The 72,089-nt window shown below is 34.1% G+C and overlaps 3 protein-coding genes across 5 annotated transcripts in view; all 3 read left to right on the top strand.

Annotated features, from left to right (window-relative positions):
• Positions 1–22,887, top strand: part of LOC130630670 (rho GTPase-activating protein 45-like) — a 27,157-nt gene extending 4,270 nt beyond the window's left edge. Inside the window, exons 4-29 of the mRNA XM_057444245.1 lie at positions 446–500; positions 6,593–6,815; positions 7,147–7,223; positions 8,553–8,619; positions 8,723–8,787; positions 9,282–9,389; positions 10,014–10,094; positions 10,168–10,236; positions 11,473–11,903; positions 12,071–12,236; positions 12,340–12,508; positions 12,752–12,888; positions 13,296–13,355; positions 14,247–14,378; positions 14,541–14,591; positions 16,976–17,062; positions 17,166–17,222; positions 17,692–17,852; positions 18,225–18,305; positions 18,418–18,499; positions 18,837–18,875; positions 19,359–19,407; positions 19,477–19,543; positions 19,722–19,809; positions 20,160–20,241; positions 20,882–22,887. Of these exons, the coding sequence (XP_057300228.1) occupies positions 446–500; positions 6,593–6,815; positions 7,147–7,223; positions 8,553–8,619; positions 8,723–8,787; positions 9,282–9,389; positions 10,014–10,094; positions 10,168–10,236; positions 11,473–11,903; positions 12,071–12,236; positions 12,340–12,508; positions 12,752–12,888; positions 13,296–13,355; positions 14,247–14,378; positions 14,541–14,591; positions 16,976–17,062; positions 17,166–17,222; positions 17,692–17,852; positions 18,225–18,305; positions 18,418–18,499; positions 18,837–18,875; positions 19,359–19,407; positions 19,477–19,543; positions 19,722–19,809; positions 20,160–20,241; positions 20,882–22,038 (3,841 nt within the window). The 3' untranslated portion in view covers positions 22,039–22,887. The remainder of the gene's footprint in view (positions 1–445; positions 501–6,592; positions 6,816–7,146; positions 7,224–8,552; positions 8,620–8,722; positions 8,788–9,281; positions 9,390–10,013; positions 10,095–10,167; positions 10,237–11,472; positions 11,904–12,070; positions 12,237–12,339; positions 12,509–12,751; positions 12,889–13,295; positions 13,356–14,246; positions 14,379–14,540; positions 14,592–16,975; positions 17,063–17,165; positions 17,223–17,691; positions 17,853–18,224; positions 18,306–18,417; positions 18,500–18,836; positions 18,876–19,358; positions 19,408–19,476; positions 19,544–19,721; positions 19,810–20,159; positions 20,242–20,881) is intronic.
• A 3,933-nt stretch (positions 22,888–26,820) lies between these two features.
• LOC130630676 (single-stranded DNA-binding protein 3-like) lies at positions 26,821–41,717 on the top strand. Of its 3 annotated transcripts, none has more exons than XM_057444256.1 (16): positions 26,822–27,038; positions 27,309–27,381; positions 28,726–28,787; positions 34,080–34,164; positions 34,669–34,755; positions 34,941–35,018; positions 35,143–35,196; positions 36,128–36,203; positions 36,360–36,427; positions 36,781–36,857; positions 37,603–37,639; positions 37,842–37,893; positions 38,063–38,076; positions 38,569–38,620; positions 39,536–39,567; positions 40,086–40,195. In XM_057444256.1, coding segments are annotated over exons 1-15 (984 nt in total). In that variant the 5' UTR covers positions 26,822–26,871; the 3' UTR covers positions 39,538–39,567; positions 40,086–40,195. The 3 variants fall into 3 exon arrangements, with proteins under 3 accessions (XP_057300238.1, XP_057300239.1, XP_057300237.1); XM_057444254.1 differs by having other exon boundaries at positions 26,823–27,038; positions 38,569–38,608; positions 40,086–41,717; XM_057444255.1 differs by lacking the exon at positions 34,941–35,018 and having other exon boundaries at positions 26,821–27,038; positions 38,569–38,608; positions 40,086–41,717.
• A 10,583-nt stretch (positions 41,718–52,300) lies between these two features.
• Positions 52,301–68,646, top strand: LOC130630669 (uncharacterized). Its single transcript, XM_057444244.1, has 2 exons — positions 52,301–52,667; positions 64,102–68,646. Exon 2 carries the CDS (start codon positions 64,112–64,114, stop codon positions 67,814–67,816), a length of 3,705 nt encoding a protein of 1,234 aa, XP_057300227.1. The 5' UTR covers positions 52,301–52,667; positions 64,102–64,111; the 3' UTR covers positions 67,817–68,646.
• The last annotated feature ends 3,443 nt before the right edge of the window (positions 68,647–72,089 follow it).

Genomic DNA, 72,089 nt, shown 5'->3' with positions numbered 1-72,089 from the left:
ATTGCACTTCATGGCGTTTTGGGTATTCAAGTAAACAAGTCCTAATACAATATATTTAGATATAAGATAATGTGGTACGATCTTATAGTACGGTAAAATTTGAAAAGCAAAAAGAAAAGGAGTTTGAGAGAGTTTATATATTTTTTTGTAAAGTTCTTTATACATTCAGTCAATTCACACTGGGTTCACGCTTTTGAGGTAATTTTTTATTTGCGTATTATTTTTATAGTTTTAATTAAGAAAAGTCAGTTTAATACTAAAATCTTTATTTTCTTTTTTGTTCTGAAATATTCTTTAATAAGCTAGTCTTACGTTAGGGATAAATTTTTGTGTAAAATTAGTTGAATGTATGTGGGTGTGTGCTTGCAATGGACACATCTCCTGACTGGTCCTGAGAGTTCTAGACTAATTTTGTAACCTATATTCTTTTGTCATTTTTATCTAGTGTTTCTGATTTTCTTGTTGGTGATTCAAATTCAGCTAATGCTGTTCTTGATCAAGTAAGTTTTTTGTTGTTGTGTAAAATTACTGTAAAAAAAGAAGATTTGCTAAGGTAGTTTTTTATAGTTCCATAAAAAATGTTCAGAGCACAGGAGTTTTTTCCTCTTAAACATATCGATACATATATTTACATTTGTTAAATGATTCTTACCTTGATGAGGTAACTTGAAGGCTTCACCAGTCTCTAATACTATTGTATTGGTTACTGAAAGATAACAACAGAATTAACACAAATCGCAATATCAATATTGCCACCAGTAACACAATTTTAAAGCCAACACAAATAGAATATCAAATTGCATGCTACAACTGTTTGTCACAATCAACATGACAAACAAATTAAAATCATCAAAAAAAAAAAACACAACGGTAATCACTACAATTAATTATTGTAGAGATATTTTTGATGTCTCCAAAACCTCAAGCAACTTGTTTGGAGACGCTCCATGTTTTGTCAAGCAGTCAGCTAATTGGTGTTTTCCTTCAACCCAGTTGACAGTAATCTCATCTTGTTCCACCATCTGCCTCAATCTAGCTATATGAACTCGCAGTCTCAAATCCTTTGTGACATTTGTCGTTTTCAAGGTTTCAAATAATGACTTGTTGTCGATAATACAAGTGATCTTTGGAACCTTCTTCAACTTGCAGATTTGCTGTATGACATTGGCCAAATAAAAACTAGCATCAGCCCCTTCACTCAGAGCAAGAGTTTCCGAAGCAATTGGGCTTTTGGTTACCCTTTGTAGTTTCTTTGATTACCAGCAGATTGGTATAATTTCGCTTAGGTGTTTCACAAATATGATGAATGCACCTTGTGATGATCCACACTTCAAACTGGCATGAGTTGCATATGTGTAGCAAATAATTTCACAATTTTTCATATTTGCAATTTTGGCAATGGTTATTGCAACATGCTTGCTCTTAATTTTTCGAATAATCTTGTTGGCATCTTTCAAATTTTGAACTGTAGGTTCCTTGCCATAATTAGACGTTTGGCAACTATCATAAGCCACATCAGGGCGGGTTTGTCCTGCCACCCAAGCAATTTGCCCACTCAACGATCTCAGCATGGTCTTTTCCTTGCTAGTCAATTTTCGTTCATTGTTAACATCATTTTCAATATTAACAGTTATCAAAGACTCTATATAGCTCACTTGATTAATCTTAATTTTGCTTTTAAATTGATCCACATCTAAACCTAGATACTTGAAGGTTGAGCTCGATTGTGTACTGATTTTGAACATTTCGAAAAGTTTAGCAATAACATCTTTGTGAAAAGCTGGACTACCACCATACACAAAGTCATCAACATTGCAAACAAGAATTCCAGTGATTTGCTTGCCTCTATACCAGTAAAACACAGCAGGGTCGTAGGTACACATTTCACCACCAAGTTTCAACATTTCACTTCTCACTCGTTTGTACCATGCTCTAGATGCATCGTTTAACCCATACAAACATCTCTTTAGTTTCCACACTGTTCCCAATGACAATGTGTCTTTTGGTGGTTGTAGAAACAGTTCTCTTTCAATACCATCTCCCTAAAGAAAAGCTGCAGTGATATCAAGTGAATTGATCTGCCAATCATTGCTAACTATGATAGCCATAGCAAGTCGAAGACTTTGTTTGCCACAAGTTAGAGAATCTGTTCTCAACGAATGTGAATTTTCCTCAAAGCCTCTAGCCACCAATCTATCTTTCACAACCCTTTTTTCACCTTTAAATTTCTCAGTTATGACCCATTTGCTTGATACAGTTGTTTGACCAGTATCTGGAACTTCTTCGAAGACATCATTTTCTTTTAAATTCTGCAATTCTCCCTCCTTTGCATCAACTACTTCCTGTGAAAACATATCGACATCACACATATAGACGGGGAATTCCGGATTTTCCAGCTTGACACATTTGGTCACATCATTCCAATTGATGCTTTTTGGCTTTCTATCACCATCATTAGACACATTAACCCAATTTTTATAAGTGCCACTTCTTTTGGGTTGTGCTGAGAGAACTCTTGCACGATACCATCTTCCATTTAGATTGTATTTGATGTATGATTTTGCTTTTGGTTTCGATTCAACTTTCTTGGATTCTGTAGATGGTCTTCTGAAAATGTCACTTGTACAACCACCACCTTCGTCTTCTTCAATTTTATTATTGTTATGAGTATCCCTGTTTTCCTCAACTTCATTTTCACTTGTGCCAGAATCTTCTTGGTCATTTTCGTCTACATTTCTAGCTTGTTCTTGATGATATTGCTCTACATCTTCAGAATCATCATAAACATCTATCACATTCTTATCAGCCGTGTCATAATCATTATCGTCATTATCATAATCATCACCATCACAATCACCATCATCATCATTATCACAATCATTGACACTATCGTTCATATCATACAACTTATTCAAATAGCCTTCCTTCCTCTTGACATGACCTGACATGAATTCACAAACTTTATAATTTTGGCTATGTTTCATCAACTGACATGGATGCACTCGGTAAAAGTTACCACCATGCCTGACAAGCACCATTTGACCATCTTGTCCCAAAACCACACCTGGACCTTTCCAACCCTTGGTTTTTTTGTGCTTGTAGAAGACTTTTTCCCCATTCAAATACCTCTCATCAGAATATGTTCTAACATTATGTCTAAGCGCTCTTTTAATTCTCTCACTGTATTCTGCTTTAATGAAATTCTCCCTTGCCTTATGCAGAGCAGATAGATATTTTCTCACTATTTCACTTGACGTAGTTGGCTCCAATGCTGGTAAATGATCTGTCAGAATAGTGGGTGTGTTCACATTATGGCGAAATACCAATTGGTTTGGGCTGTAGCTTTGTTGTTTTTGTCTCAATATTGAGCTTTTCATTCATTTCTTGTTAAACCTAATACATATTACTTGATTAAAAGTGTTTTCCAGAGGTATACCCACAACTAGTCTACTGTATGGCCTTTTATATTTGTGACATATTTCACAATCATTGCAACATTTTTCGATGCATGACAAAAATTCCTTGTCATACAAATTACTATCCTTTACAAGTTTGAGTAGCTTATCTTTGCCAGCATGAGCGAATTGGCGGTGCAGTTTCATAGCTTTCTTCATTTTCTCTGTCTTACTAATATTTTTCAAATTTTCTCCATGTAGAATGATTTTTGTTCCTTTTTGAGCATCAAGATCACAATGTGTTAGTGGAAGACAATAGTGTCCTGTTGTGGTACATATTAAGTCAATTCTTTCCTTCCCAATAAGGGCCAAGTCACTGGTAAAATCTAATTTCATACTGAGAGACTTCATGGTATTACGACTAATCAGTAGTGGTATTTCAATCTCTACCATGTCAACAGACAATTTATACTTGTTGCCACCTAGAGATATTATTAGATTTCTTGTAGCTTTCACTTCCTTTCCATCACCAAATCTATATATAGAATCAGTACTATTTGAAACTACAGCATTTTTATCTGATTCAGAGAGAGTCGCAAGATATTCATCAATCCATTTCTCCCCAGCCACTGTCTTTGTACAGCCACAATCCAAGACACCTCTACCAAAGGATTCTCCAACAAGACAATATTGCCTTTGGTCTGGAGAGGCTGCAAAAAGGGTGATATGGATCTCATTTACATCTTGTTTCTTTTCTGTAGGTCTATTGTTCCGTGATCTGAAACCTTTTTGCTCTTGATTTCTATGAGGACATTTGTTAGCAAAATGTCTTGTTGATTCACATTCATGGCACCTCATGAGTTTCCCATCCTTATCAACCGGATTCATTCTTGAACGTATATTCCTTGACAAGCTGTCCTTGGTATCAGCATGAAGATTTCCATAAAAGCATTCCTGTTTCACAGGAAGAGCTCCCAAATGTGCAGCGTCTTCTGCTGTGTTCAGTTCTCCAAATATCTTCATGATTGTGTCCTTCATATTCTTATACTCTTATACTCTAATAATCTTGCCCAAACTATCATCTGATCCAATTTCTGCAGGTGTCAGGTCGCGTACTGCCTCCCGTGCCCAACCAGTCAGTGACAGGTATACAACTGCACCTTGCTTTTTCTTTGGTAGTTCTGTAAACATCTGCCAGATCTCCAAATCGTTCTTCCAACTGCTATAGTCATCATCCTCTTTATACGCTGGTGGAGCCTTCAATGTTGTTGTTGCCATTGTTCACAAACCACTTCACCAATTAGTTTGCACACATACGTGTCAACAAATAGCCAACAAAAGGGAAAGTTATCTCTCTTACCTCAAGGAACACATCCGGGTGTGTGCCCTCAATTGCTTTCTCTCAACTCAAATGTCACCCGCACAATGATCATAAATACCAGGCCAGTTGATCTGTACCTTTTAACTCTGCTACCATTGTTAAATGATTCTTACCTTAATAAGGTAACTTGAATGCTTCACCAGTCTCTAATACTATTGTATTGGTTACTGAAAGATAACAACAGAATTAACATAAATCGCAATATCAACAAAATTAGTTGTGCTAATTACATTATTTAACCGAATTTTAGACTAAACTGAAAATTTTAACATAGAAAATTTTTATTCCGAAAATATATGTTTCCAAAATCTCTTATGGATACAATATGAATATGGAAAACAAGGAAAGGTTAAATTAACATATTTGATAAACATCAATCGCAACAAGCCCCTTGATGATTTATCTCTTCCATGCTTGATGCTTAAACAAATAAAGTGTATTTTCTTCTGTCCGAAATTAACATTACTGAAAGAAATCTAAAACAGGGTAGAAAAGGTTTGTCCAGAAATATATTATACAAAATGTTTGGGTCTAAAAATATATAATAGGCAGTCCTTAAAATTAGCGTTGGCATTCAGCACTGCCGACGTAATCACCGATGTAAAATACGAAGATACCGCTGTTGCGTCAGCATTTAATTTTGTTGCAAAATTTTTTAAATAACAATAATTTTGGTTTTGCTTGAGCTTCTTTTACTCAATGCGACTACAAAATAATTAAATTTGATTTTCAGTAAGTTAGGCCATTAGGCTGAACTAAAGTGTCACCAAAATGAAAAAGCTTATGAGCCAAAATTAAAAATGGTTGGTGTTATTATGAAGAACGTACGGTATAGAGAACATTTAAGTTGCGGCCCCTTTCCTTCATTTTGACACTCTGATGCTCGGCTGGTGTATTGCACTGAGACTCGAACGAAAGACGGAAGACCATTTGGAACCATGCCACAAGTCGGTTCGACCTTCATCGTCACAGAGAATACTGCGAGAAGAGTGCGCACCCATGCAAGTTAAATATAACCAGAAAATGGGAGAGGTTAGGTGTCGTGTACCTTAATACAGCTTTCGGACGAATGTTCTCGTGATGTAATACCGAAGAAAAAAAATTATTGAATAAAGTTTAAAAAATCCTTTTAAAAGGGGAAAGAGAAATCAAATGTGTTTAGTAATAATAATCGAAAAAATTGTGTATCATATCAAAAAGAAATCCACAAGTTCTTTCTCCCACACGACACAGCAGGCAATAAGTCAGCCCTGCCCTCGGTTTTGTGAGAAAAAGATGTTCTGCGAAGACTCTAAATTGAGTCTCCTGCACAGTTTTGCTTCATGTTAAACTGTGCCGGTGACAAGAATTTTTGATTCATGTCACCAGCGACTTCTGCGATATACAAACTAATGATGCCCTAACCTAATGAATTAAACTCGAAACATAAAAAGCCAGTTCACAGTGGACTTTTAAACTAACAAAGTTCACCATCCAGCATCCACCATTTTTTACCGTCTTAGGAGATCAATGCATCGAAATTATGAGAGGTCTATCGCTAATAAAACGTGAATGACGAAAGTTATTGCCAGTTGAAAAATTTCACTAAAAAAAAATTGCCGACGCAAATCAGTTGAAATGTATCTCACGTCGGCAGTTTTATTGCCGACGTAAAAAAAATTAATTTCAAGGGCTGAATAGGGTATGGATAGCAAAGATATACAAGTTGGTAGCACAAGATTTTTTAACCCTTGATTTAAAAACTTGTTTTCAGGACTAAACTTTAGTAAGCTTTGTTGTGTGATAAAAGCTTTGTTTTAATTAATATCTTCATTAGGATGATGATCATAATGCAGACCATGATATGGATGGAGAAGAAGAATATGATTCTAAATTCTTTTCGCAGGATGATTATGACGAAGCTGAAAAATTTAATGAAAGCGAAGATAGCCTAGATCGTTTGCAAGGTTCATATGACTTGCAACGAGCAAGAGATACAGCATCTTTAGAAAGTGACGAAAATGTCACACCGCCTCCTAAAGAATCAAACCCTAAAAGAGGTATTTTTTTAATTAAGGGAACATTTCTGCAATCCGTAAACAATGAGTAATTTCATAGCAACAAAATTAAAACAAATTAGGATATAATAAATTTTAAAAAAACTGTTTCTTCAAAAAATTGAAAACAAGAACCACTGATTCGTTTTGCACTCGCTTTAGTTTAACTAGTTATTCAATTGCTATAAACTTTGGTTTTTAATTTATAGGATAAAAGGAGTAAACGTGTTGTGGGTCTTTACACTGGCTAAATAGCGAGTTATTATATTAAAATTATGCTCCAATGTAACCTAAAAATAATTTTAGTAAAAATATTATAATCTTTTTACTTTAGACACTGCTTCTGAAAGAACTGATGAACTGGACAGGACATTAAAAAGCATAGAAGGAAGTGTTGACATAGCTTTGCAAGTATGTTATAGAATGTTTAAATCCTATCCAGATGTATTAGTTACATGATAAGCCAATGTAATCAAATTCAAGTAGAGCTACTTTGTACCTCCCTAACACACTGCCTGGCTGTTAGCTGGATTTGGAAAGAGGTCCCCAGAGCTGGGAGACATATATAAGAATCCACTATTATATTTGCAGCAATACAGAAAGTTTCCTGAGACGCGTGGCATCGCTTGTGTCAACACACGCACTATCCAGGCCTGCAAACTATGGCACACCCAAAAATTACATGCTCCTGAAAAATTGTTCACCTACAAAACTATTTATCTTCTTTTTAATCTTTACTGAACTATTTAAACATTGAGCTTGGTTTGTTTCTTCTTGTGGTTTTACAACTTCCATAATTATTTTTGAGTATAATTCTAATATTATTTTTGTTTACATGTATTCATAGAAAGTATATTATTTTTAAATTCTTTACTGCATAAAAATGTTTTTATTTGTTAAAAACATGTCTGAAAAATGACCTCTGGTTTTACAATCTTTATGGAGAAAAGATGACCCCCACTGAAAAGATAGTCTAAGGGCAGGTTAGGGGCGGATTGCCCCCAAAAACAAAAGAGTAGACCATCAACGTGGTAAGATGCAGCCTCTCTCTTCGTTTAATGTTTTAATGTAATTCTGCAGTATATATTTGCTGTAGGTTACTTCCTAAGACTAAGCAATGTGTATTGTTTATATATATAAGGTGACTTAAAAAATCAAATCATATCGTTCGTGCAAATTCATTATTATGGAATCACACATGCTATTTATAGCATGCGTGAATCCATATTATTTTGTTCAATGTTATCTTCTCTACATCATCTTGTATTTTGAGAGTTAAATCTGGATTTCTAAAGGCTCTTATTTCCAAAAAAGTTTCGAAATTGTATAAAACATTTTTCTTATCTGCATCATTAACATGCTTATGATAAACATTGGGCTAAGTTCAAATCAAGTATAAACTACACTAGGCATTTTTTCTTATTACCATATTTGCTAAAAAATTTTAACATTCCTTCTTTATTTCTTTGATAAAAAAATTATTTACAGCCATGTTTCTTTGTATTTTCTAATTGTTAATTATAACAAAAATTATATCAAAAGTTTTAGTTAGAGCCCACCTTGCACTCTACATTTAGGGACAGTACAAATCATATATTTCAAAAAATTAATAGTTTTATTACAAACTCTATGTTAACAAACGTTTGGTTATTCAGGAGAACTAGGCAAATGTTTAAAGTGCATACCTGTGTAACTATGTTTTTCTAATTAGAAACTTACAGTGTTTCTTGTTTATTTTAGAGAACAAAAGTTTGGGCAAAATATGCAAAGGATATACTAAATTATATTGAAAGAAGGTCCCATTTAGGTACGTGTGAACACTGCCTGCTGATATTATTTCAATAGTAACATATTTCAATGTTCATACCTTGCTTTGTGGCAGTGGTTATAACAGGCATATTTATTTTTAGAATTGGAATTTAGCCGTCAAACAGCAAAGTTGGCACATCAAACTAGAAATAGTATTGTAGAAGAGGTAGGTTTTTCAGTTTAAATTTGCACCAAAACAACAGCTTTATAATGGTATCCAACCTGCAATCATTCATCTCTAAACTTTTTAGAATGATTCCCTTTGATGAAATAACTTCAACTTTCCATAATTTAATATAAACTTTTGTCTCACAACTGTATACAAAGATGGCGCTGTTTAAGACTTGTTTTCGGGCATTTATTGAAACCTTTATTATGTATAATTTAAAAAACCTCATTAAGTACAATGTAAAAACTAAATTCAGAATGCTGGCAAGGGTTACAAGTGGGGAAAAACATGACAAAAAGTGTTTACAGTTGTGAACCCTTGCCTTAAAGATCAGAATCCTCTTTTTTGCATATATTTCATTAATATGAAAATGTTTTGATTACTACATAGTGATATTCAATTTTTGTTTGAAACATAACACGATTTAGCGATTATTATGTTGACAATGGGATTACCACAGCTTACAATAAAAAAAACATTTTACATTTTAGAGTTATCTTCCATTCCAATCTATCTATGTTACAGCCTTGGATAACGATATACAATTTGCAAATAATTACCACAGGAATTGTCAAACGCAACTACAGCAGATTGTTGATGTATGTATACTGTATTTTAAATTTGTACGTAATATGCATTTTTGTCTTCCAATTTTTAAGCAAAAATTTTGTAGTTAAACAATATGAAAAACAAACGCAAGCTTTTCGATTTCATGGTAACACAGCGTTACAGTAATAATCATATAAAAACTGATTAAGCAATTAATTCCAGAAAGATATTGACCATTGTTCATTGCACATTTACAAGTGTTTACTGTGTTTTACGACTCAAAATAGAACACTAAAAAAGGATGTAGAAACCATCTCTTTATAAAAACCAAGTTGTTTATGAAACGGATGTAATTCAAATGGAAATTATGTACACACCAGTTTTCTGCTTGTAAACTATTTTTTACGGGTTTGTATTTTATGCTACAAAAACACTGCTATGGTAGCAGGAAATACCAGAAAATATGACGTGACCAAAATGTGAGAATATCGATGCTGCCCAATTATGTCAGTAATATTTTTTAATAATAATACTACCTGGAGTTTTAATTTATGTAGAATTATCAAGTCCCACCTCTTCCAGTTGCATTTCTTTGACAGATGTTGTTGTTGTTTATTTAATTTTGATAATATAAAGTTTTTTGTAGCCTAGCCTTCTCTTTTTTGTTCTTTTAGAAATTAACGCAACGACAGAAAGACCATGATGCAAAGCGATCTAGAATAAAGACCAGTTGGAAATCAGAGTGCAAAAAATTGGTAAAAGTTGTTTCTTCTTACCAAGCAGCATGTTTTTGCAAAACTTTTTGCTTTACCTTTTTGTAACTTTCAGACTGAAAGTCGTGAAAATCTTCGTGTGGCAAAGAAATTGTATATCCAAAAGCAAAAAGACTTGGAAAAGGTATAATGTTTAATGTAGTAACTTACTATAGTTATATTTATAGTTAATTTATGTTATTTTTCAGTTATAAAATTATTATGTGAATGTAAATTGTTTATAAGTAAAACATTGGATTCTTCATTTTTTACCACTGAGTTATGACTCTTACATTCATGACTGTATTATGACTGTATTTAAAGATTTGCAGAACTTAATTGTAGAACCAGACTTCACTCATCATCATCATTCTTGGCTTAACATCTGTTTTCTATCCTATCATAGGTTGGGCTATATTAATAACATTCTTTCAATCTGATCCAGACTGTGTTAGTTCTAAACTCAAACTACTCCTCATCAAGTCTGTCCTTATTCCCTCCTGCCAAGTCTTTTTCTGTCTACCTCTGGGCTTTGCCCAAGGAACTATCAAGTCTTCACTTTCTTACCCCATCATCCTCCTCCATACTTTCCAAGTGCCCCAATCAACTCAATGCTCTTACCTGGATGACATCTTTAATGCTACGGACACCTAGCCTGATTCTCATCTTAACTCTTTATGGGTCACCTTGGTAATGTTTGATCAAATAATTCTTGCATATCTGTTTTCTCTTTCATCTATACCGCATAATGATACGATAAGTGTATCCATGTGTTTGTTTTTAACACGCAATATGGATGTGTTCATTTTTGTATGTCTCACTTGTTGATTTTCCTGACGTTCTGGCACAACAATAATGCAATAAACTGAAGTCAAACCATCAAACAAGATTAGTAAAGCCATTACATTGCACTTTTACGTTTACGACCCAATAACCTAAAACCAGTAACTAGGGACCACCTGGGACGTAATGGACAAATTTTCTGAAGCTAGGTCAACCTACATCCTTTTAGAACAGACAGAATGATGATGTCATCAAACTTTAAATCCCAATATCTTCTAAGCCAATGTTCCAAAGCACACCACCCTTTACATTCCCTTGATCAGTATTTCTAGCTGTATGCAATGAGATAATGCCTATTAAATAAGATTTGTGAAGCCATTGCATTAAACATTTTTTCACAGGTTATTTAACTAATATAGTCTAGAATGCTGCTAAATCTGCCAATTTTATTTTTGCCCAAAATAGTTAGTTCTCTTTGTTGAACAGAGAAGAAAATTTTGCAATTGAGATGCACTTGGGTTGCCCTTATTTCCTAATATGCTATGATAAATTACAGTATTTTCATCATCTCAGTATATCATCATGACCTTTATTTTAGTTCAACAAGCAGCAGTCGGAAGGTAAAGATGAGAAAGGAGGTTTTTCCATTGGCAAAAAGAAAGGTCAAGAAGATTTTATAAAAAGTGCTGAAGAGAGTGAAGAACAATATAGAACTTGTGTTGTTGCAGCTAACACTCATCAACAGGAAATCGAGAAAACAAAAACTGAACTTCTACTCGAGCTACGACAATTAGTTTATCAATGTGATTTAACAATGAAATCAATCACTGTAGCATATTTTCAAATGATGAACAAATTATTGTCTCCATTACCTATCCAATATAGAGCGTTAGTAGAAAGTAGTAATTTGTATGAAGAAGGACAGCAGTTTGCAGATTTTGTTCGTTTGCAGCAATCTACATGTAATCAAGCTATGTCACCAACATATCAGTTTGATAAATACAAAGGAGAAGGCGCTGACCGGCGAATGTATGTTATTATTATTTTATATTTTTAAATTTTTTTGTCAATTATGTTATTCGGGTTGGTAAACTACTTCTAAAAACTATTCTTTGTGCTATAAGAAGTTCTGAATGAAAATCCTTTTTAAGTTTTTAAGTTAATATAATTATTGGTGTAATTATTTATGTTTTTAGGCAGCAACGGCATGCGACTGATAACAATCTTTTGTCCATTTCAAGTGAGGATTACAGTGTCGGTCTCACACGTCGTTTAAGCATCAACTCGGCAGAATCAGATAAACCACCTTCTCCAGGAGGTCGTAAGGTGAAGCAAGCTTGGGGAAGTTTACCCAGGAATAAGGTAAAATATAAAACTCTTTTTTCATCTTCAAAAGTGTTTTGACACAGGGTTTTCTCATAACAGAACGAATTCGAAAGATCTAGCACTGTATTTTTATTTTTAGGGATCAGCAACTGACGACACAGACAGCGTAAGTAGCCGTTCCCTACCAGGCACTCCTCAAGGTAGTCCATCATCTCCACGAAAAGCTCTAAAAACAGGATACTCAGCAAATGAAAATTATTTGGATGATGATCATGGGGAACTAAAAGAAGCCATAATGAAAAGTTCAAGTGCGTGTGTGTTTGTGTTTTGTAGTTTATTTTCTGTTTATATTTTGTAAAGAGTTTAGATATTCAGTTGTTTGTTTTGTGAGATCTCAGATAATTTAGAAAGAATATGTTTGACTAAAACTGAGGTAAACAGGAAAAAATTGCCCTACTGTAAAAATCTACAGGGAAATGAAAACAAATTATTGGTTTATTTTTGTGTGTTGTTTTCAGAGGCAAATATAGATGTGTATTCTTTACTTCTAGAGCAAATGCCAGGACTTTTTAAAAATCAAAAATTATCTGCTGCGGCCAAAATGCACAAGTTTCGCAAACTACGTTCACCATCAAAATGTAAAGAATGTGATAGTTATGTTTATTTTAATGGTGCTGAATGTGAAAGGGTATGTTCCTTTTCTTTGGTTTTTACAAACATACGGAAGTCAAAGTACCACTTATGTGAGTTATGTAAGACCAAAAAAAATGTTGGCAAAAACATTTCTCTTACCACATATTTTTGCATTTGTGCCAGAAATTGTTTTTTACAGAGGTGTGAAACTACACAATGCCAAAAAATGTTGTAATTTTATTGGCACTGCTTTTTTAAATTGGATAGGTTGTATATTAATATTTTAGTTGCTTGTGAATATGGCCTTCTGTTGACTAGTTATTTGTTGTAGTGTTTTGATGAGTCTGTGAACATAGTTGTTATGCTGTATCCCTATCGATCATTCACTGTAGACTTTGTAAAAATATAGCTTGAAATTGTATTAAGTATAGCATGAAATTGTTCATATTGTTCATATTATAGTGCGGAATTATATGTCATAAAAAATGTTTGGAAAAGCTAGCAATCAAATGTGGAAACAAGGTGAGTGATTCCTCACGCTGACACACCCATATGTAAAATGTTTTGCTCCTACCACTTTTCATCCTTGAGTTAAAATAAGTAGGTTTCAGTATGTCCTTGTTTCCCTCTGTTTTCTATTGCGTCAGTTGTGTATAATCTATTTTTGTCCAGAAAAAATTGTATAGGCTCATCTTAGCCAGGCTTAATATTCCAAATGGAATGATTATAATAATTTAAATGGGTGGCAGAAATTTTTTGTCCTTTTGAATGGCGAGTCTTTGGTTATTCGGCTCTGCATGAAATATTCCTAATGGAGATGCCCTTATTGTATAAATCACTTACCTTACTACATGGAATCAACAAAGCACGAAATACTGTTGTTTGTAACCACGTTAACTTTATGGCGCATTAATTTCATATACGTTTTAATTAAGTGATACATTCATTTTGTGACTGTCATGAACGTTGACTTTGTGCAAAAATCATGACAGGATTCAAATATTTTTAACATGGTATAGGGAATTTTAAAAGAAAAGATTTTGTTTATTTAGCATTCTATTAGTTCATTTCTTCATGGTTCATGTAGAAATGGTGTCATAGTTGAATTTAATCTTTATGCTTGAAGAAAAAAAGAAAGAAAATTTAAAACAAAAATTGGTTTTTCACTACACTTCTCCAAAATTGCCTTATTTTCATGCACCCATGATGTGTATCTTTTTTGAATTTTATGTTTTTAAAATGCAAAGATGCCGAACCGTGTTATTACCAGTAACGTTAATTTTCAAATTCAGTAATTTTCTGTAATAAGGTACTTCATATTATTCCGTTACCCAAAACATATTCTTAGTGAATACTGTAAAATAAAGATGTAATGGTTCGTCTAAAAACATGCTATTTGCTATTACATTCCAGCGTCTTCCAAGAAAGATGACGACCTTTGGTGTTGATTTCCATCAACATTTGGCTGCGACAAGGCGTAAAGATATTCCATATATTATTGAGAAATGTATTGATGCTATTGACGAGTGTGGTTTAGGATACAAAGTGAGTTGGTTACTTCAACTAAATCATTTGTTTACCGCTAGTGCCTACTTGTATGTGTAAAATTCCTAGCACCAGCTTCCTTAATTGTTATATGCACTTTTCCAATCGTGTATACTTCAGGTTTTCTGAATTTGATATTTTATAAATAAAACTTTTATTTAGGGAATATACAGAGTTTCTGGTGTGAAATCTAAAGTCGAGAAATTATGTCAGGTAAATTTAGAATGAATTTTATTGTCTGATATATGCATTAAAACATTTTATAAAAGGACTTCATATACATTGGGAAGGTTTATGGAGCAGCATTTCTACCTTAAAAACACTCCTGGATAGTAGAAATATTCTCCAAAACTCTCCAAAATTAATTCATAATAGAAGTTAAGTTTTCAGATCACGTTCATTCTTATACAGGGTATATATCCTATTAAGAAACACTTGTTTTAGATCTGGGTACAGAACAACTAGAATGTAAAAATAGATTGGTTTAAATTATTCTCGTGTTAGATCACTAGAATAATCTTTACCACTAGATTTTGTTTTAATAATGGCTGTACTTTATTAGTGCTATTTGTGTGAGAATTACAACTCTAAAATTTTTAACCAGTTAATGTCTACTTTAATATATAATAACTAGTCGTTAGCCCGTGGAAAATCCACGGGTTCGCCCGTCCTTTTTATACCGCATTGCGTGCTTCTCGCTATTGCACATCTAAGCTACCATTTTGCGTGACAGACAGACAGACAGACGTATACGGGTATTATAATATAGATGTCCCATGTTTTAAAACCTTTATTTTCTGCTGTAAAATCGTAAAACGATATGCTTTATAGAAATAAATAGGATATAAAGGGCCAGCTATGCAGATCAAGACAGAATGGGTAGTGGAGTCTATTAGGAAATTAAAGATTGGCAAGGCTGCAGGAGTATCTGGTATTGTTGCAGAGATGGTAAAAGCATCTAGCTATATTGGAGTTGAGCTGATTACAAGTCTTTCTAATCCGATTATAAAGGATGGTACTATTCCGAGTGAGTGGCAGTCGAGTGTAATAGTGAATTGTTTCAAGGGCAAGGGTGATGCATTAGAAAGAGAGAACTATAGAGGTTTGAAGTTGGTTGATCAAGTAATGAAAGTTATTGAAAGAGTGATTGATAATTTACTTAGAGAAAGAATTGATATAGATAAGATGCAATTTGGTTTTGTTCCAGGGCGTGGCACTACAGATGCAATATTTTTACTCAGACAGCTTCAGGAAAGGTATTTAGGAAAGAGAAAGAATCTCTATTTTGCCTTTGTAGATTTAGAGAAAGCTTTTGATATTATGCCACGTAAAGTTATTTGGTGGGCTACGAAAAAATTAGGTGTGGATGAGTGGCTAGTTACGATTGTTCAATCTATGTACAGCAATGCTAGAAGTCGTGTCAGGATTAACGATTCACTTAGTGATGAATTAGTGTAAATGTTGATGTACATCAGGGTTCTATACTTAGTCCTTTGTTGTTTGATCTAGTCTTAGAAGCACTGTCGATGGAGTTTAGAACAGGTTGTCCATAGGAGTTATTGTATGCAGATGATTTGGTTCTCATAGCAGAGTCGATGGAGGAATTAGTTTAAAAGTTTGAGAAGTGGAAGAAAGGACTAGAAGAGAAAGGGCTAAGGGTGGACACAGCAAAGTCTGAAGTCATGATTAGTAGCATTGCCAAGTGTGACCTTGTAGTTGAAAAGTGGCCTTGTGGAGTTTGCAGGAAAGGGGTTGGTAGTAACTCAATTTTTTGTCAGACTTTCAAGCATTGGGTACATAAGAAGTGCAGTAGTATTGGTGGAAGGTTAAGAGCTGACATTCAGTTTGTATGCAAGCGTTGCAACGGTGAGATTATAGGGAATGAAGTATTTCCAGCTTTAATGATGTACAACAGTGGCTCGTTAGAGATAGTTGAGAACTTCTGTTACTTAGGTGATTGTTGGGCAGTGAAGGGGGTGTTGGAAGAAGTGTTACTTGCAGGATAGGTTCTGCTTGGAAAAATTCAGAGTGTTACTTCCTTTGTTCACTAGCAGAGTCTTGTCAATTGAGGTAAAAGGTAGGTTGTATGAGGCCTGTGTAAGAAGTGTGATGTTGTACGGTAGTCAGACATGGGCAGTGAAGCAGGAAGATTTTGACCGTTTATAAAGGAATGATATAAGAATGATTGGGTGGATGTGTAACGCCAGTCTGAGAGACAGAAAGAGTTCAGATGAGCTAAGAAGCAGGCTAAGTATCCGTAGAATTGAAGATGTTATGCAGATATGAAGATTAAATTGGCTGGGGCACTTGGAAAGTATGGAGGAGGATAATTGGGTAAGAAAGTGTAGAGACTTGATAGTTCCTGGGGCAAAGCCCAGAGGCAGACCGAGAAAGACTTAGCAGGAGGTAATAAGGACAGACTTGATACAGAGGAAGTTGAGTTTAGATCTAACACAGTCTAGATCGGATTGGAAGAGGGTCATTAATATACCCCGTTCAACCCATACTAGAATGGAAAACGGACGTTAAGCCGAGAATGATGATGATGATGATAAAAATAGGTAAATATACTAGCGTTCTTGTTTTCTTCTTTCCAGCAATTTGAAACTGGTGGTGATTTGGTGGATTTATCAACGACACCTCCTCACTTTGTTGCATCTGTACTCAAGTTATATCTACGCCAGGTAAATATTTGAACTTCTGAATTACACTCGTCTTCAATTTATGTGGCATGTTTCCAATTTTTTAAATAACCTTAGCAAATTTTAATGATCTGTTTCGTTTTAGCTACCTGAACCATTATTGACATTCAAGCAATATCAGAATTTTATTCAGGTTGCGAAGGTAAGAAGGTTTCCACTTTTATTATTTCAAAGAAACTCAAAACTTGTTTATAATCCGAAAGAACACCCGAAGTCTTGGGTGGATTTCAAATTTAAGAGGAGATTGCAAGCAGTGTTACAGTCAGGAAAAGAACATAGAGGATCCTTTCTTTTGTTTTATTTTCTGACTAATTCTCAATAAATCTTTATTCTAACAGTTACTTGGAGGCTTTACTATAAATTGATGAAATGAAAAATCATATTTTTCTCTTAATCTTCTTCTAGGCGTACATTTCTTATTATACGATCTCTGTATAAACCGATATTTTGATTGTTGCTGTTAATAGCAAATTAATTTATGCTTCCTATCAGTACTTCAGATGTTTCAAGTCCCTTTTCCCCTCTTTCCCCTCTCTTTTCCCCTTTTTTTCTGCAGCAACAGCTATAATTTCGTGTTGTGATCATTTTTACCACGTTTAATTCGTTTACAGGATTCGATGAATTTAAAGTTAGGTGCGAATGAGATTGAACACATGAATAGTGCTGATGCAGCCCAATATGAAGAGAATATTCGTCAACTACATGAAATTGTAAAGCAACTACCGCCGTCGAATTTTTACACAGCTGCTAAGCTTATAAGACATTTAAAAAGGTAGAATAAATGATTCTTAATTGCAGTGTAGCCCAACCTTACGTAAGAACATTGGCATTGACATTTGAACGAGTCACTTCAGTGTGTTTGGGTTATATTTACTTGTTGAGCTTGTCTTTGTTCGCCGATCTTTAGCTTTGATATTGTCATATATGTACGAAAATGGCGTTTGTATGTGGATTTTTGCATGAGCAGACAGTAGTGAGAAATTACAAAGTAACTGAATTTATTCAACTTCGCGCCGCCGCTCGAGCTAAATTTTTATTAAATAAAATTCCATAACGAGAAATGCGTATCATTGTGAAATAAATATAAAAGGTTTAAGATATTAAAGATATTAAGATATATTAAATATTTTCTTTCTTTTTTTAGAGTTGCTGAGAATTGCGAAGAGAACCAAATGTCGTGTGCAAATCTTGCAATTGTGTTTGGTCCTACTCTACTGCGACCTGAGTATGTTTATGCTGTGTCTCTTCAACAGATTCAGAATTTTTAAAGCATTGATTTTCTTCTAGTGTTTATTATTTTCATCAAAATAATCTATATGTTTTTTTAATTTTTTAAGGGGTGATCCCAGTTCTTTAGCAGCTGTGATGGACATGTCACATCAAACGAAAGCTGTCGAGTTACTCATTCTGAATAGCCATGTAGGTAGTTAAAGCATTCTAGTGTGAACAATTTTAAGGTTCTTTTCTTTTCGGGAAAATACTAGTTTACTTTCTCAATTTTAATTTATTTCAGACCTATCTGTTGTGATAGGGTAGCATTTGATTGAACTTACTCATATCATAGAGGCTGCTCATTATTGCTATTAACCACACAAAAAACAAAATGATTTTTTTATTTTAACAAATTTCTTGTAGGTTGGTTATTGCATATATAATTTGTTGTTCTTTTTAAGACCATTTCATTTAATTAGTTGCAAAAAATCTGTGCATAGTTTTGTATGCTGATCGAGAAACTGAATGGATATTTTTATTTTAGATATTCAGCGTGGATGATACCGGAGAACTGGACATAGAAGTATGTATATTAACTAGAATTCATTTTTCATAATTTTTTAGCCTGGTCAAGTTTTTGTTATAATCGCTTGTATAATTATCCATCTTTTGGAGAGAAATATTTAAATTTTTCGTAAATACCATATGATGTAATGTCTGTTCCACACTTTGATACATATATCCAAAGCATAACCAGTTGTTTGATTTACTTATCACCGCTGCTTTTATAAAAGCCTACGTTTAAAAATACCTCCTAATAAACGCCACATCTATTCGTGAGATGTTGATATAATTCCCTGTAGTAAGCAGCGCACCTAAAATATTCGAAGTTTCTAAAAAATGTTTTTTTAAACTACAGTGATTTGTTTTATCTTCAGATTGGACATATATAGGAGAAACCCTTCTTACTCGTCCCCTTCACTGCAATATTTAGTAAAAGAAACAATGTAGTAAAACATTTTTGTTGTATATTTCATCTAAAGAGTGTTGTTTTACGTGTTTGTAGACATTGATTGGTGAGAAATACAGAGCACCATCATCAACGAAAGTGAAAAGTAAGCTTGAATCGCTGGACTTTAACTTGTTTTTTGCTGGCTTTTACTGATTGTGTGTTCGTGTTGTAGAAAAAAAGATGAGAGAACTTGCGGAGAAGTCTCCAAGAAGTAATGCCGATCACGCTCGTGAAGACAGGTGCGTTTCGTTAACAAAGACATGCCTGCTTAATTCGAAAGTTATGTCACACATTTCATGCACGTACATATTACTGTGTTTCCTCCTGTGTTGTTGTTTTTTTGTATTTCCTAATACTTTGTGAGTAGTTCCCCACTAATAAGGAACCTTTTTAATTGCGTTTTGATAAATGTTTTAGCAACCTAAGTGTCGGAACAGAGTTTAGTCAAGAGCTGATGTTTATGATGGAAAGCTCGCAAAAGCGAATGGATGAAGATCGACAGAAAGTAAGGATATTGCAACCTTTTCTAGTGGTAACGCGCTTACTTAAATGCGCTTGTAAAGATCTTCTTTTAAAAGAGGAATTGTTTAGAAGGCTCTCTTTAGTGTGTTTGATGTTCTTCATCTGGGTGATAAATTCAGTGGTGATAAACCTTTTCACCACTTTATCGATTTTCATGTAAATCAGTCGAACATCAACAGTCTGTTTCGTAGACCCTTTGAATATGTTACAAACCCTAGAAGAGTGTTACTTAGTGCAACACATTTCAATGGCAATAATTTTATTTATTTCCTAAAAAAATTTTAAACCGTGACGTAGACTTATCGTAGTATCTCATTTTTTGTCATGTTATAGACGGAAGAAATGTCGCCTGGTCAACTTCCTGGACAAGCTCTTACGGAAGATTATGACAACACGGATCCGGACAGAGAATCAGGTACTGTTTACATCGTTTGTAGTCACACGTTATTCTATCATTACGTCGCATCATAAAGTTTGTTATAATGACTAAAACACCAGGGTCAAAAGTTCACTTCAATTTTTTAACACGTCGGTTTAAGGCGCACGCATCAAAGTGCTCAATATTGCGAAATATTTAAAAGCTGCAAAACCAGTTTATAAAGGTTTTGAGCGCTGAAAACGCAGCAGTGTTTAATATCGTAATTTAACGATTTTGTCTAATGAATTTGTACCAAACGTAGCCATTGGGAGTTCGTGCTCGTATTTCTCATTCCAGTGGACATTATGACTCTCTGATTGCGCAGCGCTAAGTATGTTTTGCTTTGAGATCTAATCGGTAGGTCAGGTAAAACGATGGTATTAGGGTGATATCAAGAAGATTTACCCCTTCTTGCTTAGGCGTAGTTCACAATTCAGCTAGTTAAGTTGATTAAATTTCGAAATTGACTGTTCATTCTTATTCTCATGAATACCCTTTGAACTATCCATTCACTGTGTTAGATTCATTAACCAAGTAAAAAGTATCATTTCAAGTGTCGAAGCGTAAATTTTTTACCTAAAAGTAAGAACAGGAGTAATATCGTTTAACATATTTTATCATTATTTTTTTTTTATAGATATACTAAGCGACCTTCCCGACCTTCCGAAAACACTTTCTTACAATAAAAGCATGAGCATGGGGTCAGAAACAACTGATTACGACTCTGGACACTCTAGATTATCGTCTCAAGGCTCGTGGCCAGCAAATGGTGTTCAATTTGAGTCAACAAGTCCAGTTAATCTTCCAGATGCCTCATCTCCAAACGATGAAGACGATGATGTATGGATGAGCAAGTTCGGCCAAGATATTCTTCCAAAACACAGAACTGAGTCTGTTACTGAGATTAAGCCCGAAGGAGCCGGTGGTTTTCAGTCCACTAAGAAGAAGAACACATCAACGAGTCGGTTAGAAACCACAACTTATTCTTTCTCGTTAGGCAGCGCACAAAAACAATCAGAGGATGTGGGACAGGAGGGTGGGATTAAAGAAATTCCGATAAGTCCTGGTTCCGACGATACGAGCACGTGTTCCGATGCTGAACCTTCACCGTGGGTTAAAAGAGACGGTATCGAACGAGTTCCAGTTCGTAAGCATTTAAAAACAGTTAACATTAAAGCAACCACGAGTATTACTAGCGTACAAACTAATCAAGTGTCATCGCCTGAACTCTCTCCCACGGGACTAAGAAGTACGCCTTTTAGCTTAACTGATTCCCTGTCGGCAAATAAACAATCAACCGCGATAGAGCGGGATCGATTTTCCTCCACAACTTCAACGGACTCAGAGAAAGATAGCCAACAATTAATGTTAAAAGTTGGCACAGCATCCAAACAGCTGCGAGATGTACAAGAATCAAAAGATAGAGAGTTTGAAGTTACTGTGCCAACTTCACCGACTAGAAGTCCTCCAGCTGTTTTACCGAAGCCTAAGAAGCCGTTAGACAAAAAAAGCTGGACGGCGGATCTTATTAAAAGTAAAAGTCAGTCTTTACCAGAACCTCCGCATCCTGGTTCATTGAATGATAAACTGTTAAGCAGGCGGCAAGATGACACAAAACCGGAAGAAGTACGCATGTCCAGAACTTCTTCTCTGAATAATAAATCTGTGAAGGAGATCTTAACTAAATTTCAAGACACTCCATCGTTGAGTTCAGATAGTAGTGAGTCAACAACGGCTGTTAAAAATGACTTATTGAATCAAGAAAATAACATTGCGGAGGAAAAATACGTATAACAATAAATATACGCTTGACGTCAAATATGCCGTTGAGACGACGTATGGTCGTAGTATTTCGACGTGTTTGTCGTTGATAATTTAGAGTAATCGGTGAAAGAAAAAGAATCGAAATTTATATACCAAATTATTTTTTTAAAAAAGTTATAAATCCATATGTGAAATTCTATTTTTTCAACACATTATTTTCGTGACGTCTTTATTTTGTGTTAACGCTTAAAATACTTTTAACTCAAAACTTTATTTAGTTTCAGTCTTTTTCATGTTTTTCTGCACGGCTAAGTTCCCTGATTGTTTGTTTTGACAGGGCAAAATAAAAGCTATATATTTCCTATAAATACTGTTTAAAATATTTGTAAGCAATTTCAAAAGTATATTTTGTATCACTTGTATATGTTTATATCCTCCCCGTACCCAGCTTCTCGAATTTTTTAGTATTCTAAGCAAATTGGGAGACCTGGTTTATAGTTTATTTTTACCTTTTTTTTGTGATTATTATAAGCATCTGATTTATTTATTTTTTTTAAAAGAAATTTTTTTTATCTCGAAATGCGGCTCGCACGCATCAGAAACCCTGCCACCGATTACGCCCGCTGGCGTTAAATTAAAATTGTTAACGCCTAAACCTTTGGCGCCCATTGGAAAAATGGATTTCTTTGAGGGCGAGTGTTCAGTGTTAGAAAAAGAGACAAAACATCTTGCTTATTTCAAAGGAGGAGTGCAGATGCCCTCTCCGAGAGATCTTTTATAATGACTATTTTCCGTTGTTTTAATTAGCTCAAATCACGATGTATTTATATAAAGATGTGATTTTAGATTTCAAGTAGAATATACACGAAAGTGTTGTCAGCTAAACTTTTTTACCTACCCGCTCAACCTTTTTTTATCTGCCCTTGTGATTGCCGTGAGTGCTTAATTTTGCTTATAAATTACCACTCAGAATTAGTTTGCGCATAAATTACCACACAGAATAAGTTTGAGCATAAATTACCAATCAGAATAAGTTTGAGCATAAATTACCACACAGAATAAGTTTGAGCATAAATTACCACACAGAATAAGTTTGAGCATAAATTACCAATCAGAATAAGTTTGAGCATAAATTACCACACAGAATAAGTTTGAGCATAAATTACCACTCAGAATATGTTTGAGCATAAATTACCACACAGAATAAGTTTGAGCATAAATTACCACACAGAATAAGTTTGAGCATAAATTACCACACAGAATAAGTTTGAGCATAAATTACCACACAGAATAAGTTTGAGCATAAATTACCACACAGAATAAGTTTGAGCATAAATTACCACTCAGAATATGTTTGAGCATAAATTACCACACAGAATAAGTTTGAGCATAAATTACCACACAGAATATGTTTGAGCATAAATTACCACACAGAATAAGTTTGAGCATAAATTACCACACAGAATAAGTTTGAGCATGAATTACCAATCAGAATATGAATACACGCTTGCATATGAACAGCACTACAGAACACAACTCGTAGAAGAAAATTTTTACCATTTTCCTTCCAAGTATTTTAGTCCGGACTTTAAGAAGCGAACACTCTTCTTAACACAAAGCGTCCGTAAAAATTCTTTATATGAAATCTCGTTTGGGAATTTCAGGGTGTTGTTCTCAGTTTTACTTGCATCATGTTTGAAATAGGAAAGGAAGAAATTAACCTTTCTCCGATAACTTTGCATTTTGGAACGTTGAAAAGGCTGTAAGAGTCTTTAAACGCATTAAGAAATCCTTCCATAAAGCACAAACTATGATTTCAGCACGCTGCAAATAGATAACATACCTTTCTGGACACGTAAAAAATTATCTGATTTGCTCGATTTAACATCCATCCACTTTTTTAGGAAGTCTTGCTGAAAGCTAAACACCCTGGAAACGAGATTGTCGATTCTAAACATTTTAAAATATGATGACGTCACCAATTTCATCTGTCAAATTGTCTTTGATGGATTGGGTAATACAGGATAAAGTTTTAAGTGGTACAATTATAGAGGCTTATACTAGTCAATAAACTAAGCTGCTTATAATAATGCCAAAAGTTATGTTCCTCCAACATAGTGATGTAGTCGCTATGACCTTAAGTTGTTTTTTTGAGTATGTTATTCTTTTATCGCAGCTTTTTTAAGACATGTTTTTTAACTTATAAAGAACGTGAACTGTAATTTAGAAAAAATTATATACGCATTAAAGAACATGTCAGGCCAAAAAAAATTCAACCCTTTGTGTCATGTCATTCGTACCTCCATGCTCTAAGATTAAGCAAGGGATTAAATTATTGGCAGACATATTTGATATACACAAGTTTTCTCATGTAGACTTCTAACCTTGTCACCAGAAGCCATCTTGTATCTTTTTTTAACATCAGGGTGACAAAGATGGGACGAGGTTGTAGTATACTTCTTTTATCTTTTAAATTAAAAGCATGTTTACATCGAAAAGTTGTAATGATTCAGATTCTGCAAAAGGAACTTAGATTATAGAGAGCATGGAATTCAGAATGATAATTTTTCGTCTGCTCAATTTGTCCCTTATGCAGGACATTATTCTTTTTTACAGCGCAGCGTTTGTATCCTGGGATAGAGGTTGTATAATTATCTCGCTAAATCCGCGTCCCTAGGAGTCTCCTGGCCCTTGATCATTATTACGAAGCAGAACACCATTTAGAAGCGAATAGACAACGACAAATGGTTATCTTTAAACGTTTCGTATTAACTGGATGACGGTCATACAAAAACATGCCTGGTATACGGAAATATACTTGAGATTATTGCACTGAATCATACATAAAAAGTCAACTTCATGGTTGGTAAAATGACTCAGTATTGGTAGTTTTTTACACTGAAGTAAAGTTTTTGGTCCAGATAAAACATAGTTCTTTTACACATTTTTGAACTTAAAAAACTTTAAAAATTGTGTTGTAATATCTTTATAAAGCAGTATTTAATTTTAATAGGTACAATTATGTGTAGCATTACGCAGGGGGGTAGCGCAAGACAAATAGTTCTATTTTGCGGGAGATTTACACAATTAACTCTCCGTTGCAGAGATATTTTATGCCTGGTGTACGTAGAAATTTCTTAACAGAGCTCAGTCTGTCTATTTTTAACAGAACTTACCAGACAAATAGAGACAAAAAAAGAAAATGCTGTATAAAATTACTAGGATGGGACTTCAGGCTACATTAACAAAAATAGATTTATTTTTATGAGAATAAGAACCAGCCTGGTTAAAAATTAGGGGCATGCGAAAATGTTTGGACACGTATTTTAACTTAATTGACGACTTTACTCAGACGCTGTTATAAGAATCATAAAATTTGTCAATGAAAGCACGAGTCACATAAAATCAGTGATTGTGGGGATTATAGAAGAATAAAATAAGATGGTAATCCCAACCTCGTTCCCAGGGCAATTTTTCGCTTTTTTGATATCCGAGATCGTCAAAAAGAGAAAAATGGGCCTGGGGACGAGGTTGTAGTAATCCCGAACTAAAATTATTAAGAGATAAACCAAAGAGCTCTCAGGACGAAAATGTTTGTGTACTATATTGTCAAAACAAATATTTTAGAAATTTTAAGATTATTTCAGAAGTTAAAAATTTTGGACGTTAACATTATTACGCACTATGAAAGAACAGTTTTAAAGATTTTCAGCAAAGATGTAGCCCTCCCAAATACATTAAAACACAAAAAAGTGCACTTTTTTAGCCTGTACATTGGTTTATGCATTAGATGCAGCCATAGGATTCATATTTTCATAGTGTTTTATTTGATCAAACGGTCCTGGACCATGAATCGCAGTGCAGCGCTGGGGTAAGGAAGCAGGGGTCCTTGACACCCTCAATCCACTTTTTCACTAGATAATGATTAGAGTATATTTCAAAGTAAAAATAAAGAAGCTTATTTAGAGCATTTTTTAAGTAAAAAGTTTTCTTCATTGCCCAACCACGTTAGACGTCATTTTTTATATTTTTACTTTTAAGCCGCCCCAGGTTAAATCTCGCGACGCGATCCTGTGGATAGACCTTAAAATGTCTCGCTAATTCCAATTTACACAAAATTTGAATTATCCCAGCGTGTTTAAAAATTTTTGCTTGTTCATAATTTAGTCTACAGGGATGCGACCTTGAAAACAGCTGTCAAACTGGTGTCTTCAGTTTTAATCGCTAATTATAGTCACTGCGAGATACATCGTCATCGTGGTTAAATCACGAATTCGTTGGCCCAGGGCTAGCGCTCTTGCTGGACGCAAAGCCATTTTTTGTTACACACGCGTTTTCAAGAAACGTCATCGGGACTCAGTGATTCATTTATTATTAATCGTGAGGTTAATTCAGTAGTCTAGTGTCCAGGGCTCCATTAGGAGTCAAGTTTATTTTAGTTTTTGTGCTACAAAAATAACTACTTTGGACTTCTGTAATATGATAAGCTACTGTTTTAAAAAAAATGTGAAATGTAGTCTACCCCCGCCCATGCCGGCTGAATTTAAAAAGGTTTCCCTCTTTGCTTTGCCTTCCGGCTAAACGCTTTTATTTATTACTAAGTTGTGTCGTTTCGTAGGGGTGGCATTGTTTTACCTTCAACCTTATGTGGTTTACTTTTAAAACAATAAATTATAAAATTTAGATAAATGGATGGCTGACTTCTTAAATCCCAAATCAGAAACAAACACAAAGAGGTCTGGAAGCTAGGTACTAATCTTGATCATTGGGATTTGTCTTTGTATCGCAGGATGAGTCTGGGTTATAGATTCTAGCATTTGTTATTAGCCGGGTGTCGGAAAAAATAAAAACTCTTCGAGCAAGATGATTAGAGAGGCAGAGGTGCCAGAAATTGTCACACAAGCCGATCTACCTAATAGTATGTTCCCAAATAAACAAACCGAGAGGACGAATAAAGGCAGTACAAGTAGTAATGGGTCGACATCTTCAGTTTCAAATTCAACATCAGCTGAAACTCAAGCAACTGAGAAGTAGGTTTTTAGTGACGCAAAAAATAATATTCACAGTTTTTGCACTTACGTACTTAATTTGCACCTTGATGTTTTTAAGTTGATGAGAATTGACATCTGTATTTGTACAACATTTGCTTTGTGTAATCTTACTATGTTGTGATTTAGTTATACATATGGTTAGCTAGCTAATAATAATGAAGTTGAAGCGAAATAAATACTTTGTTGACATGTTGCCTTGCATGAATTTAATTTGTAGTGGTTTAAGGGTATTGTTATTTTGTTGTACAGATTGGCAATGTATGTTTATGAGTACCTGTTACACCGTGGAGCAAATCGAGCTGCACAGACATTTCTAAGTGAAGTAGGTTTTATATTTTCACTCATCTGTCATCACTTGCAGCATTGTTTAGCTAAGAATGTTATATATATTTATTTATATATTTTATGTAATCAGCCTACTAACTTTGAAGGGTATAACTATATATTGTTTCAAGAAAGGACTAGGCTTTTTTTCATTTGAGTAACTATACAACCGTCTTAGGTCTAGATTGTGTCCACAATATTATGAGTACCTGGTGTCCACCGTGTTGAGAAACTAAACTGGATTTACAATATTTTTATGAAGATTTGTTCTCTTTAAGATCTTGTAGTTAGCTCTTCATAATTTAACTGCTGCTAGTATTTTGAAGAGCTGTGAATGCCCTCATTTAATGCTATTTTGTATTATTGAATTGTTTGTTTTCGCCTACTTGGCCATTGTATGTTTAAATCTATTTGTAGCTTTTTTTGTTACAACGTTACTAAAGCGTTATCTTAGCAGTTAAAAAGTTAAATAATAATTGACTTTGTTTTCTGGCACCCTGCATTAAATGCGAAAATGTTTAAACATTAACAATTCAAGTATTGTCTACAAATATTAAATTAAAGCAATATTTTTGGATCTTTTTGCGATTGTATGAGCATTTTTTAATCATTTTTTTGTGTGTTGTTATCATCTGATACCATTGTCACTATCCATTTCAAAGGCTTGCCTTTTTCTTTACTTTGACTGGATATCTTTGATTGTCGTAGATTACTGTTGTCTGTTTTTACCTACAATATTTTCATATGCCAAGGTAGCCCTTCATTTCACACTAATAAAAAGATGCAGGTCATGATTTACCCCATTTTAGTCTGCTTTACTGCTGGGCTGTTTATTGCTTTACATAGTTTTTGCAGGGTTAAATAGTTCTGGTAGCCAATTTAAAAGCAGAGCAGATAGAAAATGCAACAAGATGCGAAAAACTGCATAAGCCATTCTAAGGATATTCAATATGCAAGATGACTTCTTGCAGTATTCGATAAGCCCATGAAAAAATCCACTTAGGCAATAGAACAATGAAATAAATCAAGCATTTTCTGGAAAAATTGTTTACTTATTACCTCTAATGTAGATCTTAAAACGCTGATCAAAAAAATGTATAGGATCATGTACTTTTGACAAGCGATGATGTCGTCATCAGCATGTCTGTTCTGAAACAAGTGGGTTGACTAAGCTTTAGGGAATTGGTCCCATTTTGGTTACTTATCCAAGCAGAAGATGATGTCAGTTATTTTCACCTGTTCCCAATATATTTAGCTTTAAACTTATGGTCTCACTGTCACATGCTCAATACATTGTGCAGTAGTATATTTGTTAACTAAATATTTGTTTTATTTTACACAGATACAATGGGAGAAGAATATAACATTAAGTGATTCACCTGGTTTTCTACATAATTGGTGGAGGTAAGCACTTCGTATTTAAAACTTATTTGATTCTAGTAGTGGCGGCGTAGATTAGTGGTTATAGCGCTCGTACTCTGTGCGGGAGACCGGGGCTCGATTCCTCTTGGCAGCGATTCAACATGGGCGAGTGAATGTTACCATAACCTCGGGTTTACCCAAGCCATGTGAGGGAAATTGGGGAGATGGCAGACTGTGTGGGCCCTTGGATGTTGTCGGGACTTGTCTAGTAGAGCACTGACCCTAATTGGTCAGCGCTCTACTAGACAATTGGTGCAATTCAAAATAAGCATTAAATACTCTAGGACTCTCCATCTAAGCCATGACCCCTCCTGGAAATAATAGACGGTTATCTCCCTTGATGTTTGTGAGGCTAGCCATGTAAAATATGCACATCTATCTGTCTCATCATCATCATCATTCTCGGCTTAACGTCCGTTTTCCATGCTAGCATGGGTTGGACGGGGTATATTAATGACCCTCTTCCAATCTGATCTAGACTGTGTTAGATCTAAACTCAACTTCCTCTCTATCAAGTCTGTCCTTATAACCTCCTGCCAAGTCTTTCTCGGTCTGCCTCTGGGCTTTGCCCCAGGAACTATCAAGTCTCTACACTTTCTTACCCAATTATCCTCCTCCATTCTTTCCAAGTGCCCCAGCCAATTCAATCTTCTTATCTGGATAACATCTTTAATTCTACGGAGACTTAGCCTGCTTCTTAGCTCATCTGAACTCTTTCTGTCTCTCAGACTGGCATTACACATCCACCTAACCATTCTCATATCATTCCTTTCTAAACGGTCAAGATCTTCCTGCTTCACTGCCCATGTCTCACTACCGTACAACATAACACTTCTTACACAGGCCTCATACAACCTACCTTTTCCTCAATTGACAGGACTCTGCTAGTCAGTAAAGGAAGTAACTCTCTAAACTTTTTCCAAGCAGAACCTATCCTGCAAGTAACACTTCTTCCAACACCCCCTTCACTGCCCAACATATCACCTAAGTAACAGAAGTTCTTAACTATCTCTAACGAGCCACTGTTGTACATCATTAAAGCTGGAAATACTTCATTCTCTATAATCTCACCTTTGCAACGCTTGCATACAAACTGTATGTCAGCTCTTAACCTTCCACTAATACTACTGCACTTCTTATGTACCCAATGCTTGCAAGTCTGACAAAAAATTGAGTTACTACCAACCCCTTTCCTGCAAACTCCACAAGGCCACTTTCCAACTACAAGGTCACACTTGGCTGCAATGCTACTTATCATGACTTTAGACTTTGCTGTGTTTACCTTCAGCCCTTTCTCTTCTAGTCCTTTCTTCCACTTCTCAAACTTTTCAACTAATTCTTCCATCGACTCTGCTATGAGAACCAAATCATCTGCATACAATAACTCCCATGGACAACCTGTTCTGAACTCCATCGACAGCGCTTCTAAGACTAGAATAAACAACAGAGGACTAAGTACAGAACCCTGATGTACACCAACATTTACACTAAATTCATCACTAAGTGAATCGTTAATCCTGACACAACTTCTAGCATTGCTGTACATAGACTGAACCATCGTAACTAGCCACTCATCCACACCTAATTTTCTCATAGCCCACCAAATAACTTTACGTGGCACTCTATCAAAAGCTTTCTCTAAATCTACAAAGGCAAAATAGAGATTCTTTCTCTTTCCTAAATACTTTTCCTGAAGCTGTCTGAGTAAAAATATTGCATCTGTTGTGCCACGCCCTGGAACAAAACCAAATTGCATCTTATCTATATCAATTCTTTCTCTAAGTAACTTTTCAATCACTCTTTCAATAACTTTCATTACTTGATCAACCAACTTCAAACCTCTATAGTTACCCCTTTCTAATGCATCACCCTTGCCCTTGAAACAGTTCACTATTACACTCGACTGCCACTCACTCGGAATAGCACCATCCTTTATAATCTGGTTAGCAAGACTTGTAATAAGCTCAACTCCAATATATCCAGATGCTTTTACCATCTCTGCAACAATACCTGATACTCCTGCAGCCTTGCCAATCTTCAATTTCCTAATAGCCTCCACTACCCATTCTGTCTTGATCTGCATAGCTGGCCCTTCTACGACATCATCATCAGACAAATTATCCTTGTCCCAATCAAACTCAGTGTTAAGCAACCTTTGATAATGATTCTTCCAAGCTACCCTTTTCTCCTCCTCTGTGCTAGCCAAAACACCTTCATCATTACGTATACACTTCTCACCTACAATATCTTGATTAGTCTTCTTCATTTGCTTTGCTATCTTGAATACCTCATTGCGCTGGTCTTCCCTTCTTAACACATCTGCAAATCTGTTTCTCTCTGCTTCTGATTTTGCCTTATACACTGCTGTACGAGCGCGACGCTTAGCTTCTAAGTAAATATTTTTACTACCACCTGACTTCCACTCTTTCCAAAGTTTCCTCTTTTCCTTTATACACTGGTCAACCTCATTATTCCACCACCAGGTCTGTCTATGTCTAGCTGGTCCTTTCGTCCACCCACAGGTATCATCAGAAGCTTCTAGAAGACAATTCTTCAAAGTAGTCCAAGTACTTTCAACATTGTCACTATCACATTGACTATTGTAGGCTAACTGCTGAACTTTCGCACTAAATTGTCTTGCTACAATCTCTTCCTTCAGCTTCCAGACTTTTCGACGGGGCCTGTACTTTCCCTTGGCTTCTTTAACACTCTTCAAGATAATATCACAAACCAACAACCTATGTTGGGAAACACACTCTTCCCCTGATATAACTTTCACGTCCTTCACCACTTTCTTGTCTGACTTTCTAACCAAAAAGTAATCTATCTGTGTCTTACAACCACCTGACTCATATGTTATCAGCCTACTCTGTCTCTTACTAAATGATGTGTTGCAAACCACCATGTCCGTTGCCATTCCAAACTCAAGCAATCTCTCCCCTTCCTTATTTCTGCTCCCAAATCCATAGCCTCCATTATCTTTATCTTCCTCACTGAGTCCACACTGTGGAGCATAAACTGACAGAAAAGTGACAATCCTATTACCTATCAAAAACTTTATCACTATAATACGACTATTAACACGCATAACATCTATTACTTTTTTTACCCACTTCTCCGCAACGAATATGCCAACTCCTCCATATCCATCACTATTACCAATCCAAAAAAGCTTATACCTTGCCCTCCTACCTTCCACAAATCTCACTGAAGCTCCTCTCCACCTAACTTCCTGAACACAACACATATCAACAGATCTACGTTCTAACATTTCAACTACTTCACCTGCTCTACCTCTCAGAGTACCAACATTTACACTAGCCATCCTCAACCTAGTGTTATCTACCTTGTGATGTGATAGCTGGGTAACGGTCTGACGATGCTCACATCTGACATCTGTCCTACCCTGCGCGACACCTTCACTCCTTAGAGTTCCAGCCCCGTTTACGCAGTTTGTCTGATCAACTATTCTTACGGGCATTAATAAAGAGTTTTGGCATTGTTTTACAGCTGGATGCCCTTCCTAGCGCCAACTGTTCACAGACCGGACTGGGTGTTTTTTGAAGTGACACCATCACTATGTGGCATTTCATGGGACTTCCACAATCGCCCCTTTAAACTAAGGTATGGTGGAGGACGTTCAACTCCTCTCTTGTCTCTTAAGGAGACCCTTCACCTGTCTCTAAACAATATTTCTTGAGTTGTTTAGGTAAAAACTTCATGCACATTTGATTTATACTTCTGATATTATCAAGCCATTTAATGTTTTGTTTATCAATATATCATAATTTTTTTATGTACAGGCCTGTCATTGAAGGCTACATTGGATTGTTAGTTGATTTTTTGCATATAAATAGAGAACAATAGACCTTAAAAAAACTCTTATCTGATTAAACCTAGCTGATTTATGCACGAAATAAGTCAAAATTGTAAAAAATAATAGTATTAAGGACATTTCTCAGGATAGGATCATTAGTGCAGACACATAGTAAACAACTTACCCTCAAAATGACGAAGTCAGTTTTTTGAGAATTTTTTTTCGGCCTAATAATATGGGCAAATCGATTCAAAAAGTTCAAAAATATGGATTTATTGATTTTTTTGAGGATAGGATTATTAGTTTTTTTGGATGTTTAGAATCCAATTCATTAAAGTTTTACTTGTTTAATAACGTTTAACACAAGTATCATCATTCATCATCATCATCATTCTCATACATTTTAAATAATCCCTTGTTATGATTTTTTGACAATTTTCTTCTTTGTGTAATCAAAATTGTGCTCATTTTCACTTTGAGGTATAAATTGTACAAGTTATTTTAAACACTATCGGCAATTATTGATATTTTTCGGTATAGTAAATAATACCTTATAATAATACGCTACTACCATGTGTCTTTGTCATTGTGACGTTTTAAAAGCTTTTTGTTGATATTAGTACATTAGTTGAGTAATTATTAGTGAAGTCATTGCATTCCAGTTTAAGTTAAGGCTAAATAACTTGACACAGATGAAAATAACTGATGTCATCTACTGTGCAGGGAATAAAAGGGGACCGATTTCCCAAATCTAGGTCAAACCTTTACACCTCAATATCTCTGAAACCATTTATATTGCATTTCTGTCTGTAACAGGACAGTATATGTGTTTATTTTCGTTAAAAAAATGTATGTCTCTAATTTTAATTGAGAAAGTAGGCGTCATAACGTCAATAACGTTATTTAAATAACGAAGCCATTGCAATTCACTAATAGCTTTGAGGCAGAACAAACTTGACGGTGTTCAAGGTGGCAGTTATGTCAGTTTTTTTTTTACCAAGTAAGGAAGGGGACCCAAATAAGAGGGACCCAAATAAGAGCTTTGCATTTTGCAACATACATGTTGATGACATCATCAAAAAACCTTTAAACCCCAATATGTTTTTAATCGTTCATCTTGAGTGGTTCAAGCTGTACATAAAGAGGCAATGGTTACCGAGCTTTTTTTAAAAAAAGTTTTATGCCTTAACATGTCATTGCTATGCTAACGTCATCAAAATTCAAATGATGGGTCTGTTTCGGGTTTTTTTCTGCCCAAACAGATTTTTTCACAGGCTTATTAGCTAGTTTTAAATGATATTGAGCATGGTTATAATTTGACATATTTGGCCATGATCGATGAAACACCACATGGAATAAATACCTGCGAAGTGAAAATACCATTCATCATGCCTATGTACACAAGAACTTGCAATTATAAAATATACTGCTGCTACAAGTATTAACTCTTTTCATAGTGTGTTCTGGGACTTGTACTCAGCTGCTCCTGAAAGACAAGACCCACATAATCACAGCCAGGAAGCTAAAGCATTTCATGACTTGGTAGGAATATTTTTGTGCAGTCTTACTTATTCTCTTAAGGTTACATTTGGTGAATTTTTTGTTGCAAGGTTGGTAATTTACATTAAGTTAACTTCTTTTAAGCAAAGGCGTATGTACAGCGCATGGACCATAAAAACTATGTGCATGATTGGTAAACAAGCACTGTGCCTAAATGATTAACTTTCGAAAGAAGAACATGCAAAATATAAAAAATTTTCTTATTACTTATTTTTATGATTTTTTCGTAACACAACATGTTATTTAAGCCCAAATGAAATACTGAAAATAGTTCTAGAGGAACATGCGACTAGAAGTGCACATTGTATTACCACGAAAAGAATGTTTTTTTTAACATCAACATAACATTTTCAGCATATGTTTTATGAACTTAAAGCTACTGTTTTGATTGCCATTCATAACGTGATATATTGGTATATTAATGTATTATTACCGGCATCCTTTTGCTGGAAAGTTCAAATAAATGCAAAAGTGTTTATGATATAGAGTGCTGGGAAGTCTCCAAGTTATGTTCCACAACCTACAGGAGATATGTCAAGCATGGGAAATATGCCACCTGGTGGATATTATCAGGTAAGACGAAATAATATCTTGGTGTGTTATTGAGTTAGTATTTTACAAATCGAAATTTCTGGAACTTTTTATTTTCTTCTGTTGCAGTACCTTTTGTTTATTTTGGTTGCCATGGTTTCTTCAAAATAAATATCACAGCAGTGAAATAAAAGACATGGTGCTTTACTACATTATCTTCTCTTTAGCATTCTAGACCACCAAGTTTATCTAGTGCACAAACATCTCCACATTCTCTTCCACCACAAGCAATGATGCCCAACCATGTATGCACTTATTAAAATATTGACAAATGAAAATATTAACATATATTAAATATTAACAAGTCTAAATAAGGTACACACTAACTTGAAAAAATATTTGTTATTTTTTGTATTTTATTTATTTTAGTTCATGAACAACAGATATAACATGGGTAGACCTTCAATACGAATGCCAAATCAGGTTAGATTTTATATGTTACCTGAAATGGTGAAATTTTTTGCAGGCAAATTTTTTTAAGATATCACAAAAATGAAAGGTGAAAATTACGCAAATTAATTTTCATACATAAAATTTCATTGAAAATATTAAGTAATTACTTGAAGATCATTTCAAAGTTGAAATTTGTGAACTGGAATGTCAAGATAAAGATATATGATTTCCTTACACATTGCAACATAGAATCTCTTTACATTACTTCTAGTTTGAGAATCGTCTTTTCTCTATGAAAATATGTTGTTAAGGTACAGCAGAAATCAATTTGTTTAAATTATGCAACATTGTTGCAAAATGTGTTTGTTAGTACCATCATAGACCATAGTTTCCATAGACCATAGCAATTTTTCTTGTAATTTTGAAATAATAAAATTTCGACATTTTTACCTCTGTTTTATAGCAAATTAATGACAGACCAAAACAAACATTTTAAATGACAATGCATTAAAAAAGATTAACTACAATTGTATTCCACTCTGGATTGGTCAAAATGTGATCGTAGTAGGATCAACTGTATTCCACTCTAAAACCTTTAAAAACTTGTTGCAGGAAGCTTAAATATTGCTGTTTTGTATTCTGCTGTTGAGTGTATCCAAACTGCTTTCAAACAGTAGGTGTGGAAATCATCAAGCAGCTGCATAAATGACTTAAATAAAAAGAAAGAAATTTAATGTTGCATTAATATTCAATCTTAAAAAATATTATTTAAAAATCAATATTTCAGCATGTACTAACAACTACAAGTCATCCAAAGTAATTTTATAAAGTTCCAGAGCAAACTGCCGGCTTCTAAAATGGTGGCTGCAATTAGATGTTAAAAAGTTTTTTTTTTTTTATTGCACAGTTGCTCAGATTGTTTTCATGCATTTGTTTAACAAGTATTAGTGCTTGTATTTAGTCGATGGGTCCAGGAGGTCAGTCTCCATTTTCAACGATGGATCCTTCTCGTCAGCAACAAGCAGGCTCATATCAAAGTAATGCTTCTTTTCTTAACTTATGAATTATCATCACTTATTATTTGTGTTTATTTATTTATTGATTTCAAAATAAATCTTACTTTACCAGCAAATGTGTGAGAAACTTGCTTAAACTTTTCAACTGTAACATTTCAACCATATGAATGTTTATAGCATCGCCGATGATGAGTCCAGGTGGAATGAGAAACTTCAGTAATGGCATACCACCAGGTGTTCCACCAGTAAGTTGCAATTTAATAACAGCTGCGCTATTCATGATTTGGAATTTAGATTCTTGAAAAACCAGAACAAACACCAACATCAGTCGCATCTTTACACTTAGATCGATATACATTTTGCCATAACAATTTTGTATTGTGCAACCTGCTTAAGATTCCTACATGTGATTCTAAGGGGGAAGGGGGGAGGTATTTACGTAAAATGAAAGATGTCAACATTTTTAATTTTTTAACTGAGCATTCAGTTAGTGTGCTTTCTCTATTTACTCCATTGCAATTCAGTTCTAATATCTTTTAGAAAAAAGCATCCAAGTCTAGTCCCAAATCATATCTCATTTGTTTTTTTAATTCCGTAGAGTTATAATCGCATACCTTCCATGTCCAATGGAGGAATGATGGGTGGTGGACCTATGGGACCGACGAATATGCAAATGTGAGTTTACATATTATCGATACTAGTAGTATTTTTGTTTTGGGAAAATTATGTTTTAAAATCTTTAAAAACTAAGTTAGGTGGAGCGTCAAACATCATGTACAGGCAGTGGCATATAGAATCTGGCATTCCATCTGCAGTATAGTGATTGGCGGCTCCGCCGTAATATGTGACAAGAACAGATTCAGTTGTTTTTTATAATACCAAAGTTGTACTGTGTCGTTCTCTTATACTTTTTTAATCGACAACCAGTAATAGAAACAACAGCAACAAGAAACGAGATAGACTGAGAAAGACTTTCTTGGAGGTAATAAGAACAGACTTGATGCAGAGGGATTTTAATTTAGAATTAACATGATCTAGATTCGATTAGAAGAAGGCCATTAATATAGTACGTCGAACCCATGCTAGCATGGAAAACGAAGGTGAAGGCGAGAATGATGATAATGAGGATGAGAATGAGGATGATAATTGACGATGATGATGTTATTCAAATTTTTGTTGTATGTCAGATAAAAAAAATTGACATTGACACACAGAAGTATCAACGTGATATATATATTGCTAAAGTTTGCCAAAAAACCATACCATGCTTGTTTTAAATACCACAAACTAATCAATTAAACGTAAAAGTTTAAAGATAACCACAAGGCATGTAAAAAAGAAAAAAAGTAATATAAAAAACATGCTTGAAGTAAAAGTACCACAATAATTTAAGATTCCCATTTTTATTTTTTATTTGCAGGGGACCAAGGGCGCCTTGGAGTAACCCACCAACACCGGTGAGTATACTTGTTTTTACATCGTTATCCTGTGGAAACATCCACGGTTCCACCCAACTTACATTACCAGCTATCAGTTTCTCACCCATTGTACATATTCCGACCATCGCTATTTCGTGCGTTTCTAGCACAGGGTTGCGGTTTGGCTGCCATTTTGAACAAAAGAATGTAAACAGTTTTAGCATTAAATTTCTCTTTTTAGAGTCCGTTAACGCCTGGACCACCACGAACACCGATACTATCGAGTCCTCAAGGTATTGATAGATTACATGTTCTAATGTGTGACGTGTCCTTTCTAATCGAAATGTGACAAGTGACAAGAAAAATAATATTTAAGCTTTAATGTTTTTAAGTTTTGGATGCTCCTTTTCGCATGTACTTTGTTGAGAGTTGGAAATGTCTGATTTTTTTTTTCTTTTTTAGATCCAACGACGCCAGTATGTGTGACATTTGGTTAATTTTAAACGTTGTTTGTCTATTTGTTTGTCTGTCGCTTGTTTTGTGTTTACTTGTTTATTCAGACCATAGAAGTCTTTTCGTTTCAGTAAACTTTCATTTATTTATTTATTTTTTGTGCCTGCTGTATTTTTCAGTTGAATGTGAGTTCCATTGGTGTTATTTTTGTTTGTCTTTTTTATTGTGTGCTTGCTTTTTGTTTTAATTAAATTGGTAAGGTGCAAGCATCATAAATTAGTGATAAAAATAGCGGATAAAACCTTAAAGCTTCCTCGGTCCTGAAATTATTGTGCCTGTTGATTTCAGGGGTCAGGTAAAACAGTGTAACTTTTGATGGAACAGAGCAAAAAATAAGATATTTTTCAGCCGCCGACGGTTAAAAATTCTGTTACCCTGTTTGTTTATTTTTATGTTTACGTTTCTGTTGTCTTTTTGTTTTTGTTATTTCGTTACTACATTGATTATTTTTTTAGTTTGGTATGGATGCGTCTGAACCTCAGTTACCATTGACAGGTTTGTGGAAATGTGTGTCTATGAAACTTCTTTTTTGTTTAGTTTTCTCACTTTTTATGGTAATAAAGACATTTGTTATTAGTGCTATCAATATTTCCATGTTCCTGTGATTTCTCCTGCTATCTGTTAAACATCTTCATTTCAAAAATTATATTAACAAAATCCTTAAATTATGGTTTCAAAGTATGCTAGTTGAGCTTGGAAGCAGTTTAGAGCAGTCTCGGTTTACAGGACAAATAGCAGTGTCCTTTCAAATGTAAGGAGCCGCCTGGATTTGTCATTGCATTTTTAGAGAGGCGGGAATGTTAGACAGGCGGGAGTATTAGACAGGCGGCAATATTAGACAGGCGGCAATATTAGACAGGCGGCAATATTAGACAGGCGGCAATGTTAGACAGGCGGGAATGTTAGAGAGATGGGATTATTTTTACAAAGTAATAAAATTGAGTAATATTATTTTTGACGAAAAAAAAATCGTATTTTTAAAAATATCACAACTTTTATTTGAAACCCTAACGAATGTATACAATTTCGAATGAAAGCATTTTGACATTAACATTCGAAATTGTTGTAAAATTCTACTTACACTGTTATGCGTCGGAAATATGGAAAACGTCTATACGGTACAAACTCGATAGAAATTATAGCAATCTGACATGTGGGATTAAAGGTGGGATTTTTGTCAACCCGTGACGAAATGGCAGTTTTACTAGAGAGGCGGAGATAGTAGAGATTCGGGTATAATAGAGTTAATACGGTATGTCATGTGATATATTTCGAATTCTGTTTTTGCAATAACCTTTATTTAACGGACGAAAACACCGATTTGTCTAAAATAAAATAAATTTTGGCTGGTGAAACGTAGCAACTTGAAAAAAAAGAATGTGTTGACACGAAGTATTTGACGAATTTCTTCTTACCTTTCAGAACCGCCAGACAATTTAGAAGAACTTCCAGCGGTGAGGACTTTGTATTATGTTTCTCGATGTGTGAGTGTATGTTAAACCTGACCTGATCTGAATCTGAAATTTGATCATTAGAAATTGTGGCGTTTTTCAAGGGTCGGGTGAATGTTGTGGTGTTTGTAAGGGCGGGGTGAAGAGAGGGTCGATTTGCTAATTTTTTTAACCGTAACTAACCGTACCGTAAATTACCAAAACCTAAGTTGATAGTAAAGACTGGCCTTGTAAGGTTTATGCGTCTTGACCATGGGTTTGATATTCACAGCACAAAATTTGACTCAGTATCATAAGAAACTTTTTATAGTACCATTTTATAAAAACTTTGCCAACCAGTCAGTATACTAACTGGTGTTTTGTATCAGTCAAGTAAATATTTTTAAAAATTATTCTTCCGTACACTCGTCTCAGTGGTACAGGTTTAACTCAATTAGAAAAGAGGATAAAATTTCAGTTTGTGCACTCGTTACAGACGTTTGAGATTGTTAGCTTAACATGTTTAGTTTTATCAACTGTAGGAGTCCACGGAATCAGCTGCTATTCAACGCATCAAAGAATCGATGAAAGAAGAAGTCAAGAAGTTCGAATCCGACAACCCGCATGATTACTACAACATGCATTGATTTAAATTGCCGAAATAAAACATGAATGATTTCTTCATCTACGCGATTTACTTGAAGCGCCGAAGATGTTATCTAGTCCTGGGATGAGTTGGTGCAATGCATTGTTTTAAAGTGCAAGGTGGTATCTTCATGTACCAGGAGACATGAATTTTAACGTTGTCACAGAGCATGACATTTTAACTTAGTGTAAACATTTTTAACAATTATGTTATGTGTTTGTGTGTTTCACTGTTAAGGTTTCTTCCCCTGTTTTTAATAGAAGGTCATGTGACCTGGTGTCACATGAACGCTTTTGAACTCTCGCTATCTCGAACTTTTAAACTCTAACTATCTCCAACATTCGAACTCTAGCTATTTCGAACATTCGAACTCTCGCTATCTCGAACTTTTGAACTATCGCTATCTCGAACATTCAACTCCCGCTATCTCGAATTTTTGAACTTTCGCTATCTCGAACATTCGAACTCCCGCTACTTCAAACATTCCAACTCTCGCTGTCTGGAACTTTCGGTATTCGGAACTGTTGAACAGATGTATCCGTTCATATACTATTCATCTAACGTATACGTTATCCCAATGACTTAACTCTTCTTATTCCCCTGCAAAGTGTTTAATATCAAATGTTTTCTGTACTTTGTTTGTTTATATATCCTGCTCCCTCCTCCGTGGTGTAAAATATTTGATTTTTTAGAATCTGCATAGCTAAAGCAGTGGATTTGATTTTTATATTTCCTGTTCTGTATTTTCTATTTCTGTTCTGTAAAATACTAGTTGCGGATAATTTGTAATTGTATTTTAGGAATAATTATCTGCTGTTATTTTTACGCTTATGTTTGCAAATATATATTGTCATCAATTTAATTGTACATAGTATATAAATACAGTGAAATATGTGGAGGAGTGTAACCATATATAGTAATAGGACATAGAACCTTTTTTTATTTGTTGAAAACGCAGAAAACGTCGTAAATAAAACTAAATATTCAATTCGAACGTTCATCTAAGCTCGTTACTGCCTTGACTTAAACAGTTTTTTTATTTTGCAAATATATTTCTTAGTAAGTGTGGCCAAGAAATTGTCAACTTGTTTTTGCGTTTAATTTTTTTTATGGTTACTTTTTTTGTTGTCATGGTAACTTGTTTTGTTGTCAGTTAACAGTTTATTGATAAATTTATTTCCTGTGTCACGTGACAACAATATTTTTTAGTTGTTATTTTACTCTTTGTTATATTCATCCAAGCGAGTGTGAACAGACCTCAAATTGTGTTCTAAAGCGTTAAAAATTAATGACTTTATTTTTGTTTCTTTGTTAGCAATTATTGTACTTATTTTATTTTCATTCTGTCCGCTCAGTCACGAATGTCAAGAAATTCAGTGAAAATAGGCGGTAAATTCGGGACAATTTGAGGACAATACAGTGGATAGAACGTTTTTATATTAATTTTTATCATTATGATTTTGTTTTCATTACAATGTTTTTTTTATTCCTTTGAATAAACTATTTAATAAATCAATCAACTTAGATATTTGTTAGAACGTCTTCTTTTTTATCTGTAACTGAATATCTTGAGAAAGGGTGTGGTAATTTTTCTTTTTATCTGTAACTGAATATCTTGAGAAAGGGTGTAGTAAGATTGGAAGGTGAAGAAATTAAGAGAGTAAAGTTCCACGTCAACTATGATTACTGACGGAATTCTGCCACGATAATGTATGTGTGATTGTCATGTTTACATCCTGAATGGTCATGTCAGCTATATTGTCCCTCACCAGTGACATTGTGAGTCTTGAGAAAATTTCTGCAGCATTTTACGTCCTGGGATGTACTTTATACTGTAATTGTATGTTTACAAATGGACCTAGAAAACGTTGAATACGTGGAGGTGGTTTAAACCTATTCATGTTTGGCTATTTGGGGCTCGTCAATGGTGGGACAGGCTGATTTGCCACCCCCTCTGTTATTTCTAGTTTTAGTTCAATAAACATAATACTTAACACAGGTGTTGTCCAAGCTGTAGTAACAAATTGGGCAGAAAAAATTGCTGCTGTCAGCATTTTTGCTAATGATTTGATAAAGTGTCTGAAAATAAGCCTTCATTTGAGATTTGCGAAATATTTGTATCATGTATGATTTGTTTTTAGTTGCACTAATTTGACAAACAAAAAAACTATGAAGGCTTGGGGAACTACTGCAATCTTCTTGCTCCTGCCACTGTAGCAATCACATTCTAGATTCTACGTTATAACAGCTATTATAAATTTGTATTTATATTTTACGATATAACGGTAAAAATTAAATAAATTAAAATACAGTACGAGAAATAGGTTGTCAAAGTTTTCAAAGTCAAACAAAAGGTACACGCAGTGGACAAATGCAAAGAAGTATTTAAAAAAACTTTTTTAAGTGCGCATGCCCTATCTAAAAGGTCGTGAGCTTTTTACATTTATAGAGGAAAATCCAATCAAATGGAAACGAGCCTCAAACGTGTTAATCAAGTATCCATTTCGCTGCTTTAACAAAATAATAATAATAATAAATATTTAAAGTGGCTAGCCCAGAAAATCACAAAAACCTATAGTTAGTGGATTGATTTCACTGGGGCCACTAGAACAAAAAAAAAAACAAAAAATGATACACCTTAGACTAGAATTTTGAGCGCATGTAATCAGGAGCAATGTTATTCATGGCTTTGAAAACTAATATGGCATCGTTTTTGATGAGTAAATTATTCATTGAATATTCCCTCTCTTTCCCAAGAAAGGTACGGACACATTTTAATCGTTTTTCTAGTTTTCCCAATCTACCTTGGGTGGCACAAGCCCATACTGAGGAGCATTAGTTGAAATATGGCATGACAAGTGCATTAATTAAAAGGTTTTTTGTGTGAGGTGTTAAACAGGATGCAATGGTTCTAATTTTAGAGTATTTAATTAGTATTTTTCTATTTATGTCATTAATGTGCTCTTCCCATTGCATTTTTTGATCAAATGTTACCCAAGATATTTAACTTCTTCGCTCCTCTTCAAAGGAATACCCATATAGTTGATAGCTTTGTTCTAAACTTTTTTTAGCTGGCTGTGGTTGCCGAAAAAGATTGTTTCAGTTTTGTCCGTATTAATAGTCATTTTGTTATTATTCAGCCAGATGTCGACTGCGAAAGTTCTAACTCGACCTGGGAGACAAGGGTATCCAAGTTTTTATGAGACGAAATAATTATTGTATTATCTGCATATAGATGGTGGTAGTTTGAATTGATGACAGATTTTAAGTCATCAATATACAAAAGAAAGAGCAGGGGCCCCAACACAGATCCCTGCGGCACCCCAAAAGCGTCTTCATGAAGCAGATCTGATCCTGTGTCGTTTACAAGAGTCAGCTGCATTCGGCCCGTTAAGTAGGACTCGAACCAGTCAAAGGCAGCATCTCTGATGCCAAAACACCATAGTTTTTTTTAACAAAATTTTATGATCAACAGTGTCAAAAGCTTTTTTAAGGTCAATGAGCACAGCACAAACAAAGTTTTGTTGGTCGAGCTCAGTAAGAATAAAATCAGAGACATCGACTACTGCAGTTTCTGTGGAAAAGAGTTTTCGAAATCCGGACTGTCTGTCATTCAGGAAGTTGTGCTCAGAAATAAAATGAGACATTTACTCATGCACTAACTTTTCAAAAATTTTCATAGGAATTGGCAAAATGGAGATAGCCCGATAATTAGTAGGATCTGTTTTATTGCCACTTTTAAAAATAGGCGAAACCCTTTTAGTCTTCGATTATTTAGGTGCATAACCAGTAAATAAAGATTTGTTGAAAAGACTTGATAAATAAATACTTAAAACTGACGAACCTGCTTTTAGCAGTCGTGAACAAATTCCGTCCAAGCCTATAGCTTTATTAAGTTTTAGTGAACTAATTATTTATTCGACACTTTTGGTCTCAATACGAGCCCATCGAAAATCGTGTCCTCTAACAGGTGGATTAACATTAGTAGTGTCAGAAGAAAATTTAGAGGCTAGTTTGGCAACACTGACAAAAAATGAATTAAATGTGTTGGAAATTTCTTTCAGGTTAGAAGTTTCTGTACCATCATTTTGGACTACTCGTTTTATCGAGGTAATATTCCCTGACTTATCAGGAACCAGTTTTTTTAGGGTTTTCCAAAGTTGTTTTGGCTGTTTTTGAAAGTCCTGCAAAAGGTCATTATAGTACTTGTTTTTGAGTCGATTTTTGAGACCTATTACCTGGTTCCTTTTTTACTTGAAAGCTTCCCAGTCTATGATGGATTTTGTTTTTGTTGCTTTCCGTCTCAAGAAGTCTCTTTCTTTGATGACTATTATTAATTCATCAGTGACCCATGCCTCAACACGTCCAGAAAATCTTTGTGTTTTGAAAGGGGCATGTTTGTCAGCCACTGTCTCAACATTTTTATTCAGTTTCTCACATGCTTCATCAAGGTCATCATAATTATTAAAATATGACCAGTCTAAATTCCCGAGGTCCTTCAGAAAAGCCTCTTCACTGAAGTTCTTGTAGTTACGAACCTTGAAAGTTTTAGGTTCAAATTTTGGCCTGATCACTGATGCCTACATCCATGACACCAGTTTTAGAAATACAAGAACTGTTCGAAAGTATCAAGTCTATAAGAGTGCTACTATTTTCAGTAACATGAGTTGGCTCCGCAATATGTTGTTTTAGGAAAAGAGTGGAACATAATTTCTTTATTTTGGACGAAAGAGCATATTTTGAAAGCATGTTACAGTTAAAATCTCCCAAGATAAAAACTTCTTTTTGGGAGCTTGTTAAAACACTGTTTAAAATGAGTACACAGGTTTTCGGTACTCTGCAAATCACTACCTCCAGGTGGCCAGTAAACCCCACACACGTAAATAGGTTTAGTTTTTTTCAGGCACACTTTCACCCATAGTGATTCAACATTTTCGAAATAAAGGTGTTTCAAAAGGTGGCTATCCAAGTTTTCATTAACAAAAATCAGAACACCCCCACCTCGTCTATTCCGATCATTCCTATAACAAACATAGCCATCAATTTTAACGTCATTGTCAGTGATGGTGTCATCAATTTTGGTTTCACAGATGGAGAATACATCAAGTTTTGTTTGATGTAACAAAAGTTTAACATAGTCTTTTTTAAGCCCTTCTCATTTCTGATTGCCTCAAAATCAAAGTTTCCATCAATAGTAATAATGATGTTGTCCGGAATTTTTTCACCAAATGACTCCTCATTAGCAAAGGGCAAATTACGAGAAAGACAGGGACTGCAAACGAAAAACAGTTTATCTTCAGGAGTCTTCATAAATTGTTGATATTTTTTATCAGAAATACGCTCACATTTTTTATAAGCCCATATTCCACACCTGTCACAAGAAAGTGCTTTGTGTGTTTTTGCCACAGGTTTTAAGCATGAAGAACAAGGATACTTAACAGGACCTGGGTTGAGGCAGATGTCCCCTGACAAGAGGATTAAAAAATAGAAATACTTGTGCCTGCTTGGCTTAAGTTTTGATAAAGCCATTAATTTTAATTGGAGAGTGAGCTGGCTTTCAGAAACTCTATTGCAGGCATCAAGTGAAGATATAGAAAAGAAACTCCTATCTAGTCGACTCATTTCGTTGTTGTTGGGTGAGCTACTTTTGAACGAAGGTTTTGTATTGCTCAAAAATACAACGAACACAAAAATCAGTTTGTGGGGTTTCCTACCTGAATAAAGTTATTTTTAAGTCGTACGGAGATCATTCTACGGTTATGTGCTCTTCCAAAACTATGTTTGAAGGATCTGAGGCAAGCCCATTTCCTTACGATGTTACACAGAAGGAGCAGCAGGAACCCACAACACAGTAAAGCTACCATATTAGATGATAGATGGATAAAAAACTGACTGGGATAAAAACAATTTATTAACATAAACAATAATTTAAAAACTAACAAAACAACAAATTAAAGAAATGAAAAGATATAAATGAAGTAAAGAAGGCAGTACAATATATAATAAATCAAAAAGGACTTAGCTGTCAAAGCAGGAGCTCTTCAAGCTTTAGTCTTCTTTTTTCTTTCTTCAACTTAGCGCGCCAAGACCGGAGCGTTTTAGATACGTCCGACCTCAACGAGAGCTAAGCATTCAATATATTCAATATCTTTAACGACTGTTCGCAACTCAAATTTTATAAATTACAGCTGGAGAGGTGAATCTACATATTGATTTCCCGATTAAAATAAATTTTTTCAAAGTATCGGGTCCCGAGTGTCGCGATCAGAGTTTCACTCTTCTCATATGCCAGAAAAAATTAAATATGAGTCTTGATTTTATAAAAGCGTTTTTGTTAAGAAACACATGTTATATATTTTTATACAAAATTAAACAAACTTTTATGCACAAATTTTTCAGTTAAAAAACAAGAAATTCTACCATAAACGAGTAAGAAAAGAATATTGACAAATTCTTGCGCTAAAATGAACGCAGATAGCTATAGCTGGCAACAACAGAAACTTGTTTGTTTTGATGCAAAGAAATATGGAAGAGTTTTCCTGGTCTCCACATTAGCTATGTGTAAGGAACTTGGCAAACATAAAATAAATAAAATTAACCGTAGAAAAGTAAAAGCTCAACTCAACTAAAACATATCTAAAGTCTTCTTCTTCGCACTCGCATTGACAAATCAATTGAAAACTTTCTATCAAATTCACGTCCTCTCCTGGCTGCACAGATAATCTAGTTACCATAATTAACCAATATTTAACTAGCCCGGGTTCCTGACGCTCTCGGCATTACGGGAACTACACGGTACAAGGCCGCGAAAAATAGAAAAAATCCAAAGTACAATTCAAACTGGCAGGGTCGGATGAAGGTATAAGCAAGATAAGCGCGCGCTTACTTTCAAAAACGTAGAGAAAAAGCCCACACGCGTCTCGTGTGTATAGTTTTCCCTGCATTTTTTAGGAAGTCTGGTAAGGAAGTTGTGTTTTTGCTTATTGCGCTTATTCACTTTCCCAAACAAAGTAGATAGATACTCCTCTGACCAAGCGAACGAAAAGCAACTTTGCTTTCTCGCTTATTAAAGAATAAGCAAGTAAGCGTGTCAAAGTTGATATATTTGCTTTTTTGCATGGCGAGAATGCGGAGATGAAAAACTACTTTGCCATCGCGTATACGCAAATAAGCAAAAAAAAGGCAAGGTAGACAGAATTTCTCAACCGTAACAAGATGAATGCAAACAGTCCACTTTGTTCGTGTTTAGAACAAATCAACCAAAGATGGACGGTAGAGGTAGTGTGAACTTTTAGGTTTCTGGATGTCTTTTTTACTATTTCTTATGAATTTCAAGTACCCAGTGTGTAGTAGTATGTATAGTTTATTCCCTAAGCTAAAATATCAGATTTTTTTGGCTTGAAAAGATTATTTTAAAGTAGCTAGCTAGGTTTCTCTGCAAAAATATCTTTTTGTGAATGAGATAGTTATTTATTATTCACTATAGTAGCTGAGAATGTGCGTTCACTAAGTTCTTTCACTGATCCTGTTCTGTATGAAACTTCTGGTGCTATATTTTTTCAACAAAATGAGTTTGTAGCTACTGCTTTGTCTTGTGTTATTTTCTATACTCAAACCTCCCCAAATGAATAAACGAAAAGAAAAATACACTCAAAAAAATTCTGAAGTGTTCAAGTGGTGCTTCATTTGTCATTTTATACCTAGCAAGATACACTAGTGGTTGGATTTTGAGAGAATGTGGAGCCAGTATGATGAGTAGAAACAGAGCTGTATTAAGGATGGAAAACGTATCCATCAATTTTCAAGCCAAGTCACCGTAGTGGTGCCCTCCACCAAGACTACTTGACAATGTTATATAGCTATAACAATATGGATAGAAAAAATCTTGCTAATCTTACTAATATTTTTTATTTCATAACTACCTTTCTATCTGATGTATTTTTTTGTTATGTAGTGTCAGTGGAGATGGTAACTCTCTTTACTGATCTATTTCTGTGTTGCTGATTCGTAATGAAACCTTGGCTTTTGAGAATTTTGATCAACCGCTTGACAATATTTTGTGCAATGTTTATCGGATGGTTGTGATGTGTATACAAAGACCAAGTCAAGAGAACTGGCCATAATTGAGTAAGCAAAATGTGTTTCAAAATCCTTCATTTGGTCATCATTTAATGTGCGTTTTATCAATTTTTAATTTAGTTGAAGTATAATAATTTTTTACTAAATGTCTAAACTCCTGTGATCAAATGGTATGATATTTATGATACAATTTCGTAAAAGGTTCAGGTTCGATTCCTGACAGGAGTAAACTATATGTGATGCAGGCAGTACCTTTAAAATGTGGGTCACTCTATATATTTTTCAAACCCTATTAAAACCACCTCTCAAAGCTTATGATATAAACAAATGGACAATTTATGCAACACAATTGTTGAGCCCAGGAGAGGTGTTGCTGGTATTTCTGTGAAGGTATTTTGATTTAACTAGAACGTTAAGTTTAAAGATTTTCTGCGATTGTTTACGAGTGATATTCTGGCCCATAGTAACATATGCCCAGTTGGATATGTGGGGGATTATTTGGAAAAACTATCAAGGTGCTCTACCAACAGATATCACGATGTCAGAGAAAAGGTTAAGCAGCCTAGCAGTTATCATGTTTAACAGGTCAATCACTCTGATGAAGTAATAGATGAGTTTACTAAAAAGAATAAGAGATAAAGGCTTTTTGAAATATATTTATTTGCTGATTGATTTATACATAGTTTACATGTTTTATATATTTTAGCTGTATATTTTTTAATGTATATTGTTACTTATTGTACTTTATAACGCTGGAAAAAGCCTGAAGAAGGTGATAAATTTTGTTACTTTTAGGTCCGCCCAATTGGCGTATTTTAACGCCCATTCTGGGCGGTAATCTCCCAAAAAACTTTTGTTGCTTAGTTACATAAAAAACCTGGATCCGACCCTGTCAGGAGAGCGTCAGGGGGACCCTCCTTGATTTTGAATTTACAATCTGAATTCACGTCGCCGATTGGGTAAAATTTTAATTGTCGGCGTGAAGAATAATATAAATAAGTTGTCGGTGAGGCACGTTCAACGAGCCTCACTGACAAAAGGAAAGTAAAACGAAAGCTTTTTAATCAACCTAGACCCCAACGTTAGCTAACTTTATTTGTTTAAGGTGTCGAGAATTAAGTAATAAGTTGTTCAGCCGGTGCCGTCTAATTTACATATGAATAGACGGCAGCTGTTGGGGATGGTTTCCATGATCATTAGCTGTTAGGGTGGTTTGTTTTTGCTTTTTAATAAATAATTCTGCTTATTGTCATTTCTTTTATTCTGATGTCATACTCCGTACTTCATAATTCCATTTTATTGCTTAAAAATGTTCATAAACACCCTACCTCCTGTAAATGGATCTCGCTGATTGAGCAGGACGTAGTGTACAACTGAAGTAAGAAAAAGTACTGATGATAAACACCAGGCTTTTCCACAAACTTTCTTTTCTACGTTCTTTGTGACCTCACATGCTCACATGTACTATGAAAAAACAACAAGAGTTTCTTCAAAGAAATACATCTATAGCATGTCCACAGCGTTAAAAACAAAGTGCTCAACAAACAGAGCGGACGAAGTAGCGCAGTTAAAAATGTGTTTTGAAAAGGAAAGGTACAGAGGAGATTTCCCAAAAAAAGAAAGAAAAGTCGACGGTGTATTCATATGCTTGCCCACAAAGCTTTGGTTCGTTAAAAATGTGAATAACATTGCATTTGGTATAAAATTTCATTTCAAGCGCTAAAGGCCTTTTTAGGGTAAAGCTTCTTCGGTTTCTGATCACTGCTTCTATTACCCCTGCCATTTTTAAGTAACATTTAAATTCGCATAATTATGAGTAATTACGAAATTATGCAGGAATATTTCGAAAATTCAAAGTTCGTTTTTTTAACTGTCAAAAATTGAAATCAGGGTCCACCTGAATCTTTTTCCTTTCCTCACTTAAAAACTGCAGAAGAAAAATTAGAAGAAAAAAAAGTCAGGTAGGCCGGAATAAATTTAACCAATTGCCATAATAATTAGCTGACGCTTAAGCCAACTTTGGTGAAATAATATACTTTAAGGAAATACTTCTTGAATACAACTACTACGATGCCATGCGGTTTTCGCGAATAGAGGGAATGAGGAATTAAATAATTTTTTAGTTAACTAACTTTAAACTAATTTTCACAATTTGAAGACATGATCTGAGCTATCTGTTTACGCTAAGAAGCCAGCGCTAAGAAATAGTAGAAAATTTTGAATCCAGTGAAATACGCAATTTTAAGCAACTCGAATCCAGTGTGATAAAAATGTCCTGAACATCGCCGCCACTGCGACAAAAGAGCATACCAACAAGACACACTACTCCGTACGTGTGATTTAAAAAAATCATATTTTCAAGAACACATATAAAAGCATTTTAGGCCAAAAAATTGTTCCCTTTTTTGAGAACAAAATATTTATTTAAAAAACCCATTAGGAAACTATAACTACTATAAAATTATAGCGCGGACAAGAAGAGACTTTTGTAACCCGACCTCTCGCTAGGCAACCTCATCCACATCTTTCATCGTGTATTGAGACGGCGCTACGAACATATTCCAACGTCCGGAAAGATACAAGATGTTCTGGAAACTAGGTTGCTCGCCACGTTTCTTACATAAAAAAAATATAAAACAAAAAAATGAGAAAATGAATAAAATAAAGAGACAAACGTACAAATACAAAAATATTTCACCAATGATGAAAACTCTTCTTAATCTTTATTTTATCTGTGCCCGTGGCTTCACATATTAAGTGATATCCAGTTTATAGAGTTTCCCGCGTTGTAAAGGTTGTGCTGAGCGAGTTCTTCAAGATGACGGTTTTATTGAAGGGTAAAAATGTAATGCACTTGATTTGAAAATCAATCATTCCTCATGTATAACTACTGGTTGATTTTTCTAATTTATGATTAAAGGAATATTATTTTGACCCTCCTAGCTGCTAAAAATGATTAGGTCGAGTACTTAGTTGTAATTGGTTTCTCTGCTACCATGCCAAATTTGGAACGACGATGATTTGAACATATATACCTACTAAGTAAACTTGTACGTTAAGAGTGTGAATCACAAAATTCGAATTTTCTGTCTTAAACCTTAAGACTGTCAATCGTCTTAATGTAAGCCTTAATACGATAAGTGAGAACTAGACTTTATTTAATTTTTAAAACAATTTCTAATGCTAACATTAATTCTCTATTTTCTTTAATGGACGTTCCAATTTCCAAAGCAAGTTCCATATTTTGCATAAAAGATCTGAAGGCTTTAATAACAGTTTGAGGTCCTATTCATTCAAGTAACAGTGTGATATAAAATTATGTTTGGTCCATTTGTTAATTTTTATAGTATGTAAGTATTTCTTAAGAGAATCTATTTTTAAAAAAAGTTTGCCTATTGGCCTATCATTTGGTTCAAATTCATAATTTTGTTAAAAAAATTTTATCAGGTTATTCTTTCGAAACATGAAAATTTTGTTGCTGTTTCTTTAGAAATAAAAGTTGCAAATTTAAGTAATTTAACGAGGAGACACACGAAACATTTTCATGTGTTTGCAGCAAATCGTATTTTTGATTCAATCGCATGAAAATTTGTTTCCGTGTCCCCGAAGCTTAACGCTAATTCAAAACCACAAAATTGTATGCTAATTCTACCAAATTGCTCTTTCGTCATAACTATCAACCAATAAGCGCGAGTAAGAGACACAAAACCCTGAGAACGAGGTTGATACCTTAAAAATCTTTCGGCTCTTCCACGATTCCTTTATCACAATGATCAAATTTTATATAAATACTAATTTAAGCAAAAACTGTCAACACAACGATTTGGTTCATATGGCTCGATTTATTGCAACCTCTAACCCAGTGCCTGTAGCGTTTTTTGATATGAAGATGAAAAAAAAAATTGTTAAAGTATTCCCGTTTGGCGCCAAGTGTCCCATTGAAACATTTCGTTTCCATAATAACAGAGCAGCTTTTGTGAACCATATTTTGATATTGAATTAAAAAAGAATATATTTTGTGAGTCACACCTAGGAAATTTTAAAACCAACAAGATGGCCGGATAAAGTTTAAACGCTGTAAGCCGTATGGTTACAATCTCTTTCAAAATGCAATTTTGTGATTCCATTTTTTTTTCTATGCCGTGAATAAGAATAACAAATGTGGTTCGAAATTTAAAAACACAACGGAATGCTTTTGTTTTCCGGAAGAGCTTGTAGTTCAATATATTAGAATAGAAATAATTAGCTATTATCAAAGGAATAGTATATATTGTTAAAATATTAATTAGGTAGATTATATAATTGTGCAAACTATTTCTTGTCACAATCGTTTCAAAATCGTTTCAAAAGAGAGAAGTATCACAAAAGTACAGAGGAGAAGTGATTGAAAATAGAACTGGTAAGGTTTGTATCTTGTGTTTCTATATAGAACACCACTCTGTTAAGAATCAAATGGACGAATATGAAGTCTATTTGTTGTATCAAAATCATGTTTTTATTCTCAAAATTCAAAAATTTATTAACAAACCTTTTTCCAGTAAAATAACCTCAGCATTTACAAAATGTGTATTCATTTATTACACGCAACTAGCTGCTAACCGTGTATATTAATTACCAAAATTTCAGACGGTTTTGATTTCATACAAAACGCTTGTCCGAAAATTATGTGCGTAATTTTCTTTAAAGCAGACATCATGGGGCAATGATCGTTAAAGTTTTTTGATAACAAAGAGGTCTCTTCCCAGGATTAATTTAAAGCCATAGTGAGAACTGAGAGATGTTTTGTGTTGTACATTAATCCAAATGTGACTACGAGCGACTTCGAGTGAGACTAACTGACTACGAGTCAGACCGAAAAATGGTATTGTTAAAAACAAAGCTTTACGTAAGTATAATCTTACAATGAGTTAGACAAAACTGGTAAAACTATATCCACATTGGCACAATTAAGTTCCCTTAATTTAATATTCTTAGGTTTGTGCGAGGAATTATCTTAAAATGTTTTTTTAAAGTATACCTATGTCAATAATGCTATTCTTAAAAAATCAAACCAGACACAACGGACAGATGGAATTTTCATTCATACTACGATTTTATGTTTGCAAGTAAAAACGAAGTGAAAGATAAGTATATGCAAAGTATGGGCCATCTCACTGTTTCCAAAAAAGCTGTGTTTACCCAACTTCCATCCCCAGGGTTTGTCGCCTGATTTCAAAGCGGCTAGCTACTTAACAGGCTGCTTTCTATGAATAATTAAAAATGTTGTCTTGCTTTCCAATTTGTGCGGCTAGTACCAACTTAACTGAGTCCTCGTTCTTCACTTGCACATGGCAAGAAAGCAATGCGATGGATACTGTTGTTTATATTTTTAAACGCTTAGCTTTACATTGTTTTATTTCAAAGCATTCACTCTCAAACTATTTTTTATGGTGGTAGCTCTTTGTTTGTATTGGCAAAACCGTGACAAAGCTTGACGATAACTCCTAGATTGTAGTATCGAGATAGCCAGCAATGTCTTTAACCATAAGGAAACACATTACCAAAACACTCTAGCCAAAAACAAGAAGCAACCTCAAATTTGGCCAAAAGTTAAGGAGATTGCTTAGCAGTCTTTCGGCTTCACATGCATCCAATGATCACTTTTCTTAAATTAACAACCTTACCAATTTAATTAAGGCAAAAGTTTTGACAGGGGCGATATACTCATTTTCTTTAGAGGTCCAACATTTGGAACATGTTAAGAACAGTTAAGAATACTCCTTTCGAATTAGAAAAGTTAAAAACATTTGAAGGCTTTCCTCAAAATGAGTGTTCCTATAAAAAAGGGTATATCAGTGTTAAAACCCTTTGCTTAAAAAAAATTGTTTCCAGACTTCATAACTGACAATTGATCTTAAGGCTTGAATATACTTCAGAATATCCGTGTGATAACTAATGATAACTAAATCTTAAACTTGTAATTCAAATCTTCAACTCGTACTTTAAATCTTCAATTCGCACTTTAAATCTTCAACTCGCACTTTAAGTTTTCAACTCGCACTTTAAGTTTTCAACACACACTTTAAATCTTCAACTCGCACTTTAAATCTTCAATTCGCACTTTAAATCTTCAATTCGCACTTTAAGTCTTCAACTCACACTTTAAATCTTCAATTCGCACTTTAAATCTTCAATTCGCACTTTAAATCTTCAACTCTCACTTTAAATCTTCAACACACACTTTAAATCTTCAACACACACTTTAAATCTTCAACTCGCACTTTAAATCTTCAACACACACTTTAAATCTTCAACTCGCACTTTAAGTTTTCAACACACACTTTAAATCTTCAATTCGCACTTTAAATCTTCAATTCGCACTTTAAGTCTTCAACTCACACTTTAAATCTTCAATTCGCACTTTAAATCTTCAATTCGCACTTTAAGTCTTCAACTCACACTTTAAATCTTCAATTCGCACTTTAAATCTTCAATTCGCACTTTAAATCTTCAACTCTCACTTTAAATCTTCAACACACACTTTAAATCTTCAACTCGCACTTTAAATCTTCAACTCGCACTTTAAATCTTCAACACACACTTTAAACCTTCAATTCGCACTTTAAATCTTCGACTCACACTTTAAATCTTCAACACACACTTTAAATCTTCAATTCGCACTTTAAATCTTCAACACACACTTTAAATCTTCAACTCGCACTTCAAATCTTCAATTCGCACTTTAAATCTTCAACTCGCACTTTAAATCTTCAACACACACTTTAAACCTTCAATTCGCACTTTAAATCTTCAACTCGCACTTTAAATCTTCAACACACACTTTAAATCTACCACTCGCACTTCAAATCTTCAACTGGTACTTTAAATCTTCAATTCGCACTTTAAATCTTCAATTCGCACTTTAAATCTTCAATTCGCACTTTAAATCTTCAACTCTCACTTTAAATCTTCAACACACACTTTAAATCTTCAACACACACTTTAAATCTTCAACTCGCACTTTAAATCTTCAATTCGCACTTTAAATCTTCAATTCGCAATTTAAATCTTCAACTCGCACTTTAAATCTTCAATTTGCACTTTAAACCTTCAACTCGCACTTTAAATCTTCAACACACACTTTAAATCTTCAACTCGCACTTTAAATCTTCGACTCACACTTTAAATCTTCAACACACACTTTAAATCTTCAATTCGCACTTTAAATCTTCAACTCTCACTTTAAATCTTCAACACACACTTTAAACCTTCAATTCGCACTTTAAATCTTCGACTCACACTTTAAATCTTCAACACACACTTTAAATCTTCAATTCGCACTTTAAATCTTCAACACACACTTTAAATCTTCAACTCTCACTTTAAATCTTCAACACACACTTTAAACCTTCAATTCGCACTTTAAATCTTCGACTCACACTTTAAATCTTCAATTCGCACTTTAAATCTTCAACTCGCACTTTAAATCTTCAACACACACTTTAAATCTTCAATTCGCACTTCAAATCTTCAATTCGCACTTCAAATCTTCAATTCGCACTTTAAATCTTCAACTCGCACTTTAAATCTTCAACACACACTTTAAACCTTCAATTCGCACTTTAAATCTTCAACTCGCACTTTAAATCTTCAACACACACTTTAAATTTTCAACTCGCACTTCAAATCTTCAACTCGTACTTTAAATCTTCAATTCGCACTTTAAATCTTCAATTCGCACTTTAAATCTTCAATTCGCACTTTAAATCTTCAACTCTCACTTTAAATCTTCAACACACACTTTAAATCTTCAACACACACTTTAAATCTTCAACTCGCACTTTAAATCTTCAATTCGCACTTTAAATCTTCAACTCGTACTTTAAATCTTCAACTCGCACTTTAAACCTTCAATTCGCACTTTAAACCTTCAACTCGCACTTTATATCTTCAACTCGCACTTTAAATCTTCAATTCGCACTTTAAATCTTCAACACACACTTTAAATCTTCAACACACACTTTATATCTTCAACTCACACTTTAAACCTTCAATTCGCACTTTAAACCTTCAATTCGCACTTTAAATCTTCAACACACACTTTAAATCTTCAACTCGCACTTTAAATCTTCAACACACACTTTAAATCTTCAATTCGCACTTTAAATCTTCAATTCGCACTTTAAATCTTCAACACACACTTTAAATCTTCAACACACACTTTATATCTTCAACTCACACTTTAAACCTTCAATTCGCACTTTAAACCTTCAACTCGCACTTTAAATCTTCAACACACACTTTAAATCTTCAACTCGCACTTTAAATCTTCAACACACACTTTAAATCTTCAACTCGCACTTTAAATCTTCGACTCACACTTTAAATCTTCAACACACACTTTAAATCTTCAATTCGCACTTTAAATCTTCAACACACACTGTAAACCTTTAATTCGCACTTTAAATCTTCAACACACACTTTAAATCTTCAACACACACTTTAAATCTTCAACTCGCACTTTAAATCTTCGACTCACACTTTAAATCTTCAACACACACTTTAAATCTTCAATTCGCACTTTAAATCTTCAACTCTCACTTTAAATCTTCAACACACACTTTAAATCTTCAACACACACTTTAAATCTTCAACTCGCACTTTAAATCTTCAATTCGCACTTTAAATCTTCAACTCGCACTTTAAATCTTCAATTCGCACTTTAAATCTTCAACTCTCACTTTAAATCTTCAACACACACTTTAAATCTTCAACACACACTTTAAATCTTCAACTCGCACTTTAAATCTTGAATTCGCACTTTAAATCTTCAACTCGCACTTTAAATCTTCAACACACACTTTAAATCTTCAACACACACTGTAAACCTTTAATTCGCACTTTAAATCTTCAACACACACTTTAAATCTTCAACTCGCACTTTAAATCTTCAATTCGCACTTTAAATCTTCAACACACACTGTAAACCTTTAATTCGCACTTTAAATCTTCAACACACACTTTAAATCTTCAACTCGCACTTTAAATCTTCGACTCACACTTTAAATCTTCAATTCGCACTTTAAACCTTCAATTCGCACTTTAAACCTTCAATTCGCACTTTAAATCTTCAACTCGCACTTTAAATCTTCGACTCACACTTTAAATCTTCAATTCGCACTTTAAATCTTCAACTCGCACTATAAATCTTCAACACACACTTTAAACCTTCAATTCGCACTTTAAATCTTCAACACACACTTTAAACCTTCAATTCGCACTTTAAATCTTCAATTCGCAATTTAAATCTTCAATTCGCACTTTAAATCTTCAATTCTCACTTTAAATCTTCAACTCTCACTTTAAATCTTCAACACACACTTTAAACCTTCAATTCGCACTTTAAATCTTCGACTCACACTTTAAATCTTCAACACACACTTTAAATCTTCAATTCGCACTTTAAATCTTCAACACACACTTTAAATCTTCAATTCGCACTTCAAATCTTCAATTCGCACTTTAAATCTTCAACTCGCACTTTAAATCTTCAACACACACTTTAAACCTTCAATTCGCACTTTAAATCTTCAACACACACTTTAAATCTTCAACTCGCACTTTAAATCTTCAATTCGCACTTTAAATCTTCAACACACACTGTAAACCTTTAATTCGCACTTTAAATCTTCAACACACACTTTAAATCTTCAATTCGCACTTTAAATCTTCAACTCGCACTTTAAATCTTCGACTCACACTTTAAATCTTCAATTCGCACTTTAAACCTTCAATTCGCACTTTATATCTTCAACTCGCACTTTAAATCTTCAATTCGCACTTTAAATCTTCAATTCGCAATTTAAATCTTCAACTCGCACTTTAAATCTTCAACACACACTTTAAACCTTCAATTCGCACTTTAAACCTTCAACTCGCACTTTAAATCTTCAACACACACTTTAAATCTTCAACTCGCACTTTAAATCTTCAATTCGCACTTTAAATCTTCAATTCGCACTTTAAATCTTCAATTCGCACTTTAAACCTTCAACTCGCACTTTAAATCTTCAACACACACTTTAAATCTTCAACTCGCACTTTAAATCTTCGACTCACACTTTAAATCTTCAACACACACTTTAAATCTTCAATTCGCACTTTAAATCTTCAACTCTCACTTTAAATCTTCAACACACACTTTAAATCTTCAACACACACTTTAAATCTTCAACTCGCACTTTAAATCTTCAATTCGCACTTTAAATCTTCAATTCGCACTTTAAACCTTCAACTCGCACTTTAAATCTTCAACTCGCACTTTAAATCTTCAACACACACTTTAAATCTTCAACACACACTGTAAACCTTTAATTCGCACTTTAAATCTTCAACACACACTTTAAATGTTCAACTCGCACTTTAAATCTTCAATTCGCACTTTAAATCTTCAACACACACTTTAAACCTTCAATTCGCACTTTAAATCTTCAACTCGCACTTTAAATCTTCAACACACACTTTAAACCTTCAACTCGCACTTTATATCTTCAACTCGCACTTTAAATCTTCAATTCGCACTTTAAATCTTCAATTCGCAATTTAAATCTTCAACTCGCACTTTAAATCTTCAACACACACTTTAAACCTTCAATTCGCACTTTAAACCTTCAACTCGCACTTTAAATCTTCAACACACACTTTAAATCTTCAACTCGCACTTTAAATCTTCGACTCACACTTTAAATCTTCAACACACACTTTAAATCTTCAATTCGCACTTTAAATCTTCAACTCTCACTTTAAATCTTCAACACACACTTTAAATCTTCAACACACACTTTAAATCTTCAACTCGCACTTTAAATCTTCAATTCGCACTTTAAATCTTCAACTCGCACTTCAAATCTTCAACTCGCACTTTAAATCTTCAACTCGCACTTTAAATCTTCAACACACACTTTAAATCTTCAACACACACTTTAAATCTTCAACTCGCACTTTAAATCTTCAACACACACTTTAAATCTTCAACACACACTTTAAATCTTCAATTCGCACTTTAAATCTTCAATTCGCACTTTAAATCTTCAACTCGCACTTCAAATCTTCAACTCGCACTTTAAATCTTCAACTCGCACTTTAAATCTTCAACACACACTTTAAATCTTCAACACACACTTTAAATCTTCAACTCGCACTTTAAATCTTCAACACACACTTTAAATCTTCAACACACACTGTAAACCTTTAATTCGCACTTTAAATCTTCAACACACACTTTAAATGTTCAATTCGCACTTTAAATCTTCAATTCGCACTTTAAATCTTCAATTCGCACTTTAAATCTTCAACACACACTTTAAATCTTCAACACACACTTTAAATCTTCAACACACACTTTAAATCTTCAACACACACTTTAAACCTTCAACTCGCACTTTAAATCTTCAATTCGCACTTTAAATCTTCAACTCGCACTTTAAACCTTCAATTCGCACTTTAAATCTTTAACTCGCACTTCAAATCTTCGACTCACACTTTAAATCTTCGACTCACACTTTAAATCTTCAACACACACTTTAAATCTTCAACTCGCACTTTAAATCTTCGACTCACACTTTAAATCTTCAATTCGCACTTTAAACCTTCAATTCGCACTTTAAATCTTCAACTCGCACTTTAAATCTTCAACACACACTTTAAATCTTCAACTCGCACTTTAAATCTTCGACTCACACTTTAAATCTTCTATTCGCACTTTAAACCTTCAATTCGCACTTTAAATCTTCAACTCGCACTTTAAATCTTCAACACACACTTTAAATCTTCAACTCGCACTTTAAATCTTCAACTCGCACTTTAAATCTTCGACTCACACTTTAAATCTTCAACACACACTTTAAATCTTCAATTCGCACTTTAAATCTTCAACTCTCACTTTAAATCTTCAACTCGCACTTTAAATCTTCAACACACACTTTAAATCTTCAACACACACTTTAAATCTTCAACTCGCACTTTAAATCTTCAACACACACTTTAAATCTTCAATTCGCACTTTAAATCTTCAACACACACTTTAAATCTTCAACTCGCACTTTAAATCTTCAATTCGCACTTTAAATCTTCAACACACACTGTAAACCTTTAATTCGCACTTTAAATCTTCAACACACACTTTAAATCTTCAACTCGCACTTTAAATCTTCGACTCACACTTTAAATCTTCAATTCGCACTTTAAACCTTCAATTCGCACTTTAAATCTTCAACTCGCACTTTAAATCTTCAACACACACTTTAAATCTTCAACTCGCACTTTAAATCTTCAATTCGCACTTTAAATCTTCAATTCGCACTTTAAATCTTCAATTCGCACTTTAAACCTTCAACTCGCACTTTAAATCTTCAACACACACTTTAAATCTTCAACTCGCACTTTAAATCTTCGACTCACACTTTAAATCTTCAACACACACTTTAAATCTTCAATTCGCACTTTAAATCTTCAACTCTCACTTTAAATCTTCAACTCGCACTTTAAATCTTCAACACACACTTTAAATCTTCAACACACACTTTAAATCTTCAACTCGCACTTTAAATCTTCAACACACACTTTAAATCTTCAATTCGCACTTTAAATCTTCAACACACACTTTAAATCTTCAACTCGCACTTTAAATCTTCAATTCGCACTTTAAATCTTCAACACACACTGTAAACCTTTAATTCGCACTTTAAATCTTCAACACACACTTTAAATCTTCAACACACACTTCAAATCTTCAACTTGGACTTTAAATCTTCAATTCGCACTTTAAACCTTCAATTCGCACTTTAAATCTTCAACACACACTTTAAATCTTCAACTCGCACTTTAAACCTTCGATTCGCACTTTAAATCTTCAACTCGCACTTTAAATCTTCGACTCACACTTTAAATCTTCAATTCGCACTTTAAATCTTCAACTCGCACTATAAATCTTCAACACACACTTTAAACCTTCAATTCGCACTTTAAATCTTCAACACACACTTTAAACCTTCAATTCGCACTTTAAATCTTCAATTCGCAATTTAAATCTTCAATTCGCACTTTAAATCTTCAATTGTCACTTTAAATCCTCAACTCTCACTTTAAATCTTCAACACACACTTTAAACCTTCAATTCGCACTTTAAATCTTCGACTCACACTTTAAATCTTCAACACACACTTTAAATCTTCAATTCGCACTTTTAATCTTCAACACACACTTTAAATCTTCAATTCGCACTTCAAATCTTCAATTCGCACTTTAAATCTTCAACTCTCACTTTAAATCTTCAACACACACTTTAAATCTTCAACTCACACTTTAAATCTTCAATTCGCACTTTAAATCTTCAACTCGCACTTTAAATCTTCAACTCACACTTTAAATCTTCAACTCACACTTTAAATCTTCAATTCGCACTTTAAATCTTCAACTCGCACTTTAAATCTTCAACACACACTTTAAACCTTCAATTCGCACTTTAAATCTTCAACTCGCACTTTAAATCTTCAACACACACTTTAAATCTTCAACTCGCACTTCAAATCTTCAACTCGTACTTTAAATCTTCAATTCGCACTTTAAATCTTCAATTCGCACTTTAAATCTTCAATTCGCACTTTAAATCTTCAACTCTCACTTTAAATCTTCAACACACACTTTAAATCTTCAACACACACTTTAAATCTTCAACACACACTTTAAATCTTCAACACACACTTTAAATCTTCAATTCGCACTTTAAATCTTCAACTCTCACTTTAAATCTTCAACACACACTTTAAACCTTCAATTCGCACTTTAAACCTTCAACTCGCACTTTAAATCTTCAACACACACTTTAAATCTTCAACTCGCACTTTAAACCTTCAATTCGCACTTTAAATCTTCAACTCGCACTTTAAATCTTCAACACACACTTTAAATCTTCAACTCGCACTTTAAATCTTCAATTCGCACTTTAAATCTTCAATTCGCACTTTAAATCTTCAATTCGCACTTTAAACCTTCAACACACACTTTAAATCTTCAATTCACACTTTAAATCTTCAACACACACTTTAAATCTTCAACTCGCACTTTAAATCTTCGACTCACACTTTAAATCTTCAACACACACTTTAAATCTTCAATTCGCACTTTAAATCTTCAACTCTCACTTTAAATCTTCAACACACACTTTAAATCTTCAACACACACTTTAAATCTTCAACTCGCACTTTAAATCTTCAATTCGCACTTTAAATCTTCAATTCGCACTTTAAATCTTCAACTCGCACTTTAAATCTTCAACACACACTTTAAATCTTCAACACACACTGTAAACCTTTAATTCGCACTTTAAATCTTCAACACACACTTTAAATGTTCAACTCGCACTTTAAATCTTCAATTCGCACTTTAAATCTTCAACACACACTTTAAACCTTCAATTCGCACTTTAAATCTTCAACTCGCACTTTAAATCTTCGACTCACACTTTAAATCTTCGACTCACACTTTAAATCTTCAACACACACTTTAAATCTTCAACTCGCACTTTAAATCTTCGACTCTCACTTTAAATCTTCAACTCGCACTTTAAATCCTAAACTCGCACTTTAAATCTTCAACTCGCACTTTAAATCTTCGACTCACACTTTAAATCTTCGACTCACACTATAAATCTTCAACACACACTTTAAATCTTCAACTCGTACTTTAAATCTTCAATTCGCACTTTAAATCTTCAACTCGCACTTTAAATCTTCAACACACACTTTAAATCTTCAATTCGCACTTTAAACCTTCAATTCGCACTTTAAATCTTCAATTCGCACTTTAAATCTTCAACTCGCACTTTAAATCTTCAACACACACTTTAAATCTTCAACACACACTTTAAACCTTCAATTCGCACTTTAAATCTTCAATTCGCACTTTAAACCTTCAATTCGCACTTTAAATCTTCAACACACACTTTAAACCTTCAATTCGCACTTTAAATCTTCAATTCGCACTTTAAATCTTCAATTCGCACTTTAAATCTTCAATTCGCAATTTAAATCTTCAATTCGCACTTTAAATCTTCAATTCTTACTTTAAATTGGCAACCCGTGCTTTAAATTTGTAATTCGCGACTAGTAAAAGTATTGTACCAACTCGTAAATTTCAACTCTTAATTCGTGGATTTAGTAAACATCCTAGGAACCCTAAAAAAGGTCCTCTCTATAAAGAGAACAAACAAAAAAGTGCGAACAAAACAAACAAAGGAAGTGTATCTTTCATAAGTTCTGCCCCACACCGCAATTACAAGAAATAGTTTGGGTTAGCCTTGCAAATATATCACAAAAAATCTAATCGATTAAATGAACATCCTGGAATAAAAATGTCTTAAATTGTTACTTGTAAATTTGTAGAACAAGATATCTATACTTAATATCCTTATGCGCAACATGATAACCACAGTAGCAAGACACACGAACCCGTGGATACAACTTGTGTTGAATGCAAACTCCTCTTAAATAAGCCACTTGATCAGAAATGTTATGTATGCATCAGAAGTTGTAGTGTATCACTTTGTTATCGCATCGCATTTTTTAATCCCATAGCACTTTACAATCCCAAAATTTGTAATCTTTTCTTGTCGCATATTGTAATCATTTTGATTGTAACTAGAACCCGGTAATTTAATTCATCCACAAAAAATCGCCCATGAATTTTGCTAAAAATATTACCTATGAAAAGAGGCCGTTTACAAGAATTTATGTTTACATTTGCGACTAGCATATTTCTTTTCCTGTATTTATTGTATTTTTATTATTATTTCGTAGCAACGAAATTATGCCTTCGGTTATACCACTGACGTTGTTGATTTTGGGACAGCTAAAATTTCTTGATGCGGATTTGTTTCCGATGAAGAAATTTTTTGATTCAGACAGAGCATACTCACATTTGTGTCGTTATGGAGGAAACATATGTTGTGACTGCTCTGACGATTGTATGAAGTACAAAACTTGCTGCATAGACAAGTTGTGGGACGATGAAAAAAAAGATCACTTGCAGACGTATCTTAAACTCTTTCTGAGTGAATCACAAAAGTATAAAAATATGTCCTGTGAACCAGCTTTGACAGTAAATAAAACACACCCTGTGAAATCATATTTCATGGTAAAATCCTGTCTTCCGAATACAACAGGAGATGATGTAGAGCGCTGTCTGAAATCGAGCTTGCATATCAAGGATGATATTCCAGTACTAGGCAACGACACCTACTTGTATAGAAATTTGCACTGTGCCAAATGCAATTTAGTATTTGATTACAAATTTATTGATATAAAAGCAAAGTGCGAAAATGCGTCAAATCTTATGCTCAGGAAAACCATCAGTAAAGAGGAGTTGAACAAACTAAGTAAATGCGAGTTTTCCTTAGATACTAGCGACCATTTTCAACAAGGGTATATTCGTGCGTGTGAAAGAAAACAGAATGTATGTCCACAAACTGACCCGTTTTATAACTTATGCAATGCGTATGGAAAGACTATGGGTGAATACAAAAATTACCATTGTGCAATGTGCGCAGCCAATCAGAATTTAGAAGTTATTGTTATCAATAAAACTGTTGTTCAACCAACTCATTTTCATAACGGAACCCATAATGTTACCACACTTAAAAACGTGACAATACAAGAAGCATATCCAGTTACATTGCCCATGCCGGATATTGATTTCACCTGCTCTGCTGCACCTTGCAAATTTCGGCATTGTTATATGCCCAATGGCGAGGATTCTACAAAATTTGAAAGCACGTTCTCAATCGGAGCCCTTGAAGAAAATAAAGGTGAAATAAAATATTTAAAGCAAAAATTTCCAATTAGACAATTTATGAATATTTCCAAAGCGTATGATTTTGGATTTAACAAAGGTTTGGAACAATATCTATGCAATGCTCCTAGAGAAAAATGTTGCGACTGCAGTGACGACTGTATGGTAAGAAAGAGATGTTGTATTGATAAATTTTGGAACGAAACACATCCTGTGAATTTAAATTCGTACATAAACCAATTCATTCAAACCTCGCAGGAATATAAAGATTATTTTTGTGAACCAATACTTCCCATGGCGTATTCGTTTGGTTATCAAACTGAATATCGGCTAATGGTGAAGTCCTGCTTGCCAAAGGCAAGTGTTGATAACGTAAAGAAGTGCTTACACGGTTTTACAGGCGGATTGCTTCACTCTAATTTACCAGTAAAGGGTTTTAATGGATACATATATCGAAATTCGTTTTGTGCTAAATGTAATTTTATCACCAAATACCAACCAATCAGCGTTAAAGCAGATTGCAACGTAAAAAATCCACAAACGTTTTATAAAATGCTTTATAACACTTCTCTTGGGCTTGATATTGAAAGCAGTTTTAAAGAATGTGAGTTCTCTTTAGCAAATTCACGTTACTACAAGTCAAAAAAATGTAACCCCATGGATTACTTAAAGGGAGATTGTCCAAGATCGAATATACATTACGAACTTTGCCATGTTTATAGTGGTAAAGTTGCAGGTTTTCAAAATTACCATTGCTGGCTTTGTAATCAAAATAATCACACTTCTACATTTCCACCTATTGATTATTGTGATGACTTTTGTTTTGGACCTACTAGTTGTTCCAGAGGACCTGATCCTACGTGGTCGTTACTGCTAAATTTTAATACCAATCAATTTCAAATTGCCAATCAAAAGTCCAGGTCAATTTGCAAAAATGGAAGCAAATATGACACAGGAACGCTGAAGTGTGAGAAAGTCATTTGTCCACCTGACTTTGTCTTTGATGGGAAAGACTGTTTACCAAAACCCAAAAAGCCCATTCCTGAAACACACGTGCTTAAACCAACATTCGATAAATGTTTTAGTAGCAACGTGACATTGTATATGGTTTTAAAAAAGGTGATAAGTAGCAGTAAGATAAAGATTTTACGAAATTTTCCACCTTATATGTATGATAAATTTACAACCTATTCAGTGATAAACCAAACAAATGATGACCAATTTGTAATCATTTTGTCAAATTTTCTTCTACCTCCTTGGTCAGACGTAAATCAAAACATATATAAATTCTTTAAATCATTAGAAGTGGGTTATAATTACAATTTATGGCACAATATTGAAAAGATTTTGATAACTAAAGGAAGAAAGTTAAAATATACAGAACATTACCAGTTAGAAATGTCTCGTTACTTCCCAAAATATCGTATATGTGCCGAGGCGAATATACGCAATGGAACTGATGGCTCCTTTACTAGATCATGCATGGTAACGAAAGGAAATGAGACATTCTCCAAACAAAATATTTCAATGTGGATTGAAATAAGCAAAAAGTCATCAAGTAAATGGTACAGCACCTGTCAAAAGTATCATTTACATTCCAACTGTCCTCGGAGAAAAATAAGTGGTCACATCTCTTTCAGTGAAGAGGGAAATCTTCTGCATAAAAGGCTTGGTCAAGTAGATACTTACAACGTGAGCGAATATATACCACTATCTAAAGGTTATGGTGTTTGTATCAGAAGTTCGTTTACAGGGTACGGCGTTAAAGGCAACCACTTGGAGACTGTCTATGTGATTGAACACTACATTTCCTTAACAGGGACAATTATTAGTGTCAGTTTTTACATATTTGTTATTCTGAGTTTCCTACTTTTTAAAGAACTTCGAACTGTTCCTGGATTGAACACATTGGGAATGTGCATATCATTATTTTTCGCAGAGGTAATATTTTTACTGGCAATAAACTCTAATTTTTCAGGAACTGCTTGCAAAATAGTTGCTGCAACATTGCACTGGTGCTTATTGAGTTCATTTATGTGGAATATGATCATCGCTTTTGATTTGATTTCAAAATTCAGTTCTTTCACTGTTGCCAGTCGAGGAAATAACAATAAGAAATTCATTCGTCGCTGTATTTATTCACTCATTCCTCCAACCTCAATAGTTTCTCTGTCTGTAATACTAGCAGCAAAAACAACCGTTGTTGGTTATGGTACATCCGGCTTTTGTTGGATTACAGGTTTTTATGCACGTGTTGGCTTCTACATTATTCCAGTCGCCGTCATATTTCTCACCGCACTTTCAACCTTGCTGTATACAGTACGTAAAATTCACAGCGAATTCAAAGTGAACGAAGAAATCTTGAAAACTGGTAAGAAGACTAAAAAGGAGACCTTAAAAATCGCATTGAAGCTTGCTATTATACTTGGCATCACCGAAGGTTTAGGTTTTATTCAAATAGCTAAATCACATCTCAGTTACAGCGAGGAAGTTTTTAACGCCTGTTTCAGTCTGTTGTATTCCACTTTCAGAGGTTTACGAGGGTTAATGCTGTGCTCGGTGTATATAATAGGTGCAAATGTTTTAGGGCTATATCGTAAAAGAGCACGCAGCTTATTTACGACAGATACCGGTAGAAATTGGAACGTACTTTATCGACATAAAGGAATGAGCACGTCATCAAGTCAACACGACCAATCTGAGACCAACACCTCCACAGTTTAGAAATGTTTTATATGTCCACGCTTCTAAAGCAGTTGTTTCGTTTTCCGGCTCAATCGGTAATCTAAGGCATACAGAACGGTCAGTGAAACAAAAATTTTGTTTGAATTATAGGGAATTCAACTTATAGAAATTATTCTGATTTTGTAATTCTTTGCAGTGCAGTGATTTTGATATCTATGCATTTAAATCTTTCGTTTGGGACTTCTGGTTAAATATAAAAATGCTGGAACATTTTCTTCTTGAAATTGAAAATTTGTTGGTTGAAAGAAAAATTATAGACGTGTTTTGCGTTTGAATACACATTGGTCAATTTTTTTTTAATTTGTAAAATGTTCAAATTAAAGAGAGAAAATGCTGCAAAATATAACTCCAAGGAGAAAACTCATGGAGGTTGAATTCTGGAAAGTCACTTTTATTCAGTTTTTTGAAGTATTTTTACCGTGCCAGAAAATATAAAGAGATTTTTTAATTATAGAGAATCTACTGTATAAATATTTTCTTGAATGATGACATTATATGCAACTTTTAGTTGAGCCCTATTTTCAACGAACTTGTGGAATTATAAAAAATGAAATCTGTCACTGATATCGATCATAGCTTAATTTTACAATACAAATATTTATCGTAGTTAATCAAATAATTAGTAAAGTATAAAAACCAAAACAAAAGCTATGTATACTTCACTAATTAATATTTGATGTTTAATGTCATTAGTAGTTTTTGTATATTTAGTTTATACTAACAGGTTACTTGTCGGTTAATTACGTTCCCCAATGAGGAAACCTGACTTCAACCCTCACCCTTGGGTTGGGGGGGGGAGAGGGGGGGGGAGGCAGAAAACCAACAAGTACCATTAACAACTGTAAGTGAATATTTTAAAGGTAATAAAGTAACCTGATGTAATCTGTCTCCGTTTTTTCTCTATTCTGATTTTCCAGCTACGTAACAACCTGCATGGTTAAATGCACAAAAAAACTAAACAAGTTATGCTTTTTTTATTTTCTTATTCTTGTACAGAGTTATTAAGCCCGTATTTAGTACACAAGATATTCTTAGTTATCTCAAATCAAAGATCTTGCTTTTGATGTTTCCTGGTAAATACATCCAAAGCCTAGATATTTTCATCCCAAGCAGCCATAAAAATTCTGTAAAAATGTTGCTAGATAGATTTATCGATACTTAGTTGTGAATATCGTTATTTAATTGTTATTATAGTAGTCAACTTGATTATAGGATTTAGAAATCTATAAAAAAATTCCTCTCACTTTTAAAATTTAATTTCTTGCAGCCACAAAATATTTTTTTATTCGCCTCTCCTTTAAAAAATTCTTTCTTTTATTTTATTTATGTAATACCAGATATCTTCCAGTTTGAATGCCGAACGGCTTCTTGTTTTATTTACAATCACCAGTTTTCACTAAGTTTGCAAAACGCGATTCTTTCACTTAAGGAATATTGTGAAACTGCAAATTATATGAATACTTTGAATAAGAAGAAAAAAACACTGAATATAACAACAAAAAACAATACGCTGAAAAGTTGTTCCCTGTATCTAAACGGCCTAATTGTCATTTACCGATCACGGACCAGCGTGTGTGTAAACTACGAGCAATACTTTTTCCTTGTGGTATGATAACATAGTTGCAGTTGGCAAAAAGAAAAGTCAACATTAATGGAATTGTTAAGATGGTTTAGCTTTCCTATATATACTTTGCCAAACTCGTTGAGAAAGGGTGTGGTAATTTTTCTTTTTATTTGTAACTGAATATCTTGAGAAAGGGTGTGGTAATATTGGAAGGTGAAGAAATTGAAGAGAGAAAAGTTCCACGTTAACTATGGTTACTGACGGAATTCTGCCACGATAATGCATGTGTGATTGTCATGTTTACATCCTGAATAGTCATGTCAGCTGTATCGTCCCTCACCAGTGACGTTTGTCCTTGTGAGAAAATTTCTGCAGCATTTTATGTCCTTGGATGTACTATATATTGCAATATGTTCCCAGTTTGACGTAAAAAAATGTTTTATACGTGGTTTAATCATGCTGGGCTATTTGAGGACACCTTAATGCTGGTGGAAAAGGTCAATTCGCCACCCCTCTGTTATTTCTAGTTTTTGTTCTGTAAACATAAAACTTACCACAAGTACCACAATTTGTTACTACAGCTTGGGCAGAAAAAAATTTCTGCTGTCAGCATTTTTGCTAATGATTTGTAAAAGTGGCTGAAAATAAACCTTATTTAAGATTTGCGAAATATTTGTATCATGTATGATTTGTATTTAGTTGCACTAATTTGACAAACAAACAAAAAGCCCTGCGGCTTCAAGATTTCCGTCAATAGCCTGAAAGATATTGAAATTTGAAGTAGACCTTGAAAACGGAGAATTATGGGGTAAACAAATCACTGAGTAGCTATCCCAATTCTCATTATTATTATTGCAACTAACCTGCAATGTTAAAATACAACTCAATAAATAAAAAATAAAAATTTTACATAGCTATATGAAGTATTCTAAAATAACAGTTAAAACTTTAACTGTATATTTTTAAAACTGATTAGAAAAATTATGGAAATTTCAATTTCAATAATACTAATCTTGTTATGAATAAACTTGACGATTCGAATATAATTACTTTTGAACGAGCTCTCTCCTGTTGAAGATTTGTTTAAATGCTGATGGTGTATGATTTGATAAGAGCTGATCTAAAAAGAAAGTATGTTTTAAAAATAAGACACAAGAATACAATTTTGCCATAAACTGAATTATCACCAGGTTGTTTAGTTACTCTTTAAACTGTCTTTGCCTCTTTAATTTGAAAAAGGAAATTTATTAAAAAGATACAAATCAATGCCATGGGATGCACAAGGTATATTTATATATTAATATATGTATATAAATTTAATCAAGTTGGTTTGCGATATTTTTGTTAAACAAGTAACATATTAAGCAGGCGATCCATGATTTTGAAACCTGTGGACAATACAGGATTTATTTTATTGAAATCGATTCATTGAATTCTACAAATTTAATTGTTAGTTATCCTTTTTTGATTCGAATTCTCAGATTTGAATATCTTTTCGGAGAGTCTTAGTTGCATTTTTCTGAAATTACTTCTGAAATTTTAAATTGACGAATTGAATTTAAGAAGTTGAAACAAAAAAAGGTAAACACACAATAAACTTGCGGATTTGATAAATCGATGGTCCTTTTCGTGAGATTTTTAAAAATCAAGTTTTTCTAAGAAATCTTAGAAAAATATTTCTGATACTTACGGTGAGTTCAAGAAAGATTTTCAAGAAAATTAGGCACTTACGGAGAACTGATAATTAGCCAGTAACAGAATAGCTGTTTTCAATGACATCCTAGCTTAGTGGTTATAACTCTGGCACTTTGTGCGAGAGAATGGGTTTCGATTCCCCTTGGCAGCAATTCAATATGGACGAGTGAATGGTACCATAGCCCTAGGTTAACCCACCATGTGAGGAAAATAGGGGAGATGGCACACTGTGTGGGCTGTTGGATGTTGCAGGGAGTTGTCTGGTAGAGCGCGGACCCTGATTGAGTCTGCGTAGCTCAAAATGAGCATTATTAAACAACAACACTAGTCTGATTTCCAGAAAATACATGGAAAAGACGCAGTTAGCTGTTAATAACACAAGAAAGCTTTTAACGGCTAATTATACTATGCGCAGCGTCTAATTATCCTGCATCAGCTAAATATATATATTGTTACAGGTTAATCATCAGTTCACCCTGACTGTTCGGTGTAGCAACAATAAACTTTTGTCATGTTTCAGCAACTTTTCTGCAAAAAATCTAAAAGAAATCCTGTGCGAATATACCTTTTTATCTGACAGAAGTGGCCCACAAAGAGTTGTTTGGAATTTTTTTTCAGCGCCCTTTTTTCCCATACGAACAGGAGTCGGGTGTCCAGTAATAAAAAAATTACGCAAAGCAGGACAAATGTTTTTCGTTGCTGCTCTTTAAGAAAATAGGAACTCTAATCAAAGCACTATTTTGTGTAGCTAGCTAGCTATCTGGCTCTATACGATGTTATGATGCGATAGTGAGTATGTAAGTAATTTCACGACTATTAAAAGGGGTATGTCAGCACCAAAAATTGAGATAGCTAGCCAGCCAGCACATCATTCTCACTTACATATAAAATAATTCTTACCTGATAAAATACACGATTTCAAAAAATGTGCAACTACAATCATCCCAGACACCAGCAAGTAGCAAGGGAGCGACCAACAAAATGTAAGCACTT

Source organism: Hydractinia symbiolongicarpus, chromosome 2 (genome assembly GCF_029227915.1).
Source record: "Hydractinia symbiolongicarpus strain clone_291-10 chromosome 2, HSymV2.1, whole genome shotgun sequence".
NCBI lineage: Eukaryota > Metazoa > Cnidaria > Hydrozoa > Anthoathecata > Hydractiniidae > Hydractinia > Hydractinia symbiolongicarpus.
Note: the sequence above shows the minus strand (reverse complement) of the source record. Positions and strands in the feature narration are given on the sequence as shown.

Coding starts and splice junctions, on each gene's coding strand:
- LOC130630676 (XM_057444254.1), top strand. CDS start 26,872: ATGATTAGAGAGGCAGAGGTGCCAGAAATTGTCACACAAGCCGATCTA. Junction 35,019..35,142: donor AAGCAATGATGCCCAACCAT/GTATGCACTTAT, acceptor TATTTATTTTAG/TTCATGAACAACAGATATAA. Junction 37,640..37,841: donor GGAGTAACCCACCAACACCG/GTGAGTATACTT, acceptor TTCTCTTTTTAG/AGTCCGTTAACGCCTGGACC.
- LOC130630669 (XM_057444244.1), top strand. CDS start 64,112: ATGCCTTCGGTTATACCACTGACGTTGTTGATTTTGGGACAGCTAAAA.